This window comes from Petromyzon marinus, chromosome 46, assembly GCF_048934315.1.
Source record: "Petromyzon marinus isolate PM22_M1 ecotype Great Lakes invasive population chromosome 46, UKy_Petmar_22M1.pri1.0, whole genome shotgun sequence".
NCBI lineage: Eukaryota > Metazoa > Chordata > Hyperoartia > Petromyzontiformes > Petromyzontidae > Petromyzon > Petromyzon marinus.
The window spans coordinates 13,568,799-13,639,819 of NC_133712.1; the positions used below are offsets into that span (position 1 = coordinate 13,568,799).

A 71,021-nucleotide genomic window follows, 5' to 3' on the forward strand; every position below is an offset into this window, starting at 1 on the left:
TTAGTAATACATCGGCATTTTGCGACCCCCACTGCCACTGTGTAGCATATTATTATATGCCAGGGACTCTATGAGATGATAGGACAATAGTCCGAGTCCATAATTGGCAATAAATAACGGCAAAGCAGTTATAAGTGACTCACAGAATTGTGCGCAGTTGCGTATACAGTCCACGACTTCCCTGAAAGCATCACTCACCTTCAGCGAGCGCGATGCCGATCACACAACGCGGTTCCAATTCGACCCTCGATCGATGGCTGCGCCATCACCGCACACGCGTCGAATAGAAAGCCAGGGACAAGTCCTTACTTAATAACAACTCCTTACTTACTAACAACTCCTCTTCAATTTTTCATTGCTGGAGGGGTTGCCCTCCCTACCTGAAAATCCTGGCTCCGCCATTGCTTAAAATGTTATCTTCATTAGGCAATGCGCGTTGAAGAATCATTATATATTTATATTTTTAAAAAAAACTTTAACACAACAAAACAATTTACAGAAAAGTTTTTTTTTTATTAGAAAAAGTATTTCTCATCTCCAGCTGCTGGGTGGAGCGGCTCCCCACAACGCCCCAAGTGGACGAACCGCGCCTGATCTGCATCATGGGTTAGACGTTAGAGCTTTGCCCCTTCTTCAACACGGTGGGTTTCTCCGGGTCCTCTTCCCAGCCAAAGCAAAGCACTCGTTGTTGAAACTCAAAGGTAGAGCGCGAGCGCCTCGCAGTACAGAAGGTTGCGAGTTCAAATCCTGGTTGGGGGGGAGTTCACTCAGCCCATCATCCCTAACCTACCCCAGGGTCAATAAACTAAATACCACTTTATGGGCAAGTCGACACTTTCTGGATAGACTGTCCCGCGTCACGGGGATGTGGAATTTCCACCACTGGCTCTGCAGGGATCTTAGACAGCGGATGATCATCAATGCCTCAACGCTGATCGTTTGAGCAGCAGCTGATCACTTGGACTGGAGTCTGATTTTTTCGTATGACTTTTCAAGAGCAGGGAGCGCTGAACAACATCACCGGGGTCGTCTCGCGCGAGAGTTTTTTCATCTCCGTTAATTTAAAGAAGGGAAAAAGAAGACTGAAGTTACAATAGAACCCCTCTTAACGACGGCGATTGGTTCCACGAAACCGGCCGTTAAGTGATTTGGTCGTTAAGCGAGTATAGGAAATGCAGCCACACCAAGAACTCTAGAGAGACGTTTCCACTTTCAATGCCCCCCCCCCATCCCAAGGTCATGAATGAATGGGGACGTCGCTGATTGGCCGAGGCATGGTCAAAACCGCTTTGGGGCTCGCCGATTGGCCGAAATTTCCAGTCGCGTGCTCGTCGCGAGCCCGTCGTTAACAGAGGAATGGTCGGTAAGCGAACACTTTGGGCTCTATGGAGGTCCGTCGTTAAGCGATTAGTCGTGAACAGGGGTGGTCGTTAACAGAGGTTATACTCTACACTACTATACATGACACTACTATACACTACACTATACACTACACTAGAACATTACACTATACAACTACTATACACTACACTATACACTACACTATACACTACACTATACATTACACTATAACATTACACTATACAACTACTATACACTACACTAATTATACTACACTATACATTACACTATACACTACACTATGAACTACTATACATTACACTATACACTTCACTATAACATTACACTATAAAACTACTATACACTACACTAAATATACTACACTATACACTACACTATACAACTACTATACACTATACTATACACTACACTATGCACTACTATACATTACACTATACACTACACTATAACATTACACTATACAACTACTATACACTACACTAAATATACTACACTATACACTACACTAAATATACTACACTATACACTACACTAAATATACTACACTATACACTACACTATACACTACACTATAACATTACACTATACACTACACTAAACACACTACACTATACACTAGACTATACACTACACAATTATACATGACACTACTATACACTACACTAAATATACTACACTATACTATACACTACACTATGTACTACTATACATTACACTATACACTACGCTATAACATTATACTATATAACTACTATACACTATCTTCTTTGGTTCTTTCGGTAAAGCCACGTAGAATGAGAATAAAATAATAAATTGATAAAATAAAATAACACAATAATATATACTACACTATACACTACACTATGCACTACACTAAATATACTGCACTATGCACTACACTAAATATACTACACTATACACTACACTATACACTACACTATGCACTACTATACACTACACAACTATACACTACGTCACTGACGTACCGCTGACAGGTCTTTGCAATTACGTCGTCGGAAAAACCGATTCAGGGATCGACGGCGTCGAACATAATAAAATAGGAACCGATCCGATTCCCCGATATGGTATTCCGATGGGTGAATCGAATCATTGCAATTCTCTTTAGATTCCATCACCGCCGTCGTAGGAATCGACTCTAACCAAAACAAGAAAAACGGAATCGTTCCAACCTCTGATTCATGTCAACTCTGTTTAAAAAACAAACGCCCTAGGGGCATTTCTAACAGACCCTCCACGCTCGTAACCCACACTGTTGTATCCGCTAAGCGCCCATGGGGCGTTTGTGATTCGCAACTTGTTTCGGGTATACCGGTGCGTGGCACACACACATGGGCTGGCTGCTCGGGGTGAGGCCTCAATGCTGCCCCGGCTCCGCGTTCTGAGCTCCCCGCTCCGTCTCCTCTCGGCTGGGCCCCCGCTCCCGCCTCGCTGCATCAGCGGCGGCAGAGCAGCAGCGACGGCGACGCCATCGGGCACCATGGACCGCGTGCGCGTGAGACGCGTGGACGGCGAGGACACCATGACCGTCGCCTTTCCCTGGGGGGACGAGGGAGACAAAGGCGGCCGGCGCCAGGTGCAGCGGTCGCAAGCGGAGGCGCTGAGCCGGGCGCTGGCTCGGATAGCCGGCGGGAACAAGAAGGACAAGAAGACGGCGCAGGCCTTGGCCAAGAAGCGGAAGGGGAAGAAGATCGGCGAGATGACGGGAGAGGGGGGGCGGCAGGGGCAGCAGCAGCAGGGGCACCAGGGGCAGCAGCAGCAGCTAGAGGCGAGGCTCCTCTACCAGGGCTACCCCGTGGACCCGGCCACCCCGAACGTGGCAGCGTGGAGAGACGGCGCCGTGCTGGAGATCGGCGGCCGCCGCTTCGCCGTGGACGTGAACGTGCCCGCCGTCACCTCGCTCTCGCTGCCGGCGGCCATCATGGCGGGCTTCCCCGTCTTCCCCACGGTCGAGGTGGAGTTCGGGAACGCCGCCGCCGCCGAGCTGCGATGGTCGTTGGAGGACGCCGGCGAGGGGGAGAAGGAGGAAGGCGAGGCGGCGGCGCCGGCGGCGCCGGTGGCGGCGCCGGTGGCGGCGGCGGCGGCGGCGGCGGCGGCGGCGGCGGCGGCGGAGGGAGTCCTGGAGGTGGTGTGCCGGGACGCGGTGTTCACGCCTCACGCGGGGCACGTGGGCAAGAGACTGCGGCTGCGATGCGTCCCCAAGGATGGAGAGAGGTGAGGGGGGGGTGGTGAGGGGGGGGGTTGAGTTGGTGAGGGGGGGGGTGAGTGTGTGTGTGTGGGCTCGAGGTTCGCTTTAGAGCAATGTGTTCTTCACTGCAAAGCCCGCGGGCCACTGGCGGCCCCCGGTGGCCTTAAGTGCAGCCCCTGACAATACACACAAGTGAAAACACCCCCCATCATCATTATCGTGCTGCTGTCAAACCCCCAATGGTTTTAAATGGTGTGGCGGCCCTCACACTGATGATGTTAAGGTTTCAGTGGGGGCTGATTTAGTGGTCAGGGTTGGGGGTATGGTTGGATGTTAAGAAATGACTTGGGGTGAGCGGTGTGGGTTGAGGATTAGGATGTGGACTCGTGGTTAGAAGTCGTCATGTAGATTAGGGGTCAGGGGTTACGGTATGGGATAGGGTAGGAGTTGGTGCGCACAGCCCTCCCATCATTCCCTGCCTCCCTCCCACCCTCTCAATGACAAACACGTATCGGGGAGGCCTTCGCCCATCCAGCAGTGGATCGATCGTGGCCGACGTTTGGCCATGTGATGACGATGGCTGACAAGATCCCAATTGATGCCCCCCTCCCACTTCCTGGTCATCTGCTCAGGTGCGGGGACCCCGTGGAGGTGACCTCGCCGAACCTCGTCCAGGCCGGGCCGGGCCCGTGCCTCTGCGACGCGCGTCACGCCTACACGAGGCTCCCCGTGGGCCGCGGCCGCCTGCGTGCCGTCTCCTACAACGTGCTCGCCGACGTGTACGCGCAGACGGAGGTGGCGCGCACGGAGCTCTTCCCCTACTGCCCCGCGTACGCGCTCGGCCTCGACTACCGCCAGAACCTCCTGCGCAAGGAGCTGGCCGCCTACAACGCCGACGTCGTCTGCCTGCAGGAGGTGGACAAGAACGTGTTCGCGGACGGGCTCAGGCCCGTCATGGAGGCGTTTGGCATGGAGGGTGGGTTGGCCGCGTGGGCGTCGCAGAGTGGCGCTGCGGATGGGCCCCGACACCGGGACGCGGGGACGCGGGGGGGGTGGGGGGTGGTGGCGACGCGTTCGCCGGTTGTCGCAGAGGTTCGCGGTTCGAATCTGGCGCGTGCCGCCCCCCGGGTTAATGCCGCGGTGCGGTGCTGGTGGCCGTAACATCCCACGCGCGCCGCCCGCTTCGCCGTGGACGGTAAAAGATCCCGTTGGCCTCATCAAATCAGAATTGTAGAAAAATACCCGCGATTTCCCGGACTCGGTCGGGATCGCGCACGCAGGAGCTGTCATCGCTCGCTATTGGCAGCAGACTAATTCACACTCGCAGGCCCCAGTGCCGAAATCACCTTACGGGGACAGCTGCCACTCAGGGGTGCGGGCCCCTTGCATGTTTGACATGAGATGTGTGAGGCGCTTTGTGTTGCTGAGGCATTTAAGCACCAAATAAATTAGATTTTTTTATTATTATAATTCACAACTTTGGGGGGGGGGGGGGTAGCTGGAGATGTCAAGGTAATGTGGTTGGTGTGGTTACCTGATTATAATTCTGTGACCCCTGACACTTGACTCCGAATTATTGCCATCACGAGCTTCATCTGCACGTCCGATTAACGCGGCTGTTTCATGCGGCGCGGAAGAAGTTCAACATACACACGTACATCTTAATCTATTATGATCCTAACTCTGACGTCCACCCTAATCCTAGTCCCTAACCCCTGACGTCCAGCCGGTTGGCTCAGCCGTCGAGTGAAGGGCTCGCAGTTGGATCGTCACGAGTTCACATCCTGGTTGCGGAGTTGACTCGTCCCATCATGCCTCCGGGGTGAATAAAATAATCATTTTGTGGGGGAGTCGACGGTGGTTGTCCTATGAAGAGACCCACCCACCCCCCCCCCCATCATAGGAATGTGCAATTTCCACCACTGACCCGGGGCTGTAAACAATGCTCAATAGTATTCTATAGCCTTTTGTCAATCCACTGCTGGATGAATGTCTCATCAAGTCAATAGCTGCTGCATTTAAAAAGTCTACATGACTCCTACCATCACTACTAATACTACTACACAGCCCTAGCTTTATCTACTGTTGGATGAGGGCCTCCGTACACTTCTGAAAAATAAGTGAATACCTCAGCGGGCTTTGCCTGGTAGGATGGGGATGGTTTGTTTACCTTTCTTGTACTGTGGACGACCGTCATATTTTTGTATTTGTTGTTGTAACGTTATTACCCGCCCCTCCTAGAAATCTGTGAAAAAGAGCTTTATAGCTCATCGGATTCCCCCAGTGGCAATAAATATTCTTTTTCTGATACTGGACCACACTGGTCCGTGCAGGTTGGTGAAGGGAGAGGCGCCCTCACCGGATTAAAGAAAATACTCTTCCAACTGGAAGTCAGACCATGACGGGTGCCTCTACTTTGACTGACCGCTAGGAATTTACCGCATGAAGGAGCGTCAGAAGGAGGGGCTTGCCACGTTCTTCCGAAGCGACCGCTTCCGCCTTGTGTCGCGGCACGACGTGACGCTGGCCGTCGCGCTGCAGGGCGACCCTGCGCACGAGGAGCTGCGTCTAGCCCTCCAGAAGAACCCGCGGCTCTACCGTGTGCTCACACGACTCGCCACCGAGCTACAGGTACCAGCACCACGGGCCCGTGGGGTGGCGGGGGGTGACGAGGGTTAGGGAGAGGATGTGGTAATGTGGGGGTTGAGGATCTGGTCACGTGATTTTTTCGTGGGTCAGTTTAACACGTAGGCTTTCGCGACCAATATTATTCATAATAAAGGTTTTTGGGTTAGATCGCGTTATTTATAAATGTGTCGTAACCCTCCACCACCCGACACGGCCAATCGGCAAAAAAAGTGTCACGTTGACAAAAGACAATTAGTTCACTACTTTAGCCCACAGGTGTGTTGAAGAGTGAATCCACAACATTTACAGTTTGAATACGACGTTTCGCTGGTAATTACATCCAGCATCATCGGGCAATTTGCCAGAATGGTAAAGCCCTCACTTGCTCTCGGTCTTAAATAGAGCAGCAGGGTGACGTCATCATTTAACTCATTTCAGGTGCAGTGATTTGAGGCGGAGGGGGGGGGTATTGTAATTATATAATCGATTGTTGACAAGCATGTTCTGCCACTGCCGACAGTTGTATTTGAGATCATTTAATATTTCTTTGGTGTTCTTTTAGTCTTATACTGATGTTACGTCCCGTCTGTCCAATATAGCATTTGCCACATAAACAATTAATCCGATATACACCTTCTGCTGATAATTTAGGTAATTCGTCTTTAGTGCACGATACTAGTTTTAGAATTTTGTGTACTGTACCAAATCTTACTGTTATGTTTTGCTTTTGCAAAACACGGGCTAATTTGTCAGTTACTCCTGAGATATATGGAATTTTAATTGTTTTAAGAATCTGATCGCTTTCAGCAGTGTTGCTTTGCGATCGTGATTTGGCATTCAGTGCTCTGTTAATTTGAGTATTATTGTAGCCATTCTGTCGTAATGCTTCTTTAACGTGTTTGATCTCTCTCACTAGACTTTCACCATCTGACACTGTTTTAGCCCGATGTATGAGCATCTTAATAAGAGAGGATTTCTGAGCTGGATGATGATATAATCACAATAACACACATTACAACTAATTACTACTCTACAACTCATTACTAATCATAACCATTGACTGATTACCAATCGATTATATAATTACAATACCCCCCCCCGCCTCAAATCACTGCACCTGAAATGAGTTAAATGATGACGTCACCCTGCTGCTCTATTTAAGAGTCGTATTCAAACTGTAAATCTTGTGGATTCACTCTTCAACACACCGGTGGGCTAAAGTAGTGAACTAATTTTCTTTTGTCAACGTGACACTTTTTTTGCTGATTGGCCGTGTCGGGTGGTGGAGGGTTACGACGCATTTATTAATAACGCGATCTAACCCAAAAACCTTTATGAATTTTTTGTGGGTGTTGGATATGTTGTGTTGTTGTGATGGTGTGGAGACGCCGGGGTGTGGTGATTCCACGGTGTGGAGGCACAAGTGTGTGCTTCTGTGCTGATCTGTGGATGTCCCCCACAGGTGTCTGTTCTGCAGTCGCTGGAGGACGAGCGCAGGAGGTTGATAGTGGCCAACACTCACCTCTATTGGCACCCCAAAGGTGAAGCCCCTTACACACACCGCACAGGGCGTGCGTGGTGAAGCCTGCGGAGCTTTGGTGAATTTATTCGTCTGGTTATGAACGCTGTTATTGTTGACAACGTCCATCGCCCCCCTCCCCTCGTGTAAAATATAAACAATCCCCACTGGAGGACATTTTTTTACGGTGAGAGGCAGCACCTGCAGTGGCTGCAGGGGTCAGGTGAACCTCGTACGTGTACCACATGTGCCATCGAGACACCCCAAAGGTGAGGCCCTTTACACTACGTGTGCGCGCGTCCGTTGCAGGCTCCCACGTGCGTCTCATCCAGGGCGCCGTCGCCCTGCGCCACCTGGAGCTGCTGGTGTCCTCGCTGGCACCGCCCGCCCCCGCTGCACCGCCGCCGCTCCTCTTCTGCGGAGACTTCAACAGCTTCCCCTCGTCGGGCCTCGTCCAGCTGCTGACCACTGGCCACGTCGGCGCCAGCCACCCGGACTGGAGCGCCAGCACGGTGCCGGCCGAAGACGACGATGGGGCGGAGGAGACGGAAGCCGGTGCTGCTTCTTCAAACGAGAGCGATGGCGGCGACGGGATTTGCGGGCGGGCGCCGGTCGCCCTGGATCTCCGGCACGAGCTGGCGCTGTACAGCGCGTCCGGCGAGCCGGAGTTCACCAACTTCGTCGCCGGGTTCCGTGGCTGCATCGACTACGTACTGGCGTCGCGCGCGTCGCTCGCGGCGGAGGCGGTGGTGCCGCTGCCGGGCCTGGACGAGGTGCAGACGTACACGGCGCTGCCCAGCGTGGTGCACCCGTCCGACCACCTCGCGCTCGTATGCGACCTGCGCTTCTGCGATTGAGGCTTTGCTGACGCCGGCTCCGATTAATAGCGCTTTTGTGACTGTCAATGGCGTCTCCAGCCATGGCACTGGTATTGGCTGCGGTGGTTTCGGCGACGGCGATGGAAGTGGAGCCGCCGATGGAGCCGCCGATGGAGCCGGCGGTGGCAGCGGTGGTGAAGCCAGTGGTGGCAGCAGTGAAGCCAGTAGTGGCAGCGGTGGCGTGGGTGAAGCCACAGCGGTGGCAGTGGTGGTGGTGAAGTCGGCGGTGGCGGTGGTGAAGCCGGCGGTGGCAGGGGTGAAGCCAGCGGTGGCAGCGGTGGTGGTGAAGCCGGCGATGGCAGCGGTGGTGAAGCCGGTGGTGGTGAAGCCGGTGGTGGTGAAGCCGGTGGTGGCGGAGCCGGTGGTGGCGGAGCCGGTGGTGGCGGCGGTAGTGGTGAAGCCGGCGGTGGCAGCGGTGATGGCAGCGGTGATGGTGAAGCCGTTGGTGGCGACGAAGGAGCTGGTGGTGGAACTGGTGGAGCTGGTGTTGAACCTGGTGGCAGCGACCATGAAGCCGGGGATGGAGCTGGTGGTGGAACTGGTGGCGGTGACAATGGAGCAGATGGTGGAGCCAAAGACGGCGGCGCTATCATTGCTACCATCACTCGCGTCAATGGTGCTCACAATCGCACAGCCGGTGCTATCTCTTCCGCGACTCCAGATGCTGGCACTCGCAGTGGCATTCCCACTCGCACTCCCGAGTGACTTTCCTATCATCATCTACACCACCGGCGTTATTGGTTCCCTTGTCAATAGCACCCGAGTCATTAACACTGTCGGTGAACTTCTTGCCGTCATCACTTGCACCACTGGCGCTAGCGGTGACTTTGGTCACGCGATTGCTCACCAGGTACCCTTTCGGTAACCTTCCTGCCATCATCACTCGCACCGGTGGCACCACCACTGACCTCCATAACACTATCGCTCGTACTACTGTTGATATTAATGACCTTTTTGCTAGCATCACTCCCATTAGTCGCGCTTTCGGTAACCTTGGTGTCACTATCAATGACATTATCCCCATCGGAGTCTCCATCGGTGACGCCATTGTTGGTGCCTTCACTTGGGCCGTCGCTGGCAACAGATATGGCACCAGACAACACTTTAGTGTTTGCACGTCTCTACCAGCTAACCGAGAGGACAGTGCGAAATGCGTTGTTCAGAATCGTGTTGAGCCACCTTGCCAGATGGTGGAGGGCGGCATGTGCAGGACTAATAAATCCCGTCACGTGACCTGGAGACGCGACGTCTGTGTGTGCACGTGTTTGCGTGGAGCGGTAGTGTCACGGTTAGCCCGCAGCGCTACTAACCCAGCGACCCGAGTTCAATTCCCGCTCAAGGCCAACACCAATGACAATTATCTGGACCTCCTCTGGGCCTTACCTGGTGTGTAAACATCCCCACTGAGGAGGCAAAGGCGGCCCGGGCATGGTGCTGCCCACCCACCCCCTCGTGTGCTGTGCCGGCATTCATAGGTTTTCGCTAACAGCGCTTGCCCCAACAGTCTGGTTCAGGCTATGCGGGTAATATTGGGCTTTGTTGTGTGCGTGTCCGTCTCTTCATTTGGAGTTTCACTCGCTTAGGTTTCATTCACGCGGAGCGGCGGTCCAGTGGTTAGAGCAGTGTTCTGAACCCGGCGACCTCTGATTTGATTTCTGGCTACGATTGACATCAGTGGCGAGTGATATCTCAACCGATGCGAGGGGCTTTCTCCTTGTACCAAAGACGGCACTGGCCAGCGTGGTGAAGTATGGTCACACAACCGCTGTACTACTGCGGAAGACTTTTCACGGCTTGTGCTGTCCAGCTCTCTTCAAGAAGCTCCCCGGAACTTCGCAGCGGAACGTCTGACAACGCGCCGAACGACGTTGCCATCCAACACAAGAACTCGTCCGGAGGTGCTGCACAGCCCCCTGCGACCAAACCGCATAGAGAGGCTCTCGTCCAGCAGTGAATCGACAAGGGGGGGGGGGGGGGGGGGCGGCGACGCGGGCCCACGGCCTGTGCAGCGAGGGCCTGGTGAGGCGCGCAGGATCGTTCGAAGCGGTGGCCCCATCGATGGCTTGTCGGCCAAGACTGCATTATTATTATTATTACTACGACTACCGGAACAAGGGACAAAGTCGCAGACGGAATTGCCTACTCGGGAGTTGCCTCCTCTACTCGGGAGTGTACGGCGGCACGTTGTGCGAGTTTTTATTTTATAAAAATGACAACCGAACAAATCGACGGCAGGGGGAGGGGGGCCGCGGGGATATGAAGACGACGACTGCTTCAGTGGCAATGAAATCACAATTCTGCAGATTAAGGGGGGGGGGGGGTGTGGGGGGACAGTGTGGGGGGGAGGAAGCTGGGAGCGGAGCTGGCAGTCAGCATGGTTTCCAAACCGGCGAAGGTTTCCGGGTCGATTCGGTTGATGATTTCCTGGAGCAGACGCTCTGGTGGTGGCACTTGGTGGGACTTGGTGGGGCGGTGGGGGGGGTTGGTTTTCTTCCCGGGGGAATCAACCCCCCCCCCCCCCCCAGGGGGCTTATTTTCAGCCCCCGGGGGTTTTTCTGGACCCGGCACACCACATCCAGTATAGTTCTCGCAAATGCAGCAACCACAATTCGTCACGCGCCACAGACTCCCAGCAAAACCTCATAACGATTCCTCCTGATATTGAGACGAACCCAAAACAGATATCGGGTGGCGCCAACTCTTTGTTTACTTCGTTCTCCCAGCAAACCAAAACAAATGTTGGTTTTCTTCCTGGTAAAATTACACCGCCCCCTCCCCCCCCCCCCCCTGCCGCTGGTGGGGAAGGCTGACCGGGTTAGGGGAGCCTAGAGGTTCGTCAGTCAGGTCCAAGATGAGGATACCAGGCGGACGCAATGGACAAGTGCCAGCCTCAGCCGGCAAGCAAGGCGAGCCAGCTGTTTAACGAGTGGAAAGTCGTCTTGAAATTAATGTTTTATTTGAAACTGCATGGAGGTTAAACTTACATGCAAAGAGAGATTACTTCATCACAAAGAACCGAAAAGGACGTTGAGAAAGAGGGGGTGGGGCGGGGAGGAAGAATACAAATGCTTGTAAAGGGGGGGGGGGGTAACCAATATCGGTTCCTCTACACCAACTCGCACCGACCAGCGTGGTGAAGATTGGTCAAACGACCCCCAGTGGAAGAGGCCCTCGTCACCCAGCAGGGGGGGGGGGTCGGCGGTCCGTGTGGGTACATCGCTTCCTCCAGGGTAACGAGCTATCTACTCTGCATGTGGGAAGCGGGAGGGGGGGGATGGCAACGCTACCGTATTCTCTGGATTACAAGACGCTCTGGGAAGTAACACCCTACCAAACCTGTGCCCGGTGTCAATGAAGTTTTACAAATCTGGTCTCACACACACACACACACGCAATCGGCAACACTCGCGCTGCCACCAGATAATACAACGCAGCAGCACCACCATTCCCAGCTCTTGCTTTAAAACGGCAAAAACGAGCGTGCCCTCTTAATCCAGAGAATGCAGTAATTCACAGACGACGGAAGGAGCAGCCCCCCCACCACGTTCACCTCTGGCTGCGCCACGCGACCCACAGCGGGCACAGAGACGGCGCCAACCATCGGTCGCTACCGATCCGAAGGCAGCAGTTTATAGACCATGAATCCGGCACCGCCTCCCCCCCCCCCCCGACGATGTTTAGAACTCCAGTTTTGTGCCGCAAAGGGTGGGCTGGTGCTGGTGCTGGCGGGACACATTGTATAAATACGATAACGGTCCTCTGCGGGCGAAAGCAATGCAAGGTTTCCGTCCTTTCTGAAAATGGCGAAGTGGCACCTCCGAGGATCGTGCGAGGGCTCGTCGGCCGCCCCGCCAAGTCGGGGCTCGAGAAATCTCCGAGGGAGCAGCGCGCTCGAGGAGTGGCGCCACGTTACACCCCCCCCCCCCCTTCGAGCCGCGACCGGGAGTTTTCCCATCCCAGCCCGTTCAATCGGCAGAACCTCCAATGCGCGTGTATTCCGTCGTGAACGTTGGGAGGACTGCACGTGTTGGTCGTAACGTACACGCAGCTCCCGCTGCTGCCCTCTACTGTGGGACCAGAGGTTGGACCTGAAGACATCTCTCCGATGGAGCTCGAGGGTATCCGCTCCGTTCTCTCTTAACACACGGGTGGGGGTTGCGCTGCTCTTGGATTCTTTGAGCACGTTACACCCACCGATAGCGCAATACGGGAAGTGAAGAATGATATATATATAGTTGCGAAAAGAAAATGTCCATCGCAACCTGTACTTACGTCCCGTGCAATAGCACAGAGAGCACACGCCCTGCGCTCGCACTCGACGCCAACGCAAGCGCCACCCATCGCTCACCGGGCCCCCCGCCCCCTCTGCTCCCACCAACAGGCCTGCCCGCCCAACGACCACGACAGGAAAAATCTCGCGCAACTAAATCCGACGGTGACCGCGTCCCGATTGTGGGGCGGTCTCGGGGGGGGGGGGGGGGGGATGGGAGTACGTACATTTATTTGCCTCTTAAATTAAGATGAGAGAAAGAGAGAGAGCAAGCAAGTCGAGGGGATGCGCCGTGAGACGTGCTGGCTTGTGGTGCCGTGCGGCGGTGCTAATGCTTGGAGAGCTCGTTGGAGAGCCAGTCGAGTCCTTCGTAGAGGCCGCTTCCCTGCGTGGCGCACGTCGCCTGCACGTACCACTGGAAGGAACAAGGTGGGGAATTGGGGGGGGGGGGGAGGGGAGTGCTCGTGAACAGAGCCACATGACGGCGATAACAAGAACGATGGCACTGTTGGTGACGAGCAAAGGTGGTGGTGACGGCGACGGCGGTAATGATGATGGTGGTGACAAAGGCGGTGACAGTGGCAATGGCGGCGGTGGTGGCGACGATGAAGGTGGTGATGACAGTAACAGCGATAATGATGATGGTGGTGACAAAGGCGGTGACGGTGGCAATGGCAGTGACGATGGTGGCGACGATTGTTCCTCACAGTGCGGTTGCGCAGTCCCTGCAGGCCCAGCTTCTCGGTGAGGTCGCTGATGGTCATGGCATTGGGGAGATCCTGCTTGTTCGCAAACACCAGCAGCACCGCGCTCCTCAGCTCATCCTCTTGCAGCTGTGGTTGCGTGGAGGAGAGGGGAGACACGGGGGAAGAGAAAGGAGATGGGGAACAAGGGAGAAGGGGAGACACGAGAGGGGTTCAAGTGACTGCTGCGGCCAATGAAAGCGCTACCATTCACCACTGTTAAAATAACAGAGAATCTCATTCTGCCTAGAACGTCAGGCACATTGACCACCAGCATTGACTTAAGCAAGCCGGACTGCGTACAAGGCATACTGCACACCACAGCGTATACCGCACCCCACAACTCTACGCGCATCGTGCACCGCACACTCGTCGTTATTTACATTTGCTGGGGTTTTCTCAACGTTGCATCGTCACCCGGACGTCAGTCTGCGTGTGAATGTCTCGACTTGGCGGGGGTGGGGAGGGGATAATTTTTCCCCCATGGGACTCCATGCGTGTAACCGAGTTTGCGTTGACGGTTTCAAGACACCAATTCAGCACGGATGCGCGCATTCGCTCTCCCGAGTCAAACACGACATCTCGTCTCTCTTACATTCAACTAACGATCCCTCCTTAATCGCTCTGCTCCCGTCAACCGGACTCGATCCGCTGCCAAGATCAATTCACTGTTGCATGAAGGCCACGCCCTAAGCCGTCACTGCCTCTCACGACCCCGTAATGTTATCATCCATCACCATGCGAGCAGCCGATCTCCTACTTCATAACAATAACATTTATTACTATTCCGGAAGACATGGTGATGGCTTGGGGTGGAGGCCTTCATCCAGCAGTGGATTGATCATGGCTGATGATTATGATGAAGATGAGTGAATTCACAAAACGGTGCTCGTGCTAAACGCAGGACAGTCTCGGCGCGTAGCGTTGACACTCTTGTTTTATGTGACAAGGAAAGGGCGCTAGGGTCACTCGAAAGCCAGGATGACTTCTAGCTCAAATGAGCATCGGGGTATTGGTGCCCATCTCCCATTTACGGCCCTGCAGAGCCAGTGATGCAAATTCAACATTACAATCGCGTGATTCTCTCACTATTCAACTCCCAATAATCTACTCCTGGCAACTGTGCGGCAACAGCAGCAGCGATTGCTTTAGCCTTCCTTTCCCTGACTCGAGGCGCCGTGTGAACGCAAATCCCGGCTTCTAAGTCAAATAAATAGCGCCACCGAGTGCAAGAGTTCATAGTGAAGCGCGCAGAGCCCTCCCATTGTGGGAGCACAAAGAGGATGGCAGTCGATGCGTGGGGGGCGAGTCTGGAAATACCGCGTCAGCTGTTCCGCATGCGGGCGACCCCCGCCTATCGTTAACATCTCGCCGCGGTACCGAGATGTTAACTACCTCTCCTGGTATGCAGGAGGTCCTGGATTCGCCTTTATATTTGGAGTTTGCATGTTCTCCCCGTGGTGGCGTGGATTTTTCCTTCGGTTTTTCCCCTCCAGATTTAGAAACATGCGTTTAGAGTATATGGCTGCTAGAAATGTCCACGTGATAAGCCACTTAGAGCTACCTTATATGGCCAGGTCACTACTGAAAAAGAGCTATATAGCTCAAATAGAAAGTTGAGTTTAGTATCGAACAGCCGCACCCACCTACAAACGGGCCGCTCGAGCCTCAGAGGCTGACCAGGATTCAGCCTGCGTGGTACTTGGTATGGGAGGCTGTTCGAGAAGCCGCCCCGCCTCTGGCTGCCTCCCAACATCGCTCCGTTGCCGGCCCCGTGGCAACTAGCGCCAACGGCAACTGCGGTCACAACGTCGGGCTAGCCGTGGCGGCGGTGGCGGCAGCAGAGACGGCACAACAATGGCCGTAAATCAACAGCCGCGTCACCGCGGCCGCTAGCACCACCGCCAGTCGACCGTGTGATTGGATTGGGTTTAGCCTGGGCAGCTTAAAATGCAACGCATTTAAGGTCCCCCGTGCTCCATTGCGCCCACGCTTCAATGATAAGCCTCGTCGGCCAAGGCCGTAACGTAGCCACGAGATGACGTCATCAAACGCGACGTCACCTGGGGAAGAGAAGCCACACGTACACACAGATTCCACAACGAATTCTGACGTGCGCTTGTTTGATAGGCGACGTTAATGTGTGGCGTTGCAATCGGCTCGACGACACGACACAGCGAGTGACTAACGCGACATCGTCTCGTCCCGCTAATGGAAGGCGTGCGTGCAGCCTTTCTTCCCTGCCGCGTTCCAGGTTTTGTCAGCGGAAGGAAATTTACGGGGACCCTTACCATTTTCTGCAGCTCCTCGGCGGCCTCCTGCGTCCTCTCGCGATCGTTGCTGTCAACAACGAATATCAGGCCCTGTGCAGGCGCGCACACGCGACACGAGCAGAGGTTAGCGTTCCGTGTTCGATTCCCGGCAAACAAGCCACACCGCCGGGGAAGGTGGCGATATCCGGGCGCAAACTCCCAAATAACTCGGAGCTAAGATGAACCGCGGTCCATCTCTGCCGCCACCACCGCTCCCGATTTACAGATTAACCCGAGTACAGCGAATGGATTTTATCTCCATCTGTACTTCATCCATACGGGGATGGAGCATTTCCCCCTCTGGCACGCATGGATTTTCTCCGGGGTACTACCACGCGTATAGACCACTCGTTAACGGAGGCAAACAACCCAATGTAGGCCCACAGAGCTTGAGTAAATGTTGGCAGCCGGTTCCGACTGCCTTCATTTGCGCTGGTCGGTGATTTCCCACCACCTTTGAATCACCCGTCTCGTTCTCTCTCTTAACAGTGAACGCAAAATTGCGCGTGATACAACCGCCAAATTATTGATTACTTTATTATAACGCCACACTGTGGTGATAACTGAAGTCGGCCAACTGAGTAATGGCATGGATTTTTTTTTTCAGCATTGTAATGCTGTTTGGCTAATATCGGTTACATTGTGCAATTCTTGAGCTGTGTGAAGAAACTGGAGAACCTGGAGGAAACCCATGCGGCACAGAGATGGAACATACAAACTCCACTCTCTCACTGCAGAACAGGGGGAGAACATACAAACTCCACTCTCTCACTGCAGAACAGGGGGAGAACATACAAACTCCACTCTCTCACTGCAGAACAGGGGGAGACATACAAACTCCACTCTCTCACTGCAGAACAGGGGGAGAACATACTACCTTCACACTCACACATTTACAAAGCTAAAGATCCCCCTTATAGCCTTAACATATTTTTTGGGGCAACTGCTCTTAGCGAGCACCTATGAAGGCGAGCACGGCACTCGAGGGGGTGGGTGGCCAGCACCACGCCTGGCCGCCTTTGTCTCTCCAGTGGCGATATTCACACACCGCACCAGGTACTTATTTGAAGCCGAGTCGACCCAGAGGAGGCCCAGGACCGGTTCAGATAATCATCACTGGTGTTGGCCATGAGCAGGAATTGGACTCGGGTCGCCGTGCCTGCTGACCTGCGTGTTCTGGAAGTAGTGCCTCCACAGGGGTCGGATCTTGTCCTGCCCTCCGACGTCCCACACCGTGAAGCAGATGTTCTTGTACTCCACCGTCTCCACGTTGAAGCCTGCGCCGCCAGAGGACACGGCGTTCGCGTGGTGAGGGAAGGAGGGCAGGGAGCACAGGGCAGGACGCTCGGGAAGGCGACCAACTCGGATGATTTTACAGGCGGTGGCGGCGTCTGCTTATAATTATATATACATTTCTTTTAACCAGGTAAGGCGCAAAGGAGCTAGAAACTCTTTTTCAGAAGCAGCTTGGCCACAAATGATAGCTCAACGAAGTGGCTTATCACGTGGAAATGTTGTAGCAGCCAAATACGTTAAAACGCACGTCGATTTTAAATGTGGAGGGAAAAACCGGAGGACCCGGAGAAAAACCCACACGACCGCTGGGGGAGAGACACGCAAACTCCAAATATACAGGCGTCTGGTTCTAGATCGAACCCACGACCTGTATACCGGGCGGGGTAGTAAACATCTCACCACTCTACCTGGTACGGAGGTTCCATTTATCTTGCCACCTGTACTGAACATGCCGCAACCAGCTTGCCAGGTGGCTGCTCAGCCGTAGAGCGAGCGGATCGCAGCGACCAGATGTTCACAATAATTACGATTTACATTTGTAAATTGGTTCATTTCATCCGTAGATCCCAATGCGCCCACCGTGTATAGAAAGCAGGAAATTAACAGAACCTGCAAGGTAAACGGTCAGAACTAGGTGGGTGTTAAGGCCAGTTTAAAGAAGTGAGCTTTCAAGACGGACTGAAATAGTTCTAACGACTGATTTTTAACACGTAGGCTTTCGCGACCAATATTATTTATAATAAACGTTTTTGGGTTAGATCGCGTTATTTATAAATGTGTCGTAACCCTCCCACCACCCGACACGGCCAATCAGTAAAAAAGTGTCACGTTGACAAAAGACAAATAGTTCACTACTTTAGCCCACCGGTGTGTTGAAGAGTGAATCCACAACAATTATAAAACAAAAATTGAGTACGACGTTTCGACTCTGATTTTCTTGTTACCAAGAGCAGGCAGTTCAAATCCTGGTTGGCTCAGCCCATCCCATCATCCCTCCCTCCGGGGTCGATCAATTGAGTAACCACTTTGCGGGGGGAAGTCAACAGCAGTTCTTCAATGATACACCTGGCCCCACCATAGGAATGGGGAATTTCCACCACTGGCTCTGCAGGGCTGTACAACACAGGAGATGACCACCGACGCCTTGGTGCTCGTTGGAACAGGAAGTCGTTTTGACTTGTTTATGAGAGAGACCAGACCAGGTGACAATTCACATCACCGCAGCTCGCGCAGATGCCCCCTAGAGTAGTGCGCGGGGGGAAAAAGGTCGACGGAAGAAATGCTCCTCGTACCTAATAGTCCACGGGCCAGGACAGAAATCGGTCCCAACTAATGTAGCAAATCTCGAGCTCAGTGGTTCTTAACCTTGACTGCAGCCTGCACCCCTTTGGTTCTGAGAAAGGGCATCTCGCACCCCCAGGGGGTGTGTGCACCCCAGGTTAAGAACCACTGCTCTAGCCGTCCCGATTTAGTTACACCGCCAGTTAAGCGTTAATTATTTCATAACCCCACTCATTCAAGTGGTTAGCGCGTTGGAACCGCAAAGGTGAAATTGCCACCTCAGGTGGTACCGACGAGTGTGAGATCGGGGCTCTGGTTACGCAGGAAACTCTAGGAATCCTGTGCACGACTCCCCTACTCAAACACTTTTATCGCCTCAACCGCTCTTCGCAGCTGAGCGTGGTGTTGCAGTTCTTTATTATAATTTTATTATTATTCTTGTTTAAAAATTTGCCAGGAGGGTCCTGCCAAATTTTCGCAGTCGTTGGGGTGGGGGGTGGCGATGTTCCTGCTGCTGCATGTGATCCCAAATGAGTAATTGGCAGGTGACTTTTCAGCATTGGGATGTTCAGCCAATACCAGCTATGGGAAGAGACCGGAGAACCTGGATGTAGTACAGGGGGTCGAACACACAAACGCCTTAAGTATGAAATCGAACCAAGGCCCCTCTTGCTGCGAGGCGCGAGTGTCACCACTGCATCGCCACCGCCGTACCGCCCTACACCTATGCGTCAAGATGCTAGAAACTCGACCGTTCAGGAAGTACCGCCGCTCCCTGGCTCAGTTAAGAATCTGCACGGTGCAGCCGATACGCGGCGGCGACGGCGGTGACGTGCGTTCACGCGCCCGGTGTGGAATTTTTTTTTACGTGCTTGACTAAACGTCGATCACGCGGCGGGAGGGGACGCCTACGCTGATATCTCCCCACTACGAGGTGGCCAGCACGAGGCAGCACAGCAAGCAGGTAGCCGACTCACAACCTGTTCCACCCGTTCTCGCACTCACACGGATGTACATTTTTCCCCGCAGTGCTCCAGTTGCCATTAAGGAATTTGCCAAAACGTACCAATGTACCGGAGACCCTCCTAAATGAGAGAATTAAGATTCCGTGAGGTTATTTATTTTAATTCTGTAAACAAATATAAATATCATTGCCGTTTGTGAGCTGCTACGAGGTCTATAGCTGATCACGTGACCCTGAACCACTTTGCGGTTTGGAGGCAGGTTGCCGTCGAGCCAAGTCAACCGCAACATGTGGGCCACACATGGACCCTTCGCTCGTCGGTATTCCAAGTCGAATGGTTCCCAGGCGCCACACGTGGCAAGAAGGACCACGTAGATGGGAGGTTCTCACGGCTCTGCTGCACCGTCGCCGCACGGGAGTCGCGAGGAGGAACCGCAGACCAGCGGGAGACACCGATGCCACGCGGTGAGCCGGCGCCAACAATTGCCCAAGTTCTGCGGTCCTCTATATGTTAAGCTGTTTTCGGCCGATTAATGAGCGTTCACATGTGAGAGGAAAACCGGAGCACCCCGAGAAAGCCCACGTGTATGAGCGAGGGGGAAACACTCTATCCCATACACACAACACGACGCTCACGAGGAAGGCAGCACCGCAACATCTGTGCGATCCACCAACCCTTGCCGCCTCCACAGTGCTGGATTACAGGCCACATGCGTAGCCACCACCACCGGGCTGGGAGCCTAATTCAGTTCCGGATAAAATCAGCACCATGCAGTTGTAAATGCAGTGAGGTGGCACCTCCCAGGTTTGAGCACTGGCGATGAGTGTCTCTGAGATGAAGTGGCTGATAGACAGGGTTTGTCACTGAGATGGCATCGCTGGGAATCTGGGTTTGATTGCCAAACCCCGATTACGGATGTAATCGGCACCTGGATTCCGGTGCTGAAGCTCCGAACACTTGGGAGCGAAACGTCGGACGTCGTGCCTCACGACACGCGCTCCAACCCGACATCACGCCGGAGCGCGCTCCGCTGAAAGGAACTGGACAAACATCTCAACGCAGGACCCTCCTGTAACAAGTCTTGAGGACTCGGTAGGGCTTTGTTGTTCTATGGCTGCCGTGGGGCTACCTTGTCAACAGAGGGCGGTGCTGGAAAAATCCCGCGCCTATGCTCCCTGCCTTCACAAAGCAATCCTGCCCAACGTGGTGAAGTATGGTCAAATACCCTCCCCCCCCCTCCATTATAAACAAAAAAACTGCAAACAAAACACTTGGAAAGGCAGAGCAGTGGCCGTACTTCTATGCCACTGGCGTGTCCACACGCTCTGCCTGCCATCACCAAGCCGCACTGGCTTGCCAGCGTGGTGAAGTATGGTCAAACCTAGGAGAAGCGAAGAGGCTGCGGAGTGGGGGGTGGGGGAGCGGGGAGTTGCGGTGTTGCGTACCGATGGTGGGGATGGTGGTCACGATCTCTCCCAGCTTCAGCTTGTACAGGATCGTCGTCTTTCCGGCAGCGTCAAGGCCAACTGTGAGAAACGACACACGGGACACGCACGGACTCCACAACGGCCCTCCCAACGTGCTGACGTGCAACGCGATAATGACGTATGGATACATGGGAAGGCAAGGGGGAGATGATGTCGCGGGCAGGACGATGTCGTGGGACGATGTCACGCATAACACCTCTTTCAGACCGGTCCTTTTAGCGCGAGTTCAATCGCAAAGTTTTGGGCAACCCTCTGACCAGTTTGGCTGTTTTCCTGTTGACCAAGTACAACAAAAATAGCAACGCATCTTTTATAATAAAATGTAGTTTATATTGGATCACATTTATGAGAATGATTGCACTCTCGCCTGATTTGGCTGCAGCGCAGAGTTGACTCTGTCTGTCTGTAACTCATTAACTCTTGAACCTTCTTTGGATCCGCACAAAGCAGGACACCTAATGTGCAAGTGGAGAATAAAAGACTCTCTCTTTTGGTGGATGCTCATGGCTACAATCACCAAACCGGGGACCGGACAGGCAGCGCAGAGTTGACTGTCTGTAACTCATTAACTCTTGAACCTTCTTTGGATCCGCACAAAGCATGGAAGATGCGGACACCTAATGTGCAAGTGGAGAATAAAAGACTCTCTCCTTTGATGGATGATCATGGCTACAATCACCAAACCGGGGACCGGATAGGTTCGCACCGCTCCCCAATGTAATTATGAAGGCCGTAGGTGTATCAAAAATTCAAAACCAGAAGTTTATTTTCCGAGTAAAGCCCACTGAGCTAAGAAACTCTTTTTCAAGGGCAACTCGGCCTGCAAGACAACATCAACGCACTCCACAATTTATTCACGAATCTCAGACAAAAGCGAACGAATGGCGATATCACTTCGAACTGAATCTCGAACAGTTGCTTCTTTATTTGGCAGTACGGAAGAGGGTAATAGTTGTAAAAGCGTTAAAAACAGTGGCAGCAAAGCCACACTGCCGTCTGAACAACAACCACGGCCACAGCGGCGGTGGTGGCTGTAAAGATCCCCGGGGCGATCTCGCATCACACAACACCCGCCACCCGCGCACCCGCCACCCGCGCACCCTCCATGGAAAACAATTTTTGACCCCTGGCTGAGGGGACTTGAGTAAACCTATTACTATATCTTGTTACTGGCAAAGGAGGACTCAATGTAAAGGCTTACCCCGAGCTCTCAATACTCTGATGGTGCGCTGTTTTTGAGTTGTACGCCTTATGGTGTCATCTGGTCCAACACCAGTGGAGACTAGGCTCTAAGAAAAGCCGTCTCGGGTGTGGACCAATCAAATTCAAGGAAAGTGCCAATATCATTATCACAGTTGTTTCTTTTTGTTTGCATTTTTGACTGCTTGTGTTGTGGTTATTGCAAACATGATCCCTTGTATAAAGGTGTCAGTTTTTGTTCCAGCTAAAAGGGTAAAAACCTATTACTAAACCTTTTACCTTCATGTTTATATTTTACTAGCTTTACTACCCGGCTTCGCCCGGGACTTGGATTCACCACGCCCGGCCGCCTTTGTCTCCCCAGTGGCGATGTTCACACACCACAGCAGTTACTCGTTTGAGGCTGAGTCACCTAGGGGAGGCCCAGGACCGGTTCAAATAATCGTCACCGGTGGTGGCCGTGAGCGGGAATCGAAGTCGCGTTGCCGGGTTCGTAGCGCAGCGCGTTGCATGCGCGGGTGACATGACAGATGTGACGTCACAGCTCACTTGCCGTGCAAAATCTATGCATTATTGCGCCCCCCCACCCCCCAAAAAAATATACAAAAGTATATTTTCATAATTTTTGCATGGTGTACAGTCTGGAAAGTACCCACATGGCAAATTTAAAGTTTGTTGGATGTCGGGAAGTATGCTAAACATTTTGAACAGACACACATATTAACAAATTTCCCTTTTATATATATTTAGATTTTATAAACACCACCACGACCGCACCGGTACCTCGCGCCAGTGATGTGTCTCGCGGTGGCCCGTTGGTTTAGCCGCGCCGGTCGGCAATTCCCTGCGTATGACCGGAGCGACCTTTACGGGTGGGGACGCCGGTGTCAAATCGCCACCTCCGCTGCCATCGCCGCGTTTGAACAATAGCACCGCAGCCAAATCGGTGGTAGCCCTGACGATTACCCCTAACCTTAACCCTGTCTGTAGCCTTTGCTGCCAGGGTATGTTGTGCCCATCAACTACAAGTGGCGAAAAGGATTTATGGTCATTAAGTTGTGAACTGCTGTAGCATCTCCAATCATCACCACAATGCTTCAATCCCTCCACTGGCTCACAATATAGTATTGGATCAACTTCAAGATCACACACTCACTGCCTTCTAGATCCTCCATGGACTCACCCCTGCCTTGCTCTCCCGTCTCACCTCACTTTACTCCCCTCCACACACACTCTCCTCCCTTTCTCATCTCACTCTAGTCTTCTCCAAGCACTCTGGTACCTCTCTCCTCTCAGCTCACTATACTCCTCTTCATGCACTCTGCTGATGGATAGCAAATACCTAACTGGGTAAAGGAGCTCAAGTGAGAAACCAATCAACAAAAGGGAACTGCACCTTCCTACTGGGGATGCCCTCCTGATTTTCAGATTCGTTAAAAAAAGTTTTTAAAATCTCATGCCTAGATTAAAATTTTGGAGTATCTGCAGTTTTTTTCGGTTTCAGATTTATCTCCAAAACCGTGGAGCATACAACACTTCCACACGTTTAGTGCATAAAATCCAATAAGGTCCGACATTGTCCTTGAAAATAAACAAAATCCCAAAAACTCATCGATGCTTTCTACATAGTCAGAGAATCCTGCCAGAGAGCCCCAAGACGTTGAAACAACAACAAAAAGCTAAAAAAAACCAGGATGTTGATTTAAATCGACTAATTGTTTCGAGCTTACGGAGGAGGAGCCTGGTGGAACCGCGGGCAGCGCCGTGACCTCGTTACAGCGATGCGCGCGGAGCAACGCGGAGGAGCCGGGCTCGGCCACGCAGAAGGAGAATCGCGTTTGACGGCGGCTTCATCCGTCAACTCGTGTCGCGCGTTTCCTGACATCGCTCGAGGGGCGGGCAATCGGACAAAGTTTGCGATATTGCCCTGTTCACTGGCGAATCATTAAATGTGACATAATGGTCGGTAACCCGCCTCAGATTAGCGGCAGAGTTCACGCCCAATCGGACAACGAACCCTCAAGGGAGAATGCGGCGATTAAATACAGTATCGCAAATAACACCGGGGTATACAACACTCCGGTCACATGCATAAACACTCATTCATCGGTTGATAACAACTTAACATATAAAGCACCGCAGAGCTTGGGGAGATTGGCACCGGCTCACTGCCTGGCTGTTGCTGCCTTTCCGTTTGTTTAGAGGTTCCTCCTCGCACCTCTGAGTCGTTCTCTCTCTGTGAGAGCGAGCTTGTACTGTGCGGCGCTCTGTTACATGTTGATAATATTATTATGTGACCCTGGGTAAGCCTCTAGCCGCACGTGTCCAGTTTAAACCAGTTACCCTGTGTTACCTGGCTACCCTGCCAAGCCACTGCTAAACTGAGCCCTGGAGCAATGGACACTGTTTGACATCTGCCAGATGACGTTTTCCAATTGGGATGAATATCACGTGTTCACACTCGCTGCGTGTGTTTGTGTGTACACGCAAGCTATCTGGTTTAAAACAATAATCAGCCGCGGTCAATCCACTGCTCGGTGAAGACTTCCCCAATCCACCGCCATCTCCCATGATCCTGCGGTGCCACAATCCACCTAGCACCCGTGTACCAATCGATTCACTCGCTCCATCTCCCAGGTGGACGTGCTCTAATCAGCGTGTTGTTTTTGTTGTTAACAAATTGCCATTATACACACTATTCGACCATGGTCTGACTCTTCAAAAGAAACAAATTTTGAATCACTGGTAAACGAGATCATGCCACGAGCATCCTGCTCTGTGGTATGAAATATTAAAACGCAGCGACAATTGTGGTGCCCATGAAGCCGAAGGCAGCTGTAATTGCGTCTGAACAAAGTGCAGTGCAGTAAAGTAATTTGCTACGGTTATTGACATAACCCCGGGGAGACCCTGACAGGCAGAAGTGTGACAGATTCCACACCACGACCCGAGCTCCAACCTCTAACCCTGACAGGCTGTGATACACTTCTATGAGTCTATGGTAAGGTAATTAGTTTCCTTCAAGATGCCGAGAGGCTATGAAAGTCTGCTATACAAAGCTACAAGTGCTATGTAAGACAGTCTGTTATGAGGGGATGCTATGCTATGAGGTTGCTATATAATTCTAAGAGAGGTTATGAGTCTGCTGTGAGAAGTTATACGTCTAAGCAACGGTCTGCTGTAGGACTCCGACATGCTATGTGTAATGCATTGAGTGACGTAAGATTTAATGGTTTGTGTGTTGTGTAAGGTTATGAGGCTTCTGTGGAATTATGTGAAACTCTGCTGCAAGTCGATGAGTCTGCTCTGTGAAACTGTTAGTCTGTTATGAGAGTCTGCTGTCGAAGCCCGTGCTTACACAGCAGACTGAATTTTCATCTGAGCACGAAGCATGGGTGTGAATGCTGGGCACTGCGAAGGAGAGAGGAGGAAGAGAGATGTTGCACAGTGGGAATGAGAATGTGGATGTGGTGCTTGGGGAAAAAAATTATAAACGAGAAGATTGGGGAAAATGATTAAGTTGGCAGCGATCGGATGACGAGATGAGAAGAGGTGTGAGCGACGAAGTGGTGGGGGGCACATCCTGATGAGGATGACAGGATTCTGAGGATGTGGGACGGAAAGTTTTGCAGATGGGATGTGCAGAGCAAGAGATCGTGGGATGAAGCCAAGATGAGACAGAGAGACAAGGCCAAGCAGGATATGGGCGAGCATCTTGGTAGCGAGATGTTAACAACTTCGCCTGGTATACAGGAGGTCGTGGGTTCGATCCGACTCTGATGCCTGCTGCTATTTGTCTTTTGTCAACGTGACACTTTTTTTGCTGATTGGCCGTGTCGGGTGGTGGAGGGTTTCGACACATTTATAAATAACGCGATCTAACCCAAAAACCTTTATTATGAATAATATTGGTCGCGAAAGCCTACGTGTTAAACTGCTGCTGTATATTTGGAGTTTGCATGTCTCTCTCCCTGTGGTCGCGTGGATTTTTATCCGGATCCTCCGTTTTTTCCCTCCACATTTAGAAACGTGCGTTTTTAAGTATTTAGCTGCTACAAATTTCCACATTTACACGTGATAGGCCACTTCGTTGAGCTATCATTTGTGGCCAGGTCGCTTCTGAAAAAGAGCTGTATAGCTCGGTGGGCCTTACCTGGTAAAATAAATATAAAAAGTTTAATTAAGGCAAGAGGACGCCGTCAACGGGGCAGTCGAAGAATTTACTCTATGTAGCAGCAAGCTATGTCGGTCCTGAGTAATCTCTGACACTCCACTGATCCACCACACGCTGAGTTTCACACTTCCTCTCGGCAGGGGGATGGTGTAGAAGTGGGGGGGGGGGGGGGGTTAAAAGGTGGTGGTGGTGGGGGTCTTCACTCCCTGAATCGCGTGGGGGTCCAAGAGGGCACCACACACACACAAGAGACGCGACCACACCTCGTGTGTGGCTCGGTAGTTGGCGACCCTGAACGGAAGGGCTTTCAGATACAACTTGTAAGGGTGCAAAGCCATTAACTACTGCTGCCCACTGCTGTGTACTGCTGTGTACAACTGCCTACTGCTGCCTCCTGCTGCTGCTGCTGCCCTCCCGAGGTGGGACTGCCTGGTAATTTCACCACGTGGGTGGGATTTTAAGTGTGGGGTAAATAATAATATTTACTGTTGCGCAAGTTTAGACAAGATTTATAATCAACAAAATAATTTACGGTCCACCGCTGTAGGACATTGGTGATGCGGCGGGGAGGCGTTTAACCCGAATTCACCACGCTGGGGCAGTGCAGGTTGATGAGCGTGAATAATTTTATTGGGGGGAAAAAAGATCTGCGCAGCTGATTGATGACTGCGTTTGCTACTTTGCTGTTGATTTTGGGTTTGTTTCTTTTATTAAACCACGATTTCTGAGTACGGTCCGTCCAGAGCCCCGAAAACGCCAAGCGGCCAGCAACAAACTGCAGCAATGAAAGTGTGATAGATAAGCGTTATATGCGTTTCTTAAATTGTGCATGGTTGTGAGAGAATGGGGAGAAAAGAGACAATAACAATGATGATTCTGAGGAAAGAATTCCAGATCGGCGCCGTGCGATGGAAGAAGCAGAGAGCGCAGTGAGGTGACCTGCAGTGTGGCAAGTGGGTGGGTGATTGTGTGGTGAGTGCGTAGGTGGGTAGGCGAGTGAGTGTTGTGACCTGCAGTGTGGTGAGTGGGTGGGTGATTGTGTGGTGAGTGCGTAGGTGGGTAGGCGAGTGAGTGTTGTGACCTGCAGTGTGGTGAGTGGGCAGGTGATTGTGTGGTGAGTGGGTGGGTGATTGTGTGGGCAGATGAGTGTTGTGATTTGCAGGGGGGCGAGTGGGTGGGTGATTGTGTGGTGAGTGGGTAGGTGAGTGAGTGTTGTTGTGGGTGGGTAAACACGGGAGATCAGGTCTTGTTTAATCGAGTGAATGTTTACACAGTCGATTGGACCAAACAAGAAGAATATCTTTAGTGTAACATTCTATCTCACCTATGCCAAGACGAGGGCACCTTGCTATGTGTTCATTATGAGTGTACTGTACAGTATTTTGGTTCTGCTCTCCGAATAAACTCTGTTTAATCGAGTCACAATTGTTCACAAAGTCGACTGGACGATAGAGAGAAATTACTAAAGAGTTCTGAGCATTATTGTGAAAGTATCTCACCTAATAATAGGACAGCAAGTAGGTGTGTCCGCTTTAATTATATATGTTGCTTAAGTAAACGTTGAGTTAAACAAATCCGAAATAAGCAAACGCACATCTGCAATTCGGATTATGTTTAATATGCCAGTACTGTAGCTTCAAACGTCATCTCGCCAAATTATAACACCCCTGTTTTAGCATTTCGTACAATTAGTGCGAATGAGGGATCTCATTTACGTGTGGGTGGGTGTAATTAAATATATCTCCTAATAATTGGAAACGCAAGTGGCCCACCAATCAAGCCAGGTAGGGTTCAATCGAACCAATTAATCACGAACTCTCCCTTTTCCCAATCACATGGTTGGGGAGCGGTAGTGTAGTGGTTAGCGCGCTGCGCTACGAACCCGGCGAACAGATTTCGATTCCCGCTCACGGCCAACGCCAGTGGCGATTTTCTGAACCGGTTCTGGGCCTCCCCTAGGTCGACTCAGCCTCAAATGAGTATCTGGTGCGGTGTGTAAACATCGCCACTGGGGAGACAAAGTCGGTCGGGCGTGGTGATGGCCACCCCACCCCCTCGTGCTTCCGTTCCGGCCTTAATAGGTGCTCGCTAACATCGCTTGCCCCTACAGTCTGTTCACGCTATACGGGGGATCTTTGTTTGTTTGTACCCGGGTGTTAGGAAATTCCCTTGCAACGTGATTCATTTTATATTAAACATTCGTCGTGAATTGTAGCGGCTGCAGAGGTGTTACACGTACTGTACATACCAATTAAATACGACGCGCACAGATCGATACCAATTGCTTTACGAATAACGATGATGAAGACGCACGTGTCGTTTACGTTCAAAATCGATTAGGGCGCGGACACGTGGTGGCTGCCACCGCTGCTGCTGCTGCTGCTGTCAATTAGCATCTGCTTAATTAAGTGACGGCATCGTGTTAACTGTGGGGACCGGCATCTTGTCCGGGTGTCGGGACTCCAGAGGAGGGGTCCACCAGGACTTTTGGAGGAAGGTGGTAATTCAAGTTTCACTCGAGACCTCGCCGGCCTCTTGGAGTCACGGTGAGAGGCTGTGGGTCTGCTGGAAGATGCTATGGGAGGTTGTGTGTATCAAGAGTGTGTTATGAGAGGCTGTGGGAGGGTGTGTGTGTGTTTGTATCAAGAGTGTGATATGAGAGGCTGAGTCTGCTGGAAGATGCTATGGGAGGTTATTATGAGAGGATGTGAGTGCTGTAGGAGGTTGTGTGTATCAAGAGTGTGTTATGAGAGGCTGTGGGTCTGCTGGAAGATGCTATGCGAGGTTGTGATTATCAAAAGTATGTTATGAGAGGCTGTCAGATGCTATGGGAGGTTGTGTGTATCAAGATTCTGCTACGATTCTGCGTGGAGATTGAGAAGTTCAGTGCTATCCCCCGACTATGAATGCTAAGTCCGGCATGCGAGTGCTATGGATGTGTCGAGTGCGGTCTATCATTAGATGCCATGTGTCTGCTTTGAGAGAATACAAGTCGAGGAGACTATGAGGTTGCTTTGATAAAGTTTGGTAAAATGAGGTTTCTACGAGACCGTCTGCTATGAGACTACTGACAGGTTGAGAGGCCGCTATGAGAAGTCATGTCTCTCGGTGTACGGGAAACTTTGAGCCTGCTAGGATGCACTGTTTATGAGAGGCTGAGTCTATGAAAGGCCATGAGTCTACAATTACAGCCTGGGAGTTCGAGTGGGTGAGGTGGGTGAGGTGTGTAGGTGAGCTATGTGTGAGGTGTGTGTGTGCGAGCTATAGGTGAGGTGTGTGGGTGAGCTATGGGTGAGGTGTGTGGGTGAGCTATGGGTGAGGTGTGTGGGTGCGAGCTATGGGTGAGGTGTGTGGGTGCGAGCTATGGGTGAGGTGTGTGGGTGCAAGTTATGGGTGAGGTGTGTAGGTGAGCTATGGGTGAGGTGTGTGGGTGAGCTGTGTGTGTGTGCAAGCTATGGGTGAGGTGTGTGTGTGGGTGAGCTATGGGTGAGCTATGGGTGAGGTGTGTGGGCGAGCTATGGGTGAGGTGTGTGTGGGTAAGCTATGGGTGATGGATGTGTGTGGGTAAGCTATGGGTGATGGATGTGTGTGGGTAAGCTATGGGTGAGGTGTGTGTGGGTAAGCTATGGGTGAGGTGTGTGTGGGTAAGCTATGGGTGAGGTGTGTGTGGGTAAGCTATGGGTGAGGTGTGTGTGGGTAAGCTATGGGTGAGGTGTGTGTGGGTAAGCTATGGGTGAGGTGTGTGGGGGTGAGGTGTGGGGGTGAGGTGTGGGGGTGAGGTGTGGGGGTGAGGTGTGGGGGTGAGGTGTGGGGGTGAGGTGTGGGGGTGAGGTGTGGGGGTGAGGTGTGGGGGTGAGGTGTGGGGGTGAGGTGTGGGGGTGAGGTGTGGGGGTGAGGTGTGGGGGTGAGGTGTGGGGGTGAGGTGTGGGGGTGAGGTGTGGGGGTGAGGTGTGGGGGTGAGGTGTGGGGGTGAGGTGTGGGGGTGAGGTGTGGGGGTGAGCTATGGGTGAGGTGTGGGGGTGAGCTATGGGTGAGGTGTGTGGGTGAGGTGTGGGGGTGAGGTGTGGGGGTGAGCTATGGGTGAGGGGTGTGGGTGAGGTGTGTGTGCGAGCTGTGTGGGCGAGCTGAGGTGTGCGGGTGAAGTGTGTGGGTGAGGCAAGGTGTGGGAGTGAGCGAGCTGTGGGTGAGGCGAGGCCCTCGGGGCTCGCCGCCACTCACCCATCAGGATCCGCATCTGCTTCTTGCCGAGCAGCCTCGTGAACAGCGAGGAAATCGTCAGCCCCATGGCGTCACCTGTCAGCGCGCGCCTTTTTATTAATAGGGTGGTCGATAATTTTTTTTAGTTTGGGGTTTTATCTTAATCGTAAAAAAAACACAAATTTGATCAAAAAGTGTCGGGATCTGACGCAAATCCTCACTCGTGTGGCGGCGAGGGGCGGGGGGACGTGGGCACTGGGATGGAGGGGTGGCGGGTGGGGTGTGGGGAACAGATTCGCCATCGCGATTGGCTGCGGCGCCGTCACGTGCCTCCCGCGTGACCAAATGGGAGGAGGGCGGACGCGGGAACGTGCGACGTGGAGCTTCGGGGGTCTGTGCGGGATGAGGGGGGGGGCGTTGGGGGAGGGGTCGTTGGGGGAGGGGTCGTAGGGGGAGGGGCCGTGACGTCATCAGGGAGGCATGCGAATTGGCGGCCATGTTACATGGGGGGGGGGGTGGATAGGGTCATTGCCCAAAACGTTGTTTTCTTAGTTATTTTAAGGCCACAACGTTATTGACGAATGGTGAGTTGTTGTTTGAGGTGGGGGAAGGCCTCCCCGTATATTATGGGAGAGCATCGGTCACATACCTGCCAACCCCTTGTCGGTGCGGCCTACCTTAGTACAGACCAATTCAGACCTTATTGCTCACCCCGTGCCTCCTTGAAACGGCTGTACGCGGTATGGACCTGCAAACTCTTTATTTCCCTGTACAAGAATACGGGGTGTGAACCATTATGGGTTACCGCTGTCTTGAGTTTGTTTTGCATGGCCACAATCGCGCACTCCTCCACCGTGGCTTGTGTCCTTGAGTCTTCCACTCGTGGTCGATGGGATGTCGATCATCGGCCTCGTGAGGTTCTAGCGATGCTGTTTGGTTTTGGTGGTGGCGGTGCGAGGTCGGTGAGGAGACTGGACGTAATAAAGCGGATGCAACCGAGCTGTTGGCTTCTTTTTTTCTGAATATTCCTGACACTTTTAGTAAAAGACAACTTTCAAGAATCTCCCCAAGCGGCTTACGTGGAATTTTTTTCTAACAGCCAAAGAATCTAAAACGCAGCACGTCCACTGGAGACGGATCGGTGAAACATGCTTTGTGTGTAAAAGAGGCGCTAGGCAGATCGATTGTGATCCTATGAGCCATGAGACTTTGGCGACCGCTTGGGAATTTAACCTTCATCCAGCAGTAGATTAATCATGGCCGATTGATGATTATTGTGATTTATTTGTTAATGTTAGAATTTCAATATTAGCTCCATCCCAACGTAGGGCTGAATAAAACACTGGTCACTGAATTAATTTTGAGGTGGGTAACCAAAGGTGGGATGGCATGACCAGCGGAGGTGAAGTATGGTAAAACGGCCCCCAATGACGCGTAGGAAAGAGGCCCTCTTCTGGCAGTGGATTAATAATGGGGCAAAAAGTTATGAAATTTTTGCTTGGGTTAATGTTTTACACTTGTACCTCACCTCGGAGTGAATGAACACGCACTGGGATGTTAGTTGTTGTAATTCGTCGTGTTTATCAAAGTGGTTGAGCGGCAATGATGTAAACACAACAACAGTAACACACGCCAATGATTGCTGAGATGGTGACATTGCGTTTTCGAGTGAACGCCAGTTGTTAAGAGTTTACTGGAATTGGACGAGTTTGCTATTCGTGCCTATGGTGGCAGCAATGTTCCAGGAGCTAGATGACAATGCCCAGGGTCTGCTGGCCACATTTAAGGGGGCCTCCTCCGAGAGAGAGAGAGAGCGTTTGTGGAATTTTTCTGTTCGTCCTCTTCCGTTTTAAAGGCGCGCAGACTAATAACAATGGTTTACAATGCGGTCCATAGTTCGTATTGCACGGCCACAATCGTCCCAGCAGACGCCATAGGAATGATGAGACACGTTGGCTTTCTCCACCAATATCATCCATAATAGTTTTTTTTGGGTTGGATCGCGTAAATAAAAAAAGCACACCGCTGTGCTGTACTAGAGACGAATTGGCCACATTCTGTTTACGTGACGACCCTTACTAGTTGGTTGTGTCGGGTGGTGGCGGCTTTTAACGACACATTTATCTACGCGATCTAACCCAAAAGAGCTCCTATTATGGAGGAACGATGAAGGTGCTCAGATGGGTGGATGATGGATGAAGATGCAGGATAACAATGGAGCGGCGGCCAAGGAATGGAACGCGTCCGAGGCAGACGTCCGCTGAGGCGATGGAGCAATTGATGAGATCTGCTTATCATAGGGTGGACTAACATTGTAGGATCGTGAGAGGCAGTGGCGGCAAGGGGAGGAAGGTTTCTTACAGCAGTGGATTGACTATAGCTGATGATGATGATGGTGTCGAGCAATGAGTCCTGATGATGATAGAAAACTGACTGAAGTCATTTCGTGAACAAAAATTGTAATCAACTTCTGTGGTCGTTTCCTCTGTCCCCGAAAGCTGGAAACCCCCTTGTTGACATGCTCGGCATTGACGTCGCCGTAGTCGATCCCCCCCCCCCACCACCTATCACCTCCCGTCCAGCGGCACATGCGGGGGAAGTGGCTGCGGCATAATGGTCAGCAGCAGCACACGGTACCTGCAATCTCAGAGGTCGCCAGGTTCGCGTCTATCTCCCGGCGTGGCAGCTATCCCCATCGGTCGAGAGAAACGGAACTGACGACCGGCAGAGTATTCGCGATTACTTAGATGTGCTGATGGTGATCTATTTACCCAAGGGGCCGTCCATAAATGACGTCACGCACCTGGGGGGGGGGTGTCAGACATTTGTGACGAGGGGAGGGGGGGTGAGAAATGTGACGTCACATCAAAATACGCAACTGTAAATAATATAAACACGTTCTACTGAATGAAATAGACTTAAATAAATGTTTTGTCCTACAACATCAGAGTGCAGCGCCACATTCAATACGCACTATAATGGCAATAGTTTAAAGCGATTTGAAGCATGTTTTATATCTTTTTGGGGGGGGGCAGAGCTTTGTGACGTCATATTTGAGGGGGGGGGGGTCTGACTTTTTGTGACGCCGTGTGACGAAGGGGGGGGGGTGGTAAAAAATCGTCCAAAATCGCGTGACGTCATTTATGGACGCCCCCGAAGGTGTCTCTGCTCAGATGAGCAAGGGGTGAGGTCACCCACCCACCCAGCCCCCCCCCCTTGTCAAAGGGGTGAACATTAACAGACGGGTATGGTCATGTGAAGGGACCCCTCCCCCAGCACAGGTGTGTGTGAGGTGTCACCTGCCCACCACAACACACCTGCAACCACCTCTTATCTTGGAGCCTATGCACGGCTAACCGTGCCGCGGTCGTTTGTGCACGTTGTTTCGAGTAAGTGTCGATTACAATTTACTTCGTTACGTACCTTTTTTTTGCCCTGTGGCTGTAGTGGTTGGAATTCTGCCGCAAGTTTGTTGAGCCTGCGGGGTGGGGGTTTTAGTGCCAATTTAGGCGGCGGTGTTACGGTACCGTCCGCGAAAACGTTTTGGTCGAAGACGTTTTTACCGGATCGAGTTGTTGGGGTGGGGAGTCTCAAAACGAGCAAGGGACGGCTGCTGAAGTCAACCTGTGCTGTGTATTAATTGGGGGTTTTTCTTTCTTTCTTTTTTCTCCCGCGTGTCGCCGTGGCCAGCCATGTCGGTCGTTGGCGATGTCACTCCGCTGGAAACCTTCGAGGTGAGTGAGGGCCCCGTCCATAGTGGTTCGAGGGCCTCGGCAAAATCTCAACATGTGGGCCCCCCCCCCTGCCCCCCGACCCCTTATAGGCGCGGGGTCTGGGGCAATCGCCCCAATTCGCCGTATTCCAATGATGGCTCTGGCCACTGCTTCTCGAAGCTGTTTACCAATCTAAAACAGATTCATTCCCTGTGTCAATTTGAAAAGAATACACGTGTTTACATGGATAATGCTACAATTGCGATTTCCCCTCCCCCCCCCCCCCCAACTTTTTGTTTGAGGAGCTGTTCTGTTAATCCTCCACGATCCCCGTTGAAATTGTGACAATTATTTGTATTGATTTGTCGGACAAAAAAAAACCTCCCGAGTGGCAACCTAGGGAGGACTCCTACCGAGGAGACGGAGCGATTTATAAATCTCCTTGCGTGCCTGTGCATGCCGATCGTTGCATCGCGCGGGATTGTATGAGATAGCTATGGTTTGTCGGGGGGGGGGGGAGAGTTTAATCCATCAGTGGATTGGCCATGGCCGATGATGGTGGTTATTTATGACACTTGCTTTACCCAGGAAAGCCTAATGGAGTCTTATGACACTTTGCAAAAGAGGGTCCTGCCAAGTGTTCCCAGGTAGAGGGTGTCTGGATTGGGGGGGGGGGGGGGTTAGGGATTGCTGCTGCGTGTATAATCCTAATTGAGTAACTTGTAATTTGGAAAATTATTAACAGTGACGCTAGTACACAACGAGCCTACTCTTGTGAAATGATGTCACGGGATCTTTAACGTCCACCGATTTGAAGCCGACTGCGCGTGGTAATGGTGTTACTGTTAATACACACACCGCAGTGATAACCAGGGCGGCCGCTGGGATTCAAAACCGCGAACCTCTGCTACCAGCATCGATCACGTTATCGGTGACATAAATGCTCGGCTCTGAACATTCGTGAAAAAAAAACAGTTTTTTAAAGTAAATGTAAAAAATCTGTCTGACAAGTGTGCGTGCATCTTGGCCCGTTGGTCGCCAGTTCAACAAACCCCTGGCCTGCAGTGGATAGACTGGCTGATAGTGGTGATGGTGGTGTTTAATTTGTTTATTGTGCAGTTAGACCTCGCTAAGCAAGGGGGGGGGGGTTTCCAGCTGCCATCTCCACCACGGGTGTGGCGCTAAAAACATTTAATCATTTCGAGACCCTTTTTAGTTTACTCAACTTCTGTTTTAGTTTCGGGGATTTCCCACGGAATTTAGGAACAATCCCCCCCCTCCCGCCACACCACCACCACCACAAATGTTTTCACTCTTGTTTAAACCTCCTCCGGTCAGTCTCCACCACCGGTACAATTTGAGAGATTTGAGTTCGGTCGGCCACCGCTAGAAGTGGTGTCCACGGGACTCGCTCGCCCGGACTTACACGACGGCCACACCGTGTACGCACAAACGATACTTGTCAACCACCTCGCACATTCTTTCTCCCCCACCGCCACCAATCGCCACCCCATCGGGGAAAAAAAAGAAGTCGTGAGGTGTAAGCCAGACTCGTTTGTGGAGCCATCCATTACATGACGAGCGGCGCAGACATCGTGACCTTACCCAGCAATGGGACATTGCACTTCGTCCGAGTACATGTGTTTCAAGGTACGTAGAATGTGAACATGTAACAGGGACAAATTTTTTTCTCTCGATCCGCTGCTGGATGACAGACGTCGTGCCGGGTGGGGTTGTCTGACCATACTTCACTGCGATGGTCGCTACGGGTTGATGGGGAAGTGGTTGGACGGGGGGGGGGGGTGGAGGCTCTAGACCAGTTCCGATTATCGTATGTCACTTGACGTGACCCGCGACTGGGAATCTCATTCCCAAGGGCTTCTTCCCCCACGTCATGTTGTCGGGAAGGCATAGACGTGGGAGCGTACAAGTACTGTCTCGTCCAACAATGGATTTTACTGCGGTGCCCTTTGCTGCGCCCAAACATAGACCCACTGTTTAACACGTAGGCTTTCGCGACCAATATTATTCATAATAAAGGTTTTTGGGTTAGATCGCGTTTATTTATAAATGTGTCGTAACCCTCCACCACCCGACACGGCCAATCAGCAAAGAACGTGACACTTTTCTTTGCTGATTGGCCGTGTCGGGTGGTGGAGGGTTACGACACATTTATAAATAAACGCGATCTAACCCAAAAACCTTTATTATGAATAGACCCACTGGACTACGGGACATGGTCTCAAAGGCTTTATAAGGCATATTTGTATTTGATGCTGATTATTATAACTATGATGGTAACTATGCAGGCGAGTGATGGTATAACAATACTGGCGATTGTAAAAATGCCGTTGGTGATCATGATCATAGTGGTGGTAATAATAATAATAATGCTGATGAGCACTACTTCACAAAACCCCGGCCGAACCGCATGACCCCATCCTCGCTGTCGCGTTGACCGTCCCCACGTTTGTTGTTTTATTCCCCAGATGCTCTTCCTCTTCGTCCTCTACATCCTGGGCAGCTCGGTCAGGTGAGCGCCGCGCTTGCACTCGCGCGCATGCACGCACGGCATGGCACTCCGGCTTGGATTTTGGGGAAGAAGTTCCGTCCACCATGCAGATGAGGCCACGAAATCAACCCACGTGCTTCTCGGTGCTATCGGTGGAATATTACCGTCACGGGATCATGAGAAGCGGCGGCTTGGGGGAAGCCTTCATTCAACAGTGGATTGAGCACTGCTGATAACGATGATGATGACCAATGAGCGTTATTAATTTCTGAATAGAGGATGGTGCTCTTATCCGATCTGGTGTAATTTCTGTTGCGGTGAGCGGTGTAACCACAAGGCGAATACTGGTATGCCGCACCATACAGACAAGTGCAGAGCGATAGACGCGACACGTTCACCTTGCAAAAGCTGAGAATAACGAAGCGATTTGTCGCAGTGGTGAATTGGTCAGCAGCAGCACGTGACTGGAGTTGTCACCCGTACGTCGCCAGTTTGATTCCATCTCCCGGCGTGGCGGTCAGAACAACAATGGGGTTAGTTACAATCGGTGCATTCATTCCTAAAGTGCCACTGGAATTTGCTCCTGGTGCCTGACTTTCAGAACCGTTAATCGGTACCCTGTGGTTACCAGTTTAACAATCCTCCAAATTAAATCCCGAAATCTGACGAGAATAAGCCACCATCGTAACAAAATAATAGTGCAGGCCAGAAAACCGTGCGTTTTTTAACGGCAACGCACGGACGTGTCGACAGCACTCGGCCATTTGCACATAATGCGCAAGCCATCGGCAGTTCCTGAATAACTGAAATGTGGTCCTCTTGTCCATGCTCAACGTTGAAATACATTTTCAGCAAACGAGAACGAGAACGAGAGCAGCAGCGGAGACCGAGACGAACAACTGTAGACTGGTTTGTTCTTATTATGGCTCATGGGTGAAGTCTAGCCACCAGTACTCGCTGCTGCAGGCTGCCTCTGCCGTAGCAACCTGACCTAAAGGTCCAAGGTGACGGGTCACAGGGCTCCATCGCCACCACGGCTGTTATGATGGCCACGACTTTGTGGTGACGCGCCTCTTGTGTGTCCGCTCTCCCCCGCGCTCGTCAGTGTGATTGGCTGCCTGTCCGTCATCCTCTTCTCCGTCTGCCGCGGCATCGTCGCGGACAAAGAGGTGAGCTCCTCTATGACCACCCTCCCTTCGTTCCTCCGAGCTCCTCACTTGGTTCACCCACCACGTGCGTTCATCCATCCAACGTCATTAATAAGCAGTCTCCATATCTTCTTTGGTTCTTTCGGTAAAGTCACGTAGAATGAGAATAAAATAATAAATTGATAAAATGAAATAAGGGACGAGACTGTCTGGTAGGACACCTCCAGCGCTGTCCTACCAGACAGTCTCGTCCCTTCACCTGATGAAGGCCGCTTGTGTTGTGGCCGAAACGTCGTGAGAATATTATTGTGTTATTTTATTTTATCAATTTATTATTTTATTCTCATTCTACGTGACTTTACCGAAAGAACCAAAGAAGATGAATCATTGCAGTCACGAAAGCTTTAAATCGAAAGTCTCCATATCCTTCCACCTTGTGTTCGTCATTCCCACCTGCATCCTTAATTCGGTTGTCCCACCCCCGTCCCTATCCACCCTTCCGACCCACGCATCCGAACTTGCGTTGTTCATCATCCACCCCACGTGTTCGTCAACCCCCACATTGGTCCACATCTTTCCCCCCCCCCCGCCCGCCCGCCTCTGTGTGCTGGCCGACCCCAGGTGCGGGTGCTGCTACAGCTGATGTTTGCCGACCTGGTGGCGTCGGTGCTGCTACTCTACTCGGCGACCGTGCCGCTACTGCCCGAGGAGCTCTACGTGTGGGTCTACGAGTACTGCAAGTACTCCGTAGTCGGAGCCCTCGTGAGTCCGTGACTACAGACCCCCCCCCCCCCCCCCTCACTGCACACCACGTTATGAGCACTTGTTAAACAAAAAAAAAGGCGCGAAATGGATTATCGTTTACGTCATCGCGCGGCCTGTAAAGCGTTGTTGTTGTGAAATGCGAAACAATTCCAAGGTTGGTGGCAAGTACTCGTAAATAATGATGCAGAATACACACGAAATTTTAAAGCGTCCAAGTTGTTTCCGTTAGGAATGCGCCCTGAGCGGAAACCTGGCCGCATCCATCGAAGAGTTTCCCAAAACGAGCGGTGCCGGAAGGGTGGCCGTTGGCGGGCACGGCCTGGGAGCCGCTCGTCACCATTCTCGCCAACCGCTGCCTGTGCCTTAACCCGTTTTTGGAAAGTGTCGCAGTATCCATGTATATGCATGGATTTTTTTTTCTTCTTCCGCCCTAGTTTTACCCTGATTTTTTTCGCTATCCATACGTCGTACGTAGCACGGTAAGCTACGAAAGCCGGCGACCAAATTTAATTCCCGGCCACGGCTATAACATCGATGGCGAAGTGATGCCGGAGCTGGACCCGGTCCCAGGCCACCAACCCACACCAACCAGCGGGGGTGAAAGCATGGTCAAACAATCCTCACTACTGACACGGTGTGGGGGGAAGCATTCATCCAGCAGTGGATTGAACCCGTGTTTGCTGTGCGTATGTCCTGGTGAATTATCTTGGCAATAAAACCATGATAAATCTCACGAGCCCGCGATGTACTCATTCGCCTACCTAGTGCCTGCACAACGAACTGAATTTGAAATATTACAATTGTTTTAATGTATTTTTACTTTGAGCGCAAAGGGGTGTGAATTTTCTCCCGTGTGTCCCCTGTCGCCACCCGCCCCCCAGTGTTTCTACAGCTGCTCCCTTGCGCTGGTGCTGGTGTACGCGCTAGAGGTTTATGGCAGCATGCTGACCTTCAGCGGCGTCAGTTGCAGAGGGTGGCCGGTATGTGACCGTTGCTTTTTGCGCCAATTTCTATTCGCGTCATAATTGCTGGATATATTTAATTTGATTCGCTCACTCTTGCAAATGTGACTCCTAAGCCTTGTCTCTCGACTTGAGCTCTCACCCGGGTTAAGCACGATCAATGTGCACGAGCGAGATCCGCTGTGACATTGTTGGTCTGGGACGCGTTTGAATAAATGTAACGAGAGTTCAAAGAGAAGCATGGAGGGGGAGCACCTGCGTCAGGGGCTGAGCTGATCTGGGAGCCGTGCAGGAGACGGAGGGAAACACGCGGGTGGAGCTTAATCTGTCCCGCGTCGTGACATTTTACACGCCAGGCTTGCGACGGGCCATTTGGTTGGTTTGTGACCCAGTGACCTCACGAGCCCTGTTACCTTGCCGATTTTAACGGTCGTGCGCGCCCTCTCCTCCTCTCTCGATGTCCGTGCAGGCGATGTGCCGAGGCTTGGCTCGCTGCGGCACGTGGCCCCTGTACATCTTCTGCTGGTGAGCCCCAGCAACACCGGACGCCACGCGACGCAGGCGCCATCACCGTAGAAATACCATGCGCACCGCCCACTTCACACTGAACGTTAAACATCCCCCGCGCGTCATTTGTAGCGAGCAGTCCGCGATTGAGTGTGCCGGTGTCACGGTCAAAATTTGCCTGTTTTTGTCAAATTCATCATCAAACTACGCAATTTTCATCGCGCACAGCACCCACCCCTCCCCACGGCTTATTGGCAGACTACCGTCTGCTCGAAGACCATGTGCTGAGTCGCCCTCTGCTACACGGGGACGGGGGGATAACTGCCTTTTTCGAGGTGCCCTCCGGGAAACTGAGATGTGACCAAGTTTCTTGTCACGTGTAAAGCCATCTCCGAGATGCCACTGGTGTCAAGGAGGGCGGCGTCTATCAAAACGCGAAATCATAATGGTTCCATTACATTCACACGGTAGATCATTGGAACGGTGGTTAGCTCGCTGCCCTGCAAACCCAACAACTTAAGTTTGCGTCCCGCTCGCCGACTATTTGAACCGTTCTTGGACCTCCTTTAGGTCGACTCTGCCTCGTGAGTACCCGGCGCGATGCGTAAACAGCGCCACTACGACGACCAAAGGCGTGGTGCTGGCCACATCCCCCGTCGTGTGCCGTGTCGGCCCCCGTAGATGACCCTCTCTAATGGCACTTGCCCCCAATAAGTCTGTTAAGGCTACACGGGGGATCTTTGTCTTTCTCCGTTGCCCCCTCCAGGCTGCTGCCGCCGTCCCTCTTCTCCATCTACATAGGCATCGTGCAGCGGCACCACAACCAGACCCTCATCACGCCCGTGTGGGAGAACGACCGTCACAGCAATGCCTCGTCGCAGTACTGCACGAGGTGGACTGCGTCCTTGTTGTCATCGTCATCGCATTCATCGTAAAAAAAAAAATATAGTTTTTTCAACGTTCCTCCTCCTCTGGGTTTTGCTGAAAAACCAAGTCCAGTTTTCCACATTCGCCCGTGACGTGGCAACTGGATTTGGTTGGCTCTGTCAGGTGGCGGAGGGTTATCGTAAAACATTTGCATTGCACCTATTTGACGCTCTAATCCCCTACCCCACCAAAAAACACAATTTTTGTAAATCTTCGTCGTCTCCGTCAACTTTTGTCATCGCGACCATATCGATAATCATCATCATCATCATCCTCATCGTAGTCCTTTGACTATCTCCTCGCAGTGTTTGGCGTTCAGTCGCAGACGTTTGTAGTAGTGATTGGGACAAAGCCACAGAGTGACACGACCACACAACTGCTAATCTGTATACACGTGTACGCCGAGCCTGGTGCATTGGCAACGGCTCCCTGTGTGTCCAGGGCCGTGTTAACCCTTAGGCTAAATAAGGCTTTAGAGCCTCATATTCTGTAGGCCCTCCGTTCCACTTTGAAGTAACAGCTGAGTGACGGTCGCACGGCCATTGGAACATTTTTGGCTTTGAATGACGACGACACTATTCATGACTTTGCCACGGCAGCTAAAACCTAGGAAAAACATGTTTTTGTTTTTTGCGGAAATGAGCCAAACGAGTGTTTTTTCTTTTTTTCAAATGTCTGAATTCCCCTCGAGTTAAATAATATGTAAATAAATGTTTGACCACCTAATAATAAAAAATATTTGTCATATGTAATGCATACTTAGGCCTTTCTCTCCTATTAGCCTTAAGCCCCTCGTAACCTTAATCCGGCCGTTCCGTGACTGCCACAAATATCCAGGTGTACTCACGGTTCGATTTGTGTCTCTACCCCCCCCCCTCCTCCAGGTGTCTCCCACTCATCCACCAACCGGACGAGTGCCAGGGGGTGAGTACGTGGGTGTTCGAAAGCTCTGTACATTCCGTCAGCAACGAGCTCGGCTCCACGGTTTGGGCGAATTCTGTCTCCCCCCCCCCCACCGCAGGTGGCGCGTGGCTCGCGGATTTCCACGACGCTCCGCTGACCGTGCTGCTGCGGCTGTTTTGTTCGTTTATCTGCTCTAGCCTCTGGAGACGAACGACCTGGCGAACAAGGAGAAGTTGATCTTCCTGGCTTACCTGTCTGTGGTCGTGACGACGTGTGGGGTAAGTGATCGTAAATAACGATGTCGACGCGCAGCGCATCGACACGCAGTATCCGCCCGCTCTCGTAGAGGGAGACGGTGAGAACGAATCGGAGGAACGAGGAGGAACCACGGACGAGTGGGAAGGCGGATGAGTCGGCACTACCAACAATTGCCCAAGCTGTGTGCGGTCCTCCCATATGTTAAAATGTCACCGACCAATTCGTCAGTGGTTGGGAGGAAATTGAAGCACCCGCAGAAAACCCACGCGCGGCGAGGGCGGAAACACTCCATCCTACACGGGAATGGTGTAGTCCACACACTGGCTACGGCTACTCCTCGAGCACCCACGGGAAGGGAGTTTTGCCACTATCGTGAGGCTTTCTTGCAACTCCCGTGGCCTCCACAACGCTGGGTCACAGTGAATGTCCCTTTATCAATTACAAGCCTACCCAACAGCCCCACATCGGAGGGGGGGGGAGGTGGGGAAGGAGGGGCGGGGGGTGGCTGCTGAGCCCACCTCCCTTCTACCCTTCTAAATTCTCATTAGCAGTAGACACCCTTGGTCAATCCACTGCTGGATGAACACTTCCCAAAGCTATCGCCACGTCTCATGCGATCCTTCAATTTAAGAGTCCGCCCAGCATCAGCTCAAGAGCCGATTATTCTATTAAAACATTTTTTTATATTTTTTTTAGTCACGTGAAAATCTGATGGTCGCACCTTTCCTCCCCCTCCCAGATGCTGTACTACCTGGTGCGGCGGGGGTACCGCGACATGTTCGAGCCCCAGAGCAGCACCGCGGCCGCCGCTATGGGCGCGTGTCCCACGGGGCGCTACTACCGCACGGTGGTCAAGAGCACGACGCTCTTCCAGGTGTCCCTCTTCCTGTGCTGGGTGCCAGGTTGGTCCCGACCCACGCTTTTACCCATCGGCGGCAGCAGCAGCAATGCTCAATCCACTAATGGTACGCGGGGGTCTGTGAGTGGGGCCCGCCCGTTGCTCGCACTGCTCTAGCGATGCGGCTCGTCCACGCGGCGCCTGCATGCGCGAGCGCCGATTCCCGGCTGCTCCGTCTCCTCGGCGGCCGTGCTTTCGCTCGCGTTCCATTCCGTGGCTGCCACTCGACCGCTATTTTTGGCCGTCATCCCCTTCAAGCCAATGGCGGGCCCTGCCTGAGCCCCACTTATTGTGCTAACGTTTTGGATTGCCGCGAACCTTGCATGCATTCTCTAATCGGTGTGTTCCTCTTGCTGCCTCTCGGTGCATCTCCCCGCGTGCATCTCCCCACGTGCATCTCCCCGCGTGCATCTCCCCGCGTGCATCTCCCCGCGTGCATCTCCCCATGATCTTTGGTGCACTTTTGCAGTTTTTTTGTTCAATTTTAACCTCCTGCTCGACTCGCATGATGTGGGCAGTGGGTGGGGCTACGTGGGTGGTGGGGGCAACAATGGGAGGGGCTAGCCACTGGGTGGGCGTGGTCATGCACAAGTGGGCGTGTCTGGCGCAGCAAGGCGCTTGCCCCCCCTCTCGTCACGTGTCCCAATTGTTAACGCTTTTTTTTTGTTCTGACCCCTAAAAAACACCGTCGTCTGTTCCAGCGCTGGTGATCTGCATGGTTTCGTTCAATTCCGACGTGCCCCACAGATCCATGATCTACCTGCAGGTGGTGCAGGTAAGTCCCCCCCGCACAACCCGTCCCACGTCATGACACTTGAAATTGTGCCAATTATTTTTTTTATCTTCGCCAAACCCCCCCCCCCCCCGTAACCGTTCGCAAATCCCCGCCATCGATTTTGCCGGCGGACGTGCTGTGCGCGCAGGCCTGTACACTGCCGCTCCAGGGCCTGCTGAACAGCGTGCTTTACGGCTGGCAGCGGCGCAGCTTCCGCAGCGCGGGCCCGGCGGAGGGAACGACGGCACTCCTGCAGCGTGAACCCGTGCGCTACCTCGCCCTGGCCAGCGCCACCTGATCACCGCCACTCCTGAAGAAAGATAGAGAGAGGCAGAGAGAGGGCCCAGGTGTGACGGGGGAGACTTGGGAGCTTTGGCAGTGCTGTGTTGAGGTCGGGGGCAGGCCCTCCGCCAAATTTTTGGTTCTTGCGTTGCTGGGAATGTTTTGCGGAGTTGGCCGTTCCGTTGTGGCCAGGTGAACTGGGGTCCAGGGGTTTGGTCAAGACACCGTCAACCATCGTCGTCCTTGTCATCGTCAAATGCCACCGCAAGCCTGGACTGTGGTGGACAACGAGCACTGGGGACTCGAACTCTGACGTTTTGTAAGGGGAAACCTGAACGAACACTTCGGGGGGGGGGGGGGGCGCGGAGGGTGATGGGGGTGGAAGTGAATTTGACAAATACCTCGAGTCTCAAAGATTGAGGAGAAACCTAAGTCTCGGGAACGATGCGTCTCTGCCGCATCGCCAGGCTGGGCAAGTCCACAACATCGGAAGCATGCTCTGTGAACACTTGAAAATGTTTTGTGACCTTTGGTACAATCGTGATCGTGATGCGGCTCTTTTTCGTCCGTTGTGGTTTTTGGTACATCGACCGGTGACGACTGTAATTTGGACAGAAAATAATGGGTACATCTCGATCGATTTTTTTGTCAAGTAGAAATGCTCAAAAAATTCTGGCATGTCCAGATGTATGCGGACGAAGCGGATATTTGGCATCCATGCTGAGACGGTGACGATGAACAGGAAGGGATTTATTTATTTTTACCACATAAAGCTTTCGTGACTGCAGGAATTCTTATTCTTGGGTCTATCGGTAAAGTCACGTAGATAGGTTCAAAGTAAATAACAAAAAACTACGACGTTTCGATCGCAACACAAGCGTTCTTCCTGATGACGAATGCTTGTGTTGCGATCGAAACATCGTATTTTTTTGTTATTTTATTTGAACCTATCTACGTGACTTTACTGAAAGACCCAATAATTTTAGAAATATGACGTCAACAAAAACATCAAAAATTTGCTTAATCGGCTACAGTTGGAATAAGCCAATTAACAGGAGTGAATTCTATGCAGTACTAGAATTAGTGTTTAAATGGTGATGATGATGGTTAATGTCGATGCTGCTTCTGACTCGGCACCTAGTGACCAAATAAACCCTGGATGCACGATCTAGTCCCATCTCAGGACGCTAAGCGGGAGTTGAGCCTCGTTACTACGAGGATGGGTGACTACGACCACCCACCACCACCACCAAGGCTTGCCAGGTGCTGTAGGTGTGTGGGGCTATCGGGTGTGGTCAGGAGACGGCATTGCCGAGTCTTCCTTCCTCGTGTGCAGGGGCGCTTGGGCTTTTATTTGACTTATTCTGTGTTCTCCGGTTACCTCCTCCTGTGCGAAGCCAGACTCATGATTACTCATGGGATTGGCCAAATATTCCAATGCAGGACCCTCCTGAAATATAATCTTGAGACTCGGTGATGAGGCTTTCCGAGGTAAATGAAAACTGTATTGTGACTGTAATAAAGTTTTTAATGTTCTGTGAACTGGTGAAATATCATACCGAGCCATTGTGTTGCTGTGTGGCTGTACCACTATCGGGAACGTCGGGCTGTGTTCGTGTCTGTCTTGTCTGCTGTTCACTTACAGCACTTGCCTCAAACAGCCTGTGAGCTATATTGGGGATCTTTGACTGATTAAAACCGGGAAGCGATTGTATTTGTTCTTCTTTGATTTTGCGCATGTGTGGTTGATGATGAGGTGTAATTTACTGTGCTGCGCTACAAACCGGGTTAGCCGAGTTCGATTCCCAATCGCAGCCTATGCCAGTGATTTATCTGAACCGTTCCTGGCCCTCCCCTAGGTCGAATGGGCCTCATAAGTACCTGGTGTATTGTGCGAATATCAAAACTCGGGAGATAAAGGCGGTCGGGCGTGGTGCTGGTCTAGCCACCCCCTCGTGTGCCGTGCTGGCCTTCATAGGTGCTCGCTTAACAGCATTTGCCCCGACAGTCTGTTAAGGCTGTACAGAGGGGATCTTTATATTTTTGATGGTCGAATAGCTGACGAGGTGTGCAGGCGGTGCAACTGCACCAGATCCCACGGGTCGGAGGGGTCCAGGTGCTGGGCTACCAAGAGGTGGGACATTGGACAAAGGGGGGTCCCTTTTTCATTCCATAAACCAGAAGCCCACGCCAACAACACTCGCCACCCAGACAAACAACAATCGTCTTTGCATTCATATGGCGTCGCTTAAATGCCTCGGCAACTCTATGTCACTATATGAGAATCGATTTTTTTACCCTTTATGACAATAAAAGCAGGTGTTTAAGATGTTAAAACGCCAAACTGAAACCTTTTGCAAGGAATCATGTTTGCATTAACCACAGATACTTGTGGTGAACATGCAAAAAAACTGCTCTGGTCGTATATGATGCAGTGTCTTTGAAACAACTGATTTGGTCCACACCAGAGACGGCTTTCTTTTATAAAGCCTAGTCTCAAACAGTGTTAGACTTACTCTTATATTTGTTTAATCTATATCACTATGTATATCAAATCGCATATCAAACATTTGCAGAGGGTCTCCCCCAGGTGGCAGATGTCCCCGTGCGGCAGCAACAAGGCGACTCGGGCGGGGGTCATTCGTCTGCTGCCAGTAGAGCGCGCTCACTTCTGCTGTGTGCAACTCGATCGAAGCTCTGACTTGGACTCTTTGTACTGTAGTTGAATATTTAAATGAACCGGTTTACTTTCTGAAGTTTTTTTTTATTCGGCATTTTGAACGCAAAAAAAATAGGATTTAGATTGCCCGTGGTTTTAATTCGCATTTATCGTGGAATTACGCGCTGATTGAAAACTGTTCCCCCCCCCCCCCACCTCGGGCACGTGGGAGAGGGGGATTACTTTTCATAACGGGGGGTTCAGAATGGACGGGTTGGGGGGGGGCATGAAGAGAACATTTCCACAGTCAGAAAGAGGAACGCGTGGATTGGAGGATAACTTAGGCAATTCCTATTAGCTTGGAAGAGACATCGAGTGCGACCCTTTTCCCTATCCCGGGCCCCAGACCTGGGAGAGCATTCCGGACACAGGGGGGGAAGTCCTCACTATCGGCCAAAGTAATCCAGATTACTCGGGGGGGGGGGGGGGGGGTGTTCCGCACACTCGGGACTTGACCCGACCCTTGGGTTTTGCTCTCGTGTTCTGGAGATCATTGCGGAATTCTCGCGCCCACCTCTTCACCCTCCAACCGGCACCTCTTCCCCCGCCCCCTCCCTACTCCACCACGGAGCTTGCCGCTCGTCCTCATCACGAGTTGAAGGCGACGCCGCACGTGGCTGCTGGAGTCCAGCACTGTGGAGGCAGCAGCGAGGACTGGTGGATCGCACGCCGCGTTTGTGAACCTGTCGTCCAGTGAGCGTCGAGGGTGGAGCTGTCTACACTGACTTGCCAGGTGAAGGTGATGCAGCACAAATGTGGACTCCGCCTGTTCCTTCTGCACGGTTGGGCGTTTTCCCCTCGTACGGTTTTGTTTGTGCGCTGCGATTTCTTCCCACATTAATGAATTGGTCGATGACATTTTATTATCTATAAAGAGGACGGCAGAGCTTGGACGAGCGGTCGGGCAGCTGCTACTGATGCTGCCCGACCGCTCGTCTGTGGCTCCTCCTTGCGCCTTTGCGTCGTCCCATCTTCGACAGCGAGCGGCGACAGCGGAGCATTTCAAGTTTACGCGATCATTATTACCTCCCCGATGTCAGCCACCACCACCACCAACAACAACTCGAAACACTCGGCGCCACAACATCCAGCCGTGCAGATCAACAAAGTAAATTATTCACCGTCAATCCCAAAGCTCGCAGCAAGATCGTTGCCTGCTCGTGGCCACAGGGTGACGCTAGAGGCTAAGCCATCTCCGCCCCGATCCACCATCGCAAGCCGTTACACATTTGGCTTGCCTCGCCTCCTATCTCTCTGTCTGTCTCTCTCTCTCAGAGAGAGAGACAGACAGAGAGGGCTCTGGGCCATGCCCTTTCTCAAGGACGTCTGCGAACGTGGGCTTCCTTCTGTTTCGCTCTGTCGGTGATATTTACTCGATAACTTATCACCCAACACTGCATTGGATCCATAATAGAGGGTTGTTTTTTTTAATTAAGACTCAAAACAAGGAACATTTCTCCACAATGATGTCTGTCGTCTGTTGAGGCTAGTTCTAATTACCAGCGCAGCATCGATCTCGAATTGTAATAGTTGTGGGTTTACTCTCCAACACACCGGCGTGCTGATCTAGTAACTCATTGGCGTGTTTTGCTTACGTGACAACCTTACGAATTGGCTGTGTCGGGTGGTGGCGGGTTTAACGACACATTTACGCGATTTAACACAAAAACAACCCTTCGTGCACTGGTCCGGCCTCAATAGATGCTCGCTAACAGCATTTGCCCCACTGTATTCTCTTCAATGCTCTGGAATCGGGGTGGGGATTATTGGACTTTGTGTATGTGTGAGTGGATGGTCAGGGCAAGGCACTATATGAACCCAGCGACCAGAATTCTATTCCCGGCCACGGATAACATCAGTGGCGAGTGATATCAGAATCGGTCCTGAGCTCCCTTGCCTTCACCAACACGCACTAACAAGTGTGGTAAAGTATGGTCAAGTGAAGCCCAAACGCGAGGAGATATTCATCTAGCAGTGGAGTGACGACGAATTAAAATACTGTACTTACTGTGTGCGTGCGTACGTGTGGGAAGCGGGCTTGCTCCTAACCCGGCTTTCCCGAGTTCGATTCCCATTCATGGCCAACACCAGCACACTGTTATCTGAACCCGTCCTGGGCTTCCCCAAGGTATCTGGTGCGGGTGTGTAAACATCGTCACTAGGGAGACAAAGGCGGCCGGGATTAGCGTTGGCCACACCACCCCCACACTCGTGCGCCCTGTTGACCTTTAAGAGGTGCTCGTTGGCCCTTCAGAGGTTCTTTCCCCCCAAACAGCCTTTCCCAGCTACACGGAGGATATTTTTGCATTGTGTGTGCATTGTATGTAGTCCATATGAATTCATGCGAGTGTAAGGTCAACCTAGGCCACTCTCCTGGTCTATCTAAGAGTCCTCAACGCGGTTTAAATAAATACATAAACGCTACCTCCAGTACGCGGGATTTTTGAAATCGTAAAATAAAATTATGAATCATTTTTTTGAGATGGTAATCATAGCAACAACGGCAGCAGCAGCAGCGACAACACGGACCGTTTGACCAGCCAGCGCATGGCTCTGCAACCAAGATAACAAGACGAGACATTTTTTCGAATTCGGTACAAAACACCAAAATTTCAAGGCCCCCCTCCCACCGCCCATGCATGTGAATACATAACCACATAGACAAAACGTCACGAAGCAGTCTGTAAGCATGCGGACCTGTGCCCCCCGCCCTCCCCTAGGTCTACTCAGCCTCAAATAAGTACTGTACGTACCTGTTGTGGGGTACAAACATCCCCTCTAAGGCGTGGTGCGCTAGCCACGCAACCCCTCGTGCGCCACTGTGCCGGCCTGCATAGATGCTCGCTAACAGCTCTTGCCCCGACGGTCTGTTAAGGCTACACGGGGGAGCTCTGCCTTTGGAGCAGGTGAGCGGATTTTTCGAATACCGAATTCTGAACCGCACCTCTGGCCTCCCCATAGGCAGACTCAGTCACCAAATGAGTGACCTGGTGCGATGTGTAGAACGTCAGCACTGGGGAGGCAAAGGCGGCCGGGCGTAGCGTGTTGGCCAACACACGGCCTTTTCGTGTGCCGTGCAGGCCTTCCATCGATGATTCTCGCCAATAACAGCGCTTGTCCGTTAAAAAGGTTGCTTTTATAAAAAAAAACGATGATAATAATAATAGGGGGTTTCCCCCTTTATTTCTGGTAACAAAACTGAAAACACCCCTATTATTACATTTTGGTACTGGCAAAGGAGGTCGAAACAAAAACGATGTTTTAAAAAAAATAATGAAATATTATTATCAACAACAACAATAAAAAAACGTTTAACCAATTCGAGGAAGTCAACAGTTGAACCCTTCAGGCTTCAGTAAAATCGCACCGTGAGTTCGTACGGCCAAGGGGGGGGGGGGTGTGTGTAGGCAACTTCCACGGATTTTTTTGCAGACAGCGTTTCCTAGAAAGCCCCCCAATCTCCTTCCCCCCACCACCACCACCACCAAACCCCACCCCTTCCTCTCCCGTCGAGTTCCAGGGAGAGAAAATAGATTCGTGTTTATTTTATTTAAATAATATATATTTTTTGAATCGTATAAATATATTAATACTGTAAGAGTAACGAGGCACAGCGACCGTGGCTCGACGTGGATGAGCAGAGTGACCTCTAGCGCGTGGTACCCATTGTTGGTGGGCGATTTTAGTTTGCTCAGCGAAAGGTGCCTCCACCGCCAAGCGGCCAGGAACAAGCAGCACTATATCAATAAAGTTGCGATCGATTAGAGTTGCAGACACGCGCCGTGAATTGAACGACGCTATTGTTGCGAGAACTTGCGGTGTTGGGACGGTGGGGGGTAGGGTAATCGATGCTCGCTAACAGCTCTTGCCCCGAAATTCTGTTAAGGCTAGACGGGGGATTTGTACCTTTGCCTTGGTGGTGTTGTAACCTGCAGTGTAGTTGAGTCGGTGTAAGAGTGAGTTGGTCAATGAGTGTGTGAGTGAGTGTGTTGTTGTGGTGGTGGTAGGGGAGCGGTAGTGTAGCGGTTAGCGCTACGAAGCTGGCCAAACCGAGTTCGATTCCCGCTCACGGGCAACACCAGTGACGAATATCTGGAACTGGTCTTGGGCCTCCCCTAGGTCGACTCAGCCTCAAATAAGTACCTGGTGCGATGTGTAAACATCGCCTCGAGGGAGACAAAGACGGCCGGGCGTGGTGGTGGCCAACCAACCCCTTCTGTGCTGTGCCGACCTTCATAGGTGCTCGCTAACAGCACTTCCCCCAATAGTCTGTTACAGGCTATACGGGGCATCTGTGTCTTTGTTGTTGTTGCGGTGGTGGTGGTGGTGGTTGAGACGACGCAGCCTGTCTGGTAGCCCGAGTCCTCAACACGGGTGGAGGATTTAACCGAGGAGGTGTTCACGTGAACACGAACCACGGCAGTAGCGATAGAAGAGTGCCAGGGAGGCGACTGGAGTCGAGTTCGTGAGTGCCGGATCATCAGTCACATGGCCTACTGCTGCTTCACTCTGAATGCTGTGAGGTGCAGCGAGGTAGGAACCGGATGATCTGCCCAAGATGTGACAAGCAGGGGTCCATCCTCGACCCTCTTTGCCGACAAATCCATTGCTGGATAAGGGCGATTGGTGCAGTTATTTGACCGTATTTCACGAGCACTGGTCAGTGCGGGTCACAATCATCGCCATGGTTAGCAGTAGCAACATACACGATTATAATCACAATGAGCAACATTGGATAAATCGCTACCATCATCATCATCATCACCAGCACCACCACCATCATCATCACAACCACCACCATCATCATCCTCACCACCATCATCATCACCACCACCATCATCAAAACCACCATCATCATCATCACAACCACCACCATCACCACCACCACCATCATCACAACCACGTCCATCATCACGACCACCATCATCAAAACCACCATCATTAAAACGACCATCATCATCACAACCACCACCACCACCATCATCACAACCATCATCACCACCACCATCATAATCACCACCATCATCACCACCACTCAATAAGGCCAATCTGATGCCGTCATATGGAGTCGTTAATTAGTAATTAGCAAAGGGGGGGGGGAGGCGAGAAGGTGCTGGAGGGGGGCTCGAATTGTTTGGCTCTCGCGCGCTAATTACCCCTTCATTATGCACGCCACGCGTGGGAAAGGCTGTCTGCTGCTGTTGATGCTTCTTCTGATGCTGCTGTTGCTGATGCTTCTGACGCCGCTGCTGCTGCTGATGACGACGATGCGACGGTGGGGTGAGGGTCCACGCCAAGCCAACCATCTCCTCTTAATTCTCAAATTGGCTTCTGCCTCGATAATTAACGCAACGCGGCTTCCGATTGATACAGACCCCCCCCCACCCATCCTCCCAACCAATACCTCCCCCCCCCCCGAGAACACACATCCCTCACCCCCAATCCACCCCTCACCCCCTTGCCCTCCCAACTCCCCGTCTCATTACGGCAGCTGCTAATCGTGACACAAATAACACACACACACATCATCGTCGACATCATCATTATAATCACCATTATCTTCATCACCAGCATTATCATCACCGTAACACATATTATCATCATCATAACCATACTCAATATCACCAAGATCATTATTATTAACCGCTGCGAAATCCTTGATTATTCACTTAACAATCGAGTCCAGAGAAGAGGAGGAGGAGAGGGGGGAGAGGAGGCGGTGGGGGTAATGGGGGCCCAACACCCCCGCCCCCCCCCGTGTCCTTCTACAAAAGGAGACACGGGGAGGGGGAGAGGAGGAAGAGAGGAGGAGGATGGGAGGGAGAGAGGAGGAGGATGGGAGGGAGAGAGGAGGAGGATGGGAGGGAGAGAGGAGGAGGATGGGAGGGAGAGAGGAGGAGGATGGGAGGGAGAGAGGAGGAGGATGGGAGGGAGAGAGGAGGAGGATGGGAGGGAGAGAGGAGGAGGATGGGAGGGAGAGAGGAGGAGGATGGGAGGGAGAGAGGAGGAGGATGGGAGGGAGAGAGGAGGAGGATGGGAGGGAGAGAGGAGGAGGATGGGAGGGAGAGAGGATGGGCTGCAGTCGCTCCGGGTGGCTGCCTGGATCCTGGCCGAAGCCAAGGGGGCCTTCTCAGCGGCAGTGGGGAGAACGCCCCCCATCGGCGTTGGGGATGACGAGGCCCCTCTCGATCCCCCTCCACCGAAGCTCTCAGTCGTGCCACTGCATCGCCAATGCCGACAAACGAAGGCGGATCACAACCTGTGCCGGCTAGAAGACCTACCGGAGGTGGCCTTCGCAAATGTAAAGAGGAAGGTGCTCTACTCCTACATGGTCCGGTTCCACCAACAGGACACCCTGAGGAGCCACAAGGACCATGCCTGGAGGAAAGCCCTGCGTCTCTCCGGAGAGGCCTCGCTGGAGGCAATTCTACTGCAGACCGACGTACAACCGCATCGGCGACCTCAGCTGGAGCATCGCCCACGGCACCGTCACCACCAACGTCTCCCTGGCGCGCTTCACCGACACGTCCCCGGAGTGCTGGTTCTGCGGTAAAGTGGAGATGGTGGCGCACCAATACGTGGAGTGCAAGAGCCTGGACTCGCTGTTCAAGGTCCTGAGAAACATCCTTCTAAGGTTCAGCCTCCACTTCTCCCCAACGGTCCGCATCTTTGGATACCCGAAGGGCGACGGACCCCAACATCTTCAGGGGCTGGTCAACGTGCTCTTCGGCTACGCCAAGCTCGCCATATACAGGGCGAGGAAGGTGGCCCTGGAGGGGCAACGTCCAGCCAGCAGCCTGGGCATCTTCCGCGCTCTGGTCGGAGCCAGGGTGTGGCTGGAGTTCCGCCACGCGCGGCTGACCCACGCCGTGCCGGCCTTCAAGGAGCAGTGGGCACTGGAGGAGGCCGTGTGCTCGGTGGCAGATGACGGAGAGCTCTGCATGCAGATCTAAGCTACCCATCGGAGGCCGTTTTACTGTGGGAAGGGCTGCGTGCAGGTGCAGCACTTGTCGTAGTTATAAAGAAAAAAGAGAGAGCGAGCCAAATGGAGTAGGAAGAGAGGGGGCAGAGAGAGAGGGGGGCGGAGAGGGGAGTAGAGAGAGAGGAGAGGCAGGGAGGGGGTAGAGAGAGAGGGGGGGGGGGGGCAGAGAGGGGGGTAGAGAGAGAGGGAAGGGGAAAGGAGAGAAAATAATGAGAAAAAATATTTTGTTGGGTCTTTCATTTAAAGGGGGGGGGGGGGTGTTACATAAAGCAAAGCATTAAAACAAAAAAACGAAATGATGAACGGAGCAAAGTGCCGACTACACCGAGCATCTTCTTGTTTCTTCTGATCGTAAAAAAAAGAAAAAAAGGATGGGAGGGAGAGAGGAGGAGGATGGGAGGGAGAGAGGAGGAGGGAGAGAGGAGGAGGATGGGAGGGAGAGAGGAGGAGGATGGGAGGGAGAGAAGAGGAGGATGGGAGGGAGAGAGGAGGAGGATGATAGGGAGAGAGGAGGAGGATGGGAGGGAGAGAGGAGGAGGATGGGAGGGAGAGAGGAGGAGGATGGGAGGGAGAGAGAGAGGAGGAGGATGAGAGGGAGAGAGGAGGAGGATGAGAGGGAGAGAGGAGGAGGATGGGAGGGAGAGAGGAGGATGGGAGGGAGAGAGGAGGAGGATGGGAGGGAGAGAGGAGGAGGATGATGATAGGAGGGGTGGAGTGAAGTAGGGAGCGGGAGAGGCTTTCGAAGCTGCGGGAGATTTAAGCAGCCCCCCTCTCTCTTCCCACCCCCCTCTTGACTCCTTTCCAGGAATCCCTCGCGCACCTCCCCTCACGGCAGCTGTCAAATCAGCAGAGAGGACCCCCCCCCCCCGACTCCTGAATTAAAATCAAGACTGAGATGGGATTCGTGCGATTTTGTAATAAAAGAGCGACGTGGGAGACTATGGGAGACGGGCGTGGGGTTGTGGGGCGGAGAGTTGATTACCATCACCAGAAAGCATCCTCCCATCGCAGTCCCCCATTGCTTTACCCTTCCTGTCCCCCGTCACCATATATTATCGCAACATCCATCACAGTCAGCCACGTCAGACATTTATTTTCATAATCTTGCGTTCTTCCATCACGAGTTGTTAACATCGCCGCACTTGTCATGGCCACCATGAAGACGAATTAGCATCCATCACCACCCCCATCACCAACCTCATCACCCCCATCCCCAACCTCATCGCTTGCCCACACCACCACCCCATCACTTCCCCACATCAGATAATGCGGTAAATCACAATATTTATTTATACTGGAGGAGTCCTATGAGCTATGAAGCTCTTTTTCACAGATGTCCAGTGATGGTGCGTTCCCCGCTTGTTGCAGAAGTTCACGCGGTTTTAATCCGACAGGATGCCCTAACAAATACCGTAGGCTGTATTAATCATAAAAAATAATATGCTTCACGCAGCGAACTTTAAAAATATTGCGACGGACATTCGCAGCTGTAGGCCATTGTGTACCGGTGTGATGGTGCAAACTTTTGCCAAACAAATCCCTGCAAATAATTTTTCATTTGGGATCACACACAGCGGTAACATAGCCCCCTATACTGCTAACACTCGACAGGACTCTCTTGACAATTAGTCATGAGGCTCAGTGAAGTTTTTCCTGGGTAAACATGCGGAATTATATATAATTATACCACTAACACCCCCATCAGTATGCAGCACCCTTGTTGGTGTTGCAATTTGTTTAAGTTTGTGTCAGTTGATTATTAAATCCATTATTGTGAGATGCAACTTGTGATGTTTTATTCAAATTAAAAGACTTTAGATTCCACAGATATTTTTGTTTACCTCATTAAAATGTCACCTCAGCATTCAATTTACTGTGAATTTGTACAGACCTGTCAACATCTTAAGTACTGTAGTTTATTTGTAAAAATATAAATTAATGTTTATAATAATAAATGACCTAACTCAGTGCCGCAAAAATGCTCTATGTGTTTATACAATTAACGTGTTCATGACGTAGATAATAAGTCATATTATTGTATATAGGGTATTCGTATAAGTTGCCTAATGCGGTAATGTCTCCGACTTTTAATCTACATAAAGCCAGTGAAAAATAATATTAGGGATAATAAAATTATAATTATGTTTGGTCTATGACTCCTGATCCTATGCGACAATGAGTAATAATGTGGTGGTGATGATGATAACTATGTTAATGGAGATGATAAGAATAATCACGCTGATGGTAACGTTCAATGCTAACGATAGCGATGATTCTTATTGATATCGATGGTGATAATCGAGGTTTTTGGGGGTTAGATCACGTAAATATAAATGTGTCCATAATATAGGTTTTTTTTTAGGTTAGATCGCGGAAATATAGATGTGTCGTTAAACCCGCCACCACCCGACAGCTAATTAGTAAGGTTTGTGTCACGTTAACAGAACATGGCCAATTCGTCACTAGTACAGCACTAGTGTATAGTGTAGTGTATAGTAGTGTAGTGTATAGTGTACTGTGTAGTGTAGTATACTAGTACAGCACTAGTGTGTAGTAGTGTAGTGTATAGTAGTGTAGTGTATAGTGTAGTATACTAGCACAGCACACCGGTTGTGTGCTGGAGAGCCAGGCCACAACATTTACAATCTGAGTACGCCGTTTCGCCAGTAATTACAACTGGCAAAATCAGGCGACAGCCAGATTTGTAAATGTTTGCGGATTTACTCTCCGTACTAGTAAACGAATTGGCCACGTTTTTGTTTACGTGACACAAACCTTGCTAATTGGCTATGTTGGGTGGTGGCGGCTTTAACGACACATTTAAATCTTTATTTGAAGCTTTAGTGACTGCAGGAATCCATACTCTTTGGTTCTTTCGGTAAAGTCACGTAGGTATAAAATAAAATTTGATTAATTTTCTTGGTTCTTTCGGTAAAGTCACGTAGAAGGGAAATAATAAAAAGAAAACAATACAATTATCACGACGTTTCGATTGCAACACAAGCAATCATCATCAGGTGTGAAAACCACAGTAAGAACATTTGAAAAAAGTGGTAGTTTTCACAATTTTCTTGCTGTGGTTTTCACACCTGATGGTGATTGCTTGGTGTTGCAATCGAAACGTCGTGAGAATTTGATTGTTTTATTTTTATTATTTTATTATTTCCCTTCTACGTGACTTTACCTTAAAGAACCAAGAAATATGAATCCCTGCAGTCACGAAAGCTTTAAATCGAAATAGATTTATTTTAACAAAATAAAATGTGATATATTTCATTTTAATAAATGAAATTTTATTCATTTTATTTTATACCTACGTGACTTTAACCGAAAGAACCAAAGAGTATGGACACACACATTTACGCGATCTAACTCCCCCAACCCCACCCCAACTTAAAAAAAAAAACCCTCTATTGTGGATATTGTTCGCGAAAGCTTTACTACTATGCGTTAAACTGGTGATTATGATGTTGATGTTTGGTGCACCAGAAAGCGCGGGAACGGCTCTGATCAGACAAAGAATGTGCTTTGAATGTGCTTTAGACAAAGAGAGGGGAGAGAGATGAAAGGGGGAACGCTCCCAAATTCCAGGAAATTGAGGGAACGAAGTGTGGAGGGAAAAGCGACCGGGGGGCCAACGTAGACGTTGCCTCATCATCATCACCATCGCCGCCAAACAATTCAATTAGAAAGTAAAAATTTCACCGCTTAAAGTAACGCGGGTGCTTTTTTTTTCTTCCTACATTGGTGGATCCCGAGGCGTTTGGTGGAAATTCCGCGATCGCGCGGCAAGAGATACAATTGTTATTTACGTACAGGCGACCTTTGTTGTTCGTTGCATTATAACCACGTACGTAGCGGCCTCGTCGCTATCGCACGAAATCACCTTCGGTAATTTTACTTACAACTTAATTATTTTACCTCACAATCGTCGTATTTACTCGGTAAGCAAATTGTTAACAACTAAAACTATTGCCAATAAGTGATTAAAAGTTCCTCATTACATTATTATCATCATTAACTGCATTTATTATTTTAAATATTTCATCATCCGTTAAGCATCCCATCATCATTCCCTCTTCATCATCACCATCCCCTCATCGCGCTGGTTTCCCGCCATAAAACAAAGCGCGCCGCCGCTCGTTTCCCGCCCTTCCCCCTCTCTCGGCTCGTCTCGCGCCGCGACCGCCGCCTCGGTCGGGCGTCATGGCAACGCGACTGGGTTTCCCGCCAATTCAATCCCACCGGACCCCCCCCCACCCTCTCGCCCCCCCCCGCCATGCATTGCCCCATCCCAGACTTCCCTACCACACCCTACTACAACACGCCACACCATCTAACACCACACGCAGACACACACCTCACTTATACCCCACACACACACACCTCACCCGTACCTCACTCACCCCCACACACACACCTCACTCGCACCCCACACACACCTCACTCGCACCCCACACACACCTCACTCACCCCACACACACCTCACTCACTCCACACACACACCTCACTCGCACCCCACACACACCTCACTTACACACCCTACACCCACCTCACTCACCCCACACACACCTCACTCACTCCACACACACACCTCACTCGCACCCCACACACACCTCACATACCACACATACACCTCACTTGCACCCCACACACGCCTCACTCGCACCCCACACACACACCTCACTCACTCCACACACACCTCACTCGCACCCCACACACACCTCACACACCACACATACACCTCACTCGCACCCCACACATACACCTCACTCGCATCCCACACATACACCTCATTCGCACCCCACACATACACCTCACTCGCACCCTACACATACACCTCACCTGCATGCCACCCACCCCACTCACACCTCACCCGCATCTCACACCACGCACACCTCATCCGAATCTTACTCACACCCAACATCCATCAACTACCCAACGCCTCACACCACTAGCCCCTCTTCTAACATATCAGACATCACACCCCCCTCCACACACCACCAATATCCTCATACTCCACACCTCAAACACAAAGATCCCCTATATAGCCTTCAAACAGACTGCTGGGGCAAGAGTTACATTAGCGAATAGCCCCTATGACGGGGCTATTTTGCCGCCTTTGTCTCCACACTGCCAATGTGTACACACCACGGCACCAAGTTAATAACTTGAGGCTGAGTCGATCTAGGGGGAGGCCCACGAACGGTCCGAATAGTCACTGGGTTAGTAGCACGCTGCGTTAACCACTGCGTCTCATCGCTCAAACCGCACCGGTTACAACCACTCACCACACCAAACCACCACTCACCACACCAAACCACCACTCACCACACCAAACCACCACTCACCAAACCACCACTCACCAAACCACCACTCACCACACCAAACCACCACTCACCAAACCACCACTCACCAAACCACCACTCACCACGCCAAACCACCACTCACCAAACCACCACTCACCACACCAAACCACCACTCACCAAACCACCACTCACCACACCAAACCACCACTCACCACACCAAACCACCACTCACCAAACCACCACTCACCACACCAAACCACCACTCACCAAACCACCACTCACCACACCAAACCACCACTCACCACACCAAACCACTACTCACCAAACCAAACCACCACTCACCACACCAAACCACCACTCACCACACCAAATCACCACTCACCACACCAAATCACCACTCGCCACACCAAATCACCACTCACCACACCAAACCACCACTCACCACACCAAACCACCACTCACCACACCAAAACATTACTCACCACACCAAATCACCACTCACCACACCAAACCACCACTCACCAGAACAAACCACCACACCAAACCACCACTCACCACACCAAAACATTACTCACCACACCAAATCACCACTCGCCACACCAAATCACCACTCGCCACACCAAACCACCACTCACCAAAACAAACCACCACTCACCACACCAAATCACCACACCAAACCACCACTCACCAAAACAAACCACCACTCACCACGCCAAACCACCAAATCACCACACTAAACCACCACACCCTTTAACACCACCACACGTCCCCCCCTCTCCCTCTTCTCTCGGGGTCCCCTATCGCTGAGACAGTGAGGGAGGGAGGAAGGCGGTGGTCGTTGACCCCTCTCTTAATGAGCCCCCACCCAACCACCCACCTTCCCCTCTTCCAATTAACCGCGTTAATTGCGCTCTTAATGACGGGGCCCAGGGACCGTGGCGGGGGTGGGGGGCTCAGGGGAGTAGTTGAGAGTAAGGGGAAGGGGGGGTCACGCTGGGGGAGGCTGGAGGGCTATGAATCCAGCAGTGTATATACGCTGTTAGACTACAGGTTCATGTTATTAAGGGCTTTGCAGACTAAACATGTGAAGATATTCGAACTATGTACTCAAGGGTCCCGCTGATTCAGGCCCCCCCCCACGAACGTCTGCCCGTAACTTTGTGAGTGCCTGCGTGTCCCCGTGTGTCTGTGTGTGTGCATGTGTTGGTGTCTCTCTGTGTCTGCATTTCTGTGTGTATTGGTCTCTCTGTGTCTGTAGTTCTGTGTGTATTGGTCTCTCTCTGTGTGTCTAGTTCTATGTATGTGTTGGTCTCTATCTGTCTGTAGTTATGTGTTTGTTGGTCTCTCTCTGTGTGTCTGTAGTTCTGTGTGTGTTTGTCTATCTCTGTGTGTCTGTAGTTCTGTGTGTGTGCGTTGGCCTCTCTCCGTGTATCTGTAGTTCTGTGTGTGTTTGTCTCTCTCTGTGTCTGTAGTTCTGCGTGTGTGTTGGTCTCTGTGTGTCTGTAGTTCTGTGTATGTTTGTCTATCTCTGTGTCTGTAGTTCTGTGTGTGTGTGTTGGTCTATCTCTCTCAGTGTGTCCGTCTTTTTCTCTTCATGTGTGAGTTTGAATCTGTTTTTCTGGGTGACGTTTTGTGTATATTTGTAGGTGTGTGTCTGAGTGCGTTAATGTCTTTCTCTGTGTGTATCTCTGTCTTTGTACAGCAGAGGGCAGACACCACAAAGTCAAGGAGTGTGCGTGTGTGTGAGCCGTGATGAGAGTGCTTCATGTACGAGGGTGTCAGGGTCTGTGCGTGTCGTGGTGTGTGCATTGGTGTCTGTGTGCTCCAGGGAGCGGTGGACGCAGTGATTTACACACTGCGGTTTAAACACTACGTACTACGAACAATACCAACACGGCCACCCGCGTTCGATTCCAGAGCACGGCTCACATCAGTCATAGCTGTCAAATCACACGGTTTACCCGTATTCTTGTACAGGGAAATTGAGTTTTCAGATCTGTACGGCGTACAGACGTTTTAATGCGGGTAAACACATAATATTTGTTTGTGTTTCTCCCTTGTGATGGGACTTTGTAGGATGAACATTGGGATTTATAAGGGAACGGGGTGACCAATAAGGTCGGAATTGGTCTGCAATAAGGTAGGCATTGATAAGGGGTTGACAGGTATGCATCAGTGATATTCGAACCAGTCCTAGGCCTCCCCTAAGTCGACTCATGCCTACATTACTTGTGTGCCTTTTGTGGTGTGTACACATTAACACTGGGAATACAAAGGCGGCCGGACGTGGGTGCTAGGCACATCACCTCTTGCGCCATGTTACGCTACACAGGAAAGCCTGAATCTCAAGACTTTTTCAGAAGGATCCTGCCAAGTTTTCACAGGAATGGGTCGATGTTGCTGCGGTTGTGTGTGATGCCAATTGAGTAATTTTCAGGATGGTGGTTTGACCAATACCAGCTCCACCGCGTTGTGTGTCGGTCTGGCTATGGGATAAATCATCCGGAGAACCCAGAGAAAACCCCGTGCAGAACAGGAGAAAGAAAAATACAAACTCCACACAGAAAGACGCCCGAGTCGGGATTCGAAACCAGGTCCTTTTTCGCCGTGGGGCACGATTGTTACCATGCCGCCTTTATAGACGCTCGTGAACAGCACTTGTCCCAATATTCTGCGAGGGCTACACGGGGGGGGGGGACGTTTGCCTGTGTATTTGTATGTGATTTTGTGTTTGCTGTGAGAGAAGAGAGAGAGAACGCGCGCGTGTGTGTGCGTATCGACGTGTTTGGGGTCAGTGCGTTCTCTTGAGCTTACCGCCGAAATAACAAAGTGACTCTAACCCTCCCCTAGGTCAACTCGGCCTTAAAAACGGTCCGGTCCACCCTGACCCTGTTGCACCGTGTGGTGCTTTGTGTGTCGGCCAAAGAATTGAAATAAGGGAGAATGGGACGGGGGGAGGGTTTTTTTTTGGGGGGGGCGGGATTGACCGCAAAGAAACAACAACAACAAACTCTGCTGTAAATACCTGATACCTGGGAGCAGAGATCAGGGGGTTCAGTGGTCATGCGGCTAGGGGAGAGGATGGGTGCGAGGCAGGGCAGTAGTGTAAGCAGGCCATGTAGGTTATGGAGACGCAGGGAGAAGAATAAGGAGGGGGGGGGGCGGGGGGGTCATGGAGAGCCGGAGAGGGAACAAGAAAGAGGAGGGGGGGGGGTCAAGATTGGGGTTGGAGGTTCAGAGGAAGACGGGCAGGGTTGGGGTTGAACGAGGGCGGTTTGATTTGTGTGTATTACGTCGCAGCATCCGTGGGCATAGCAATGGCATGGGATGGTCTTCATCCAGCAGTGGATTGATCATGTCGGATAATGAGGACAATTGAGTTCACGAGACCCGGGGGGGAGGGGGGGAGTGCTATAGGGGAGGGGGTGAAGCGGCCTTCACTTCCACCCTACTTTGGGGGGGGAGGGGGCAGGGAGGTTAATATTTGACAGTGGTGATCAAAGGCATAGGGCGGCGGTTTTTGATCCCATATAAAAACACGTAGGTGCCCTCGGCCCTCCCCGGTCCCCAAAAATACCTCCCCCCACCCACCCCACTCCACACTTCAGACTTTACTCTGCGCGTGATTCATTTCAGACACGGGGGGCGCGTGCGCGTGAGGGGAGGGGAGGAGCGGTGGTGCAGCGGTTAGCGCGCTACTGCTGTGAACTCGGCCCAACCCGGGTTAGATTCCCGCTCGCGGCCAACACCAGCGACGACTATTATCAGAACCAGTCCTGACCACTCACCTATAGGTCCACTCAGCCTCGGTGTGTAAACATCGCCACTGGGGAGACAAAGGCGGTCGGGCGTGGTGCTGGCCACCCACTTACTCGTGTGCCGTCCCGGCCTTCATAGGGTGCTCGCTAACAGCACTTTCCCCAGGAGTGTTAAGGCTATAGGGGAGATCTTTGTATCATTGGTGGGGGGGGGGGGGAGAATGAGTGGAGGTGTGCGTTTGCGTGTGCGTGTCTCGATGTGATGGGGAGAGGTCGTGTAGCGGTTCGCACACTTCGCTAAGAACCTGGCGCCCCGAGTTTCGATCTCCACTCACGAACAATAACGGGAAATTATTTGCACCGCTCCTCTGGACCTCCCCCATAGCTCGCCTCAGCCTGACACGAGTACCTGGTGCGGTGTATACGCATCAGCACTGGGGAAACAAAGGCGGCCGGCCACCCATCCCCTTTGTGTGCTCTCCCGACCTTCATAGGTGCTGACTTGTACCTACCACCATTTACCACAAAAGTCTGCCTGGACGGCGATATTTATGTGTCCGGATGATTGACAGGTACATGTATGTCCGGGTGTATAACTGAGAGGCGTAGTGTGGGGCACGATGTGAGTACCGAAGTGTGTTTGAGGTGGTGGTGTGTATCTTGTATACTGTAGTAGTAGAAGGGTGTGCTGTTGGTTGTGTGTGTGGTGATGAGAGAGTGGTGATGGTTGAGTAGGGTGGCATTAGGTATGGTGGGGGTGCTTTGGGTGATGGTGTGGTGAGTGCGATGAGTATGGAATTAGGTATGGGAGTCGTGGCAGTATGGTGAATGTGGTGTGAGTGCGGTGCGTGTGTGAGGTGTGATTAATGTGGTGATGGTGGCCGTGTGGTATTAGGTGTGGGAAGGTAGCGGTGTGGTATTAGGAGTGGTGAGGGTGGCAGTGGTATTAGGTGTGGTGCAGTTCTGGTTAGGGTGGCAGTGGTATTCGGGGTGGGGGAGGATAGTGTGGTGAGGGTGGTTCGGGGCGAGCTATGCGATGCTGACTGGGCAATGCACGGGAGGACAACACGAAAAAAGCCAAGTCACGCGCTCATTAATAAACAAGATATGCTAATTACCCCCCCCCCCCCTCTCACGCCCGCCAAATGCGTGAGCGCCTGGGCACGTCACGCGCGCTATAAACTACCCCCCACCCCCCAAAACGCCCACCCCGCCGAGGTATGCAGTCAATTATTGATACGAGACCACGTGGCTCAAATTCCACCGAGCAGGTCACCCTGTTATCTCGGTAGCTAATCACCTGATGTCCTAGCTAATGGGTAACCTGGTTACTCAGGTAACGATTCACCTGTTTACCGATGTAACAGTTCACTAGAGTTGCAGATCACTTGCTTTCCGAGATAACAGTTCTTGTAGGTAACAGCTCAACTTGTTACCTAGGTAACAGCTCACCTGGTTGCCAAGTTGGCAGTTCACCTAGTTACCTAGTTAACAGTTCTGCCAAATGGTTATAGGCAAGGACCCTCTCGGTCAGATATGAGTTCTAACTCGACTCCAAACCATACCGTAATACGTAACACAAAAAATATACTTGTTTGTGTGGAGATACAGATGTCGGAGGGACGCAGATTGTCTACCGATGTATTTTGTTTACTATATTCACCACAACAATTATTATATTCTGTCGTGTATGAGAACGAGTCAAACTAGGACCCTTGCATATAAACGTCTGGCAGTTCACCAACATTGCTGCTTCAAACAAGCTTAACCCCTGCGGGGCAGTGGTGGATCGGTGAACGCCCGGCGCTAAGAACTCGAGTTCGATTAACCATCACAGACAGTAAAAAAATATCTGAACTGGTCCTGAGCCTCCCTCCCCTATAGGTCGACTCAGCCTTAAATGACCATTCGGCGTGGTGTGTAAGAATATCAGATGGAAACAAGGAGGACTTCTTCACAATTCTGGATATCGCCTGATGGAGCTGGTTGGGTTTACTCTCCAACACACCTGTATGCGAAAGTCGTAATTAAATGGCACGTTCTGTTTACGTGACAAACCTAACTAATTGGCTGTGTAGGGTGGTGGAGGGTTTAACGACACATTCATATTTAGGCGGTCAAACTAATTTTTTTGGTTTATAATATTGGCCACTAAAACTTACGTGTTAAATTGACTGTGGTGATGGTCACCCACCGGCCTCGTGTTCCGTGCCGCCCTTAATAGACTAAACGGGGGAACTGTGTCTGTGTATTGCTGCGCTGGGATTAATAGTTAATCTGAAAGATTCCTAGAAGAGCCAGGATCGCGCAGTCACGCTGACGGGAGCGAGAGAGACACGGGGGAGAGGGAGAGCTGAGCGCTAATTGCAATTACTCATTAACCTGCACAGCCTCGTACACGCTTCACTGTGAGTGCGCGTTGGTGTTGCGGTTAGCGAGCTGCACTACGAACCCGGCGACCCGAGTTCGACTCCCGCTCACTGCCAACACCGGTGACGATTATCTGAACCGGTCCTGGGCCTCCCCGAGGTCGACTCAGCCTCAAATGAGTACCCCGGTGCGGTGTGTAAATATCGCCACTGGGGAGATAAAGGCGGTCGGGCGTGGTGCTGGTCACCTACCCCCTCGCGTGCCGTGTTGGTCTTCATAGGTTGCTCGCGAACAGCACTTGTCCCAAAAGCCTGTTCAAGCGATAGCGGTGGAGCAGTGGTTATGAGCACGCTGCGCTTTGAACCCGATGTTTGATTCTCGGCCATGGCGAGCATCAGTGACCAGAGTGGTTGAAGTATAATCAAATACACCCATCCTCACAGTGTGAGGAGGCCTTCATTTAGCAGAGGGATGATGGATAACTGTCAGTCACTTGTTTACTTGTACAGCACAGTGTATGGAATTGGCAGCCCCTCACCCACCCAGTGGTAGAAATCGAACATTCATATGACAGGGCCAAGTATCTCCATCGGTCAATTCCTCTAAATGGGTCTATTTATTATCGTGTTATTCTGATTATAAGACGGTCCGTAAAGTAAGGCGCAACTTAAACTCGTACCCGGTGTCAATGAAGTTATGCAAATCTGGTCCTACGCGCGCACACACACACAGATTCGTAAGGTCGAACAGACTATACGATTCAATATAGTATAGTCTTAACAGATTAACAGACTATACGAATCAATATAGTATAGTCTTAACAGACTAACAGATTATACGAATCAATATAGTATAGTCTTAACAGGCTGTCGGAGCAAGTGCTGTTAGCGAGCACCTCTGAAGGTCGGCACAGCACACGAGGGGGTGGGTGGCCAGCACCACGCCAGACCCCCTTTGTCTCCCCAGTGGCGATGTTTACACACCGCATCAGGTACTAATATGAGGCTGAGTCGACCTAGGGGAGGCCCAGGACTGGATGTTGGTGGCCGTGGCCGGGAATCGAACTCGGGGGCCCGGTTGGTAGCGCAGCGCGCTAACCACTGCGCCACCACTCCCCATACCGAATTATAAGATGCACCTCAAACTTTTGCTTTAAGATACAGGCAGAATAGCGCGTCGTATATTCCGAAACATATGGTAAATGCTTTGATGCGAGGGGTCTATGCTGGGGTCTATAATGAGATTTGGGCGGGGGGGGGGGTGCTCAGATAGAGGTGGGGGGCTTGGAGGATTTAAAGGGGGCCGAGAGGGAAAGGACGGGGGTCTCTAAGTGGGGAGGGAGGGGGTCTCAGGTCAGACTCCGAGGGGGCCCCAAGGACTCAGCGCGTCCTCAAATGACCTTTGGTCAAGAATTCACGCGCCCTGCTGAGTCGCGACCCAACCCCCCAGCCTGCCATCCCCTCCCCCCACGCCCCGCCGCTTGCCCCGCCAGTACGGCCACAGCCCCCCCCAACCCAGACCACGGTATTAACGATAGGTGGGGCAGTGTGGGGGGGGGGGCTCATAGAAGAGGCCAAATGTGGCAAGTGGGGTGAGTGTTTCTTGCTGGGGAGATAAAAGCGGTCGGGCGTCGCTCCGCTACCCACCCACTATTCTCTCATAGGTAGGCGCGACGTGCCGGCCTTTATAGGTGCTCGCAAACAGCACTCGCCCCAACATTCTGATGGATGACTTGGCACACTGCCCAAGTCATTGGTCATCAATGACTGGACCAAAAAAAAACCCACGTCACATTAAATTCCAGATTTGGCTGACATCACAATCACAGCTGACTGTCAAGATAACTGACAACACTCACTCTCTCGGGGGGGGGGGGGGGCGGGGGGCCTTCTTGTCCGTAAAACATCAGGCAGCTCGCTTGCATTATTCAAGCCAGCCTGACTATGCTGCTGATGAGACTGAATTTCGAAACAAGCCCAGATTGTTGCTTGTGTTGAAATCAATGTTGCTGATAAGATGCACTCCCTTAAGGCCGTGTGGCTCTGATGGGTGTGTAAAATACGTTTGTATATATATACGGAGAGACAGATAAATGAAGGTGAATTGTGTGATTATTGTGTACTGTTCAGTGAGATGATGTTGACGGGCACACTCCTGATAGTCTAATCGGTTACATGACCAATACACTGGCTGGTGAGGTGAGCAACAGGTACACTAACTCATCTTCTTGGTTCTTTCGGTAAAGTCAGCGCGTAGAATCAGAATAAAACAATAAAACAAAATAAGGCAATAAAATTATCACGACGTTTCGGTTACAACACAAGTATCATTCTTCAGGTGAAGGAACAGAACTGTCGGGACGACAGCGCTTCAATGCTTCAATGCGCTGTCGTCCCGACAGCTCTGTTCCTTCACCTGAAGAAGGCTACTTGTGTTGTGGCCGAAACGTCGTGAGAATTTTATTGTCTTATTTTCTTCTATTGTTTTATTCTCATTCTACGCGGTGACTTTACCGAAAGAACCAAGAAGATGAATCCTTGCAGTCACGAAAGCTTTAAATCGAAAGGTACACTAACTAGTGAGGCGAGTGACCGCTACGCTGACCGTCTGGACTCGCTGCCGCTGGCATCAAACCTGGCGGGGGAACAACCGAGGGGTGAGGATGGGGGCATTGAAACCCTTGACACCCGCGGACAAAGCCCCCTTTCTATCATAATCAGCCCCCCCCCCCCGCCTCTCCAACTCCCTGCTTCTCCCACCCTACTCGCTAATTGCTTGGCCTCTTATCTGAACTGGGTGGGGGCCGTGGTGACGTGGGGGGGGGTAACGGGGAACAAGAACCTGGATTGTGCGAGTCTGGGAGGGGGCCAACACGAGACGAATACAGTTACACGCGGTGTGTGTGTGTACACACAAGAGACAAAGATCCCCCCCGTGTAGCCTCAACAGTCTGTTGGGGCAAGTGCTGTTAGCGAGAACTTACGAAGGCTGGAACTGCGCACGAGGGGGTGGGTGGCCAGCACCACGCCCGGCCGCCTTTGTCTCCCCAGTGGCAATGTTTACACACCGCCCCAGGTACTAATTTGAGGCTGAGTCGACCTAGGGGAGGCACAGGACTGGTTCATATATTCGTCACTGATTTTGGCCGTGAGCGGGAATCGAACTCGGGTTGCCGGGTTCGTAGTGCTAACCGCTACACCACGGCTCCCCATTACTCACACACACGTGTTACATCGAACATGATATACAGAGATATACACGGTCATGTATGTAAGTACACAACAACAGTGTCACGATCATGTGTGCGTGTAAAAACAGTATTTCTGTATGTAGTGAGTGGTGGCGCAGTGGTTAGCGCACTGCGCAAGGGACCCTGCGACCGGAGTTCGATTCCCGCTCACAAGCCAACACCATCTGGTGACGAATATCTGAACCGGTCCTGGGCCTCCCCAAGGTCGACTGAGTCTTAAATGAGTACCTGGTGCGATGTGCATACACATCAGAACTGGGGAGACAAATACGGCCGGGAGTAGGGCTGGCAACAGCCGTTACCGGCTTTCACATAGGTACTCGCTTACAGCACTTGACCCAACAGCCCGTGAAGGCTACACTGGGGACCATTGTCTTTGCTAAGCAGGTTGTACAACGTGGGTCGCAGTTTGTGCCGAGTCAGGAATCTGACACAGCGAGAGGGGTAGGGGGGGAGTGAGAATGATTGATACCCCCCCCCCATTCGCTGGGGCGTGTCATTCTCGTAGGGGTCCTTACAACACCTGGAGGGCATTTTAACCACGTGGTCATTCCTCGGGGATCTTTTCCACTTATTGACGGTGGGGGCAGGGTGGCATTTAAACCACGTGGTCGTTTCTGGGGTCTTGCTTCCATGGTAATGCCTTTGGGGGGGTTGGTGGGGGGGCTATAAATCACGTGATCCTGGGTGTCCCTTGACGCCAAGTGACCATTCTTCGTGTCACGCTACTGATGATGGTCTCGTGGGGATTTCGGTGGGAGGGAACGTGGGGGATCATGGGGGGCGTAGGTAAAAGCGTTTAATGAGATTATATAACCCGGCGTCACGTGTCTGTCTTAAGACCCATAATACATCACTGTTAAGACCCACAATGCACCACCGTCGAGAACCACCATGCACCACGGTGGAAACCCACAATGCCCCACGGAGGTGACCCACAATAGACCAGAAAATAATAATAATGCAGGGTTCACGTTCTCAGTGTGTATTTCGTGTAACCAAATGAGAAACCGAGAGACCGGAACAGAGGAGTCTCATTTGCAAGAGGAGTGACCTGGGTCACCTGGGTCACCAACATGACAAAAGAAAAAAAAAACTTAAAGCTTTCATATTCTTTGGGTCTTTCGGTAAATTCACGTAGAACAAAATTAGTAAAAAAAATGTTCTACGCGACTTTACTGAAATACCCAAAGAATACAAAACAAATAAAGTTACGGCAATGAAGCAAACAAACATCAGAGCAAAAAACAACCGCGTCGTCACTTGGGACATTTAAAATATTGCACAAAATATAAATCAATATTAAACAATGAATTTCGTGTTGTGTAAGCCAATTTTTTAAAATGAGACTCATCCTGCTCCGATGAGTTCTAATCCTGGTCGCACAAAAACAGGTCCCTGCAGGGTGGGCTGGTAGGACAAGTCTCTGCGCTGTCTATTGGTGATTTTACACCCAACAGCACGAGATTTCACTTCGTTAAAGTATTGAAAGGGGACGGACGGACACATTAATCTATTGCAGGCTAGTACACTCAGTTTACAACTTCGTTCCTACCAGTATAAACTTGACTTGAATTGAGGCATTGACGGTCATCTCCCGTTTACAGCGCCTGAGCCAGAAGGTGGTGGAAATTGTACGTTTTATGGCGGGGGTGAGTACATTATATACATCCTGGATTAAGTGATACCCTAAAATGTAAGTCGCAAACCCTTCTATTGGCGAGACTCCCGCTCTACCGCTGAGCCAGCTGGCCAGAATTAACACAAACATAGGGACACGAATTATTTCACAAACTTTGTGTACTATAATCAATACACGTGCGGTATAAATACAGTACTTGTTCAGGTACTGTACAGGGTGGTCCATGTGTCTTGTGACCCCCAATTAATTGACCCCCAACATTTTCTTACCATTTGCATAACCATTTCTGGTTTAAAAAAAAAACCCTTATTTGCCTTGAAAAGTTTTAGAGATTTAAATGGGGGGGCGGTCACAAGACATCTGGACCACCTGTACATTACCCCCACCCTAGCGTCACGTGATTCTTGTTGCTACTTAATGAGCTAAATTAACTGCCCCTGGCCTCTCCCTCATTATCCCTCCCCCTGCCCCTCTCCCCCATTAGCCCCCCTCCCCCATTAGCCCCCCTCCCCCCAACTCGTGCCTCCTTCATTACGATTGACCCCCCCCCCCCGCTCTTCCCGCAGCTAGGCAGCGGGGGTGGCCGTGAGTGGTTGCCATGACGACTCCAGGGTGATTTGGGGGGGAAACCCCCCCTCAGCCCCCGCTCAACCCCACTAATCGTTTAATTGATTGCGAGGCGCGGCGCGCGTGCGCCCGTCCGCACGTGACCCACTCAGATATTCATAGCGTGGCCGCGTGGTACACACGCAACAATAGACAAAGACCCCCCCTGTAGCCTCGAACAGTGTTAGGGGAAAGTGTTGCTGGCGAGTAGCAACCT

General features: G+C 51.7%; 3 protein-coding genes across 5 annotated transcripts; 2 read left to right on the plus strand and 1 right to left on the minus strand.

Annotated features, from left to right (window-relative positions):
• Positions 1 to 2,653: 2,653 nt before the first annotated feature.
• On the plus strand, positions 2,654 to 9,832 carry PDE12 (phosphodiesterase 12). Its single transcript, XM_032971572.2, has 5 exons — positions 2,654 to 3,594; positions 4,201 to 4,544; positions 6,000 to 6,199; positions 7,659 to 7,737; positions 8,025 to 9,832. The coding sequence occupies exons 1-5, from the start codon at positions 2,741 to 2,743 to the stop codon at positions 8,570 to 8,572; spliced, it is 2,025 nt and encodes a 674-aa protein (XP_032827463.2). The 5' UTR covers positions 2,654 to 2,740; the 3' UTR covers positions 8,573 to 9,832.
• A 1,700-nt stretch (positions 9,833 to 11,532) lies between these two features.
• ARF4 (ARF GTPase 4) lies at positions 11,533 to 30,787 on the minus strand. The gene is made up of 6 exons (XM_032971631.2): positions 30,540 to 30,787; positions 20,906 to 20,986; positions 17,086 to 17,195; positions 15,898 to 15,969; positions 13,571 to 13,696; positions 11,533 to 13,278 (listed from the first exon to the last, which is right to left on the minus strand). The coding sequence occupies exons 1-6, from the start codon at positions 30,604 to 30,606 to the stop codon at positions 13,192 to 13,194; spliced, it is 543 nt and encodes a 180-aa protein (XP_032827522.1). The 5' UTR covers positions 30,607 to 30,787; the 3' UTR covers positions 11,533 to 13,191.
• LOC116952343 (uncharacterized) lies at positions 28,239 to 45,878 on the plus strand. 3 transcript variants are annotated; one of them, XM_076074220.1, is made up of 13 exons: positions 28,244 to 28,867; positions 34,209 to 34,252; positions 36,721 to 36,764; positions 37,849 to 37,912; positions 38,513 to 38,653; positions 39,538 to 39,636; positions 40,088 to 40,143; positions 40,892 to 41,017; positions 41,937 to 41,976; positions 42,153 to 42,233; positions 42,953 to 43,178; positions 43,813 to 43,886; positions 44,035 to 45,878. In XM_076074220.1, the coding sequence occupies exons 2-13, from the start codon at positions 34,211 to 34,213 to the stop codon at positions 44,182 to 44,184; spliced, it is 1,143 nt and encodes a 380-aa protein (XP_075930335.1). In that variant the 5' UTR covers positions 28,244 to 28,867; positions 34,209 to 34,210; the 3' UTR covers positions 44,185 to 45,878. The 3 variants fall into 3 exon arrangements, with proteins under 3 accessions (XP_075930336.1, XP_075930335.1, XP_032827499.1); XM_032971608.2 differs by having other exon boundaries at positions 28,276 to 28,867; positions 42,953 to 43,115; XM_076074221.1 differs by lacking the exon at positions 34,209 to 34,252 and having other exon boundaries at positions 28,239 to 28,867.
• The last annotated feature ends 25,143 nt before the right edge of the window (positions 45,879 to 71,021 follow it).

Bases quoted from the DNA above. Each gene is read 5' to 3' on its own strand.
- PDE12 (XM_032971572.2), top strand. From the start codon at position 2,741: ATGCTGCCCCGGCTCCGCGTTCTGAGCTCCCCGCTCCGTCTCCTCTCG. The intron at 3,595-4,200 runs GTGAGGGGGGGG...TCATCTGCTCAG, and splicing joins GTCCCCAAGGATGGAGAGAG to GTGCGGGGACCCCGTGGAGG. The intron at 6,200-7,658 runs GTACCAGCACCA...TGTCCCCCACAG, and splicing joins GACTCGCCACCGAGCTACAG to GTGTCTGTTCTGCAGTCGCT.
- ARF4 (XM_032971631.2), bottom strand. From the start codon at position 30,606: ATGGGGCTGACGATTTCCTCGCTGTTCACGAGGCTGCTCGGCAAGAAG. The intron at 13,697-15,897 runs GTAAGGGTCCCC...ACGCAACCACAG, and splicing joins CCGAGGAGCTGCAGAAAATG to CTGCAAGAGGATGAGCTGAG. The intron at 13,279-13,570 runs GTGAGGAACAAT...TGTTCCTTCCAG, and splicing joins AGGGACTGCGCAACCGCACT to TGGTACGTGCAGGCGACGTG.
- LOC116952343 (XM_076074220.1), top strand. From the start codon at position 34,211: ATGTCGGTCGTTGGCGATGTCACTCCGCTGGAAACCTTCGAG. The intron at 41,977-42,152 runs GTGAGTACGTGG...TATCTGCTCTAG, and splicing joins AACCGGACGAGTGCCAGGGG to CCTCTGGAGACGAACGACCT. The intron at 43,887-44,034 runs GTAAGTCCCCCC...CTGTGCGCGCAG, and splicing joins TCTACCTGCAGGTGGTGCAG to GCCTGTACACTGCCGCTCCA.